The 53,549-nt window shown below is 41.6% G+C and overlaps 9 protein-coding genes across 15 annotated transcripts in view; 4 read left to right on the forward strand and 5 right to left on the reverse strand.

Annotated features, from left to right (window-relative positions):
* ascc1 (activating signal cointegrator 1 complex subunit 1) overlaps window positions 1–155 on the reverse strand; it is a 12,604-nt gene extending 12,449 nt beyond the window's left edge. For all 3 annotated transcript variants that reach the window (XM_079182040.1, XM_079182041.1, XM_079182042.1), the window contains exon 1: window positions 1–155. This exon is cut by the window's left edge and continues 88 nt beyond it. In XM_079182040.1, the coding sequence (XP_079038166.1) occupies window positions 1–27 (27 nt within the window). In that variant the 5' untranslated portion in view covers window positions 28–155.
* A 57-nt stretch (window positions 156–212) lies between these two features.
* Window positions 213–2,881, forward strand: anapc16 (anaphase promoting complex subunit 16). Its single transcript, XM_079182049.1, has 4 exons — window positions 213–354; window positions 670–815; window positions 2,052–2,126; window positions 2,223–2,881. Exons 2-4 carry the CDS (start codon window positions 674–676, stop codon window positions 2,330–2,332), a joined length of 327 nt encoding a protein of 108 aa, XP_079038175.1. The 5' UTR covers window positions 213–354; window positions 670–673; the 3' UTR covers window positions 2,333–2,881.
* Window positions 2,882–4,345: 1,464 nt separating this feature from the next.
* ddit4 (DNA-damage-inducible transcript 4) lies at window positions 4,346–6,163 on the forward strand. The gene is made up of 3 exons (XM_079182046.1): window positions 4,346–4,478; window positions 4,735–4,961; window positions 5,065–6,163. The coding sequence occupies exons 2-3, from the start codon at window positions 4,784–4,786 to the stop codon at window positions 5,553–5,555; spliced, it is 669 nt and encodes a 222-aa protein (XP_079038172.1). The 5' UTR covers window positions 4,346–4,478; window positions 4,735–4,783; the 3' UTR covers window positions 5,556–6,163.
* Window positions 6,164–7,795: 1,632 nt separating this feature from the next.
* Window positions 7,796–10,798, reverse strand: dnajb12b (DnaJ heat shock protein family (Hsp40) member B12b; the record flags this gene model as incomplete). Its single annotated transcript, XM_079182039.1, has 8 exons — window positions 10,618–10,798; window positions 9,827–10,004; window positions 9,570–9,715; window positions 9,257–9,430; window positions 9,074–9,144; window positions 8,750–8,859; window positions 8,072–8,244; window positions 7,796–7,917 (listed from the first exon to the last, which is right to left on the reverse strand). Exons 1-8 carry the CDS (start codon window positions 10,748–10,750, stop codon window positions 7,796–7,798), a joined length of 1,107 nt encoding a protein of 368 aa, XP_079038165.1. The 5' UTR covers window positions 10,751–10,798.
* Window positions 10,799–12,600: 1,802 nt separating this feature from the next.
* scd (stearoyl-CoA desaturase (delta-9-desaturase)) lies at window positions 12,601–18,076 on the forward strand. The gene is made up of 6 exons (XM_079182043.1): window positions 12,601–12,711; window positions 12,956–13,212; window positions 14,235–14,365; window positions 14,469–14,674; window positions 15,076–15,308; window positions 15,955–18,076. Exons 2-6 carry the CDS (start codon window positions 12,981–12,983, stop codon window positions 16,152–16,154), a joined length of 1,002 nt encoding a protein of 333 aa, XP_079038169.1. The 5' UTR covers window positions 12,601–12,711; window positions 12,956–12,980; the 3' UTR covers window positions 16,155–18,076.
* A 2,809-nt stretch (window positions 18,077–20,885) lies between these two features.
* sec31b (SEC31 homolog B, COPII coat complex component) lies at window positions 20,886–32,342 on the reverse strand. 4 transcript variants are annotated; one of them, XM_079182303.1, is made up of 26 exons: window positions 32,234–32,342; window positions 31,482–31,728; window positions 30,979–31,174; window positions 30,768–30,863; window positions 30,087–30,227; window positions 29,689–29,831; window positions 29,500–29,599; window positions 29,229–29,390; window positions 28,677–28,829; window positions 28,362–28,592; window positions 28,199–28,273; window positions 27,992–28,084; window positions 27,763–27,880; window positions 27,469–27,647; window positions 27,255–27,381; window positions 26,926–27,071; window positions 26,623–26,796; window positions 26,370–26,537; window positions 26,088–26,244; window positions 25,171–25,581; window positions 25,033–25,071; window positions 24,090–24,148; window positions 23,231–23,356; window positions 23,013–23,132; window positions 22,827–22,898; window positions 20,886–22,199 (listed from the first exon to the last, which is right to left on the reverse strand). In XM_079182303.1, exons 2-26 carry the CDS (start codon window positions 31,682–31,684, stop codon window positions 22,020–22,022), a joined length of 3,669 nt encoding a protein of 1,222 aa, XP_079038429.1. In that variant the 5' UTR covers window positions 31,685–31,728; window positions 32,234–32,342; the 3' UTR covers window positions 20,886–22,019. The 4 variants fall into 4 exon arrangements, with proteins under 4 accessions (XP_079038429.1, XP_079038427.1, XP_079038428.1 ...); XM_079182301.1 differs by having other exon boundaries at window positions 26,088–26,274; XM_079182302.1 differs by lacking the exon at window positions 32,234–32,342 and adding an exon at window positions 31,986–32,103 and having other exon boundaries at window positions 26,088–26,274.
* Window positions 32,343–32,577: 235 nt separating this feature from the next.
* On the reverse strand, window positions 32,578–35,324 carry ndufb8 (NADH:ubiquinone oxidoreductase subunit B8). Its single transcript, XM_079183026.1, has 5 exons — window positions 35,199–35,324; window positions 34,857–34,983; window positions 34,581–34,680; window positions 33,712–33,867; window positions 32,578–32,739 (listed from the first exon to the last, which is right to left on the reverse strand). The coding sequence occupies exons 1-5, from the start codon at window positions 35,287–35,289 to the stop codon at window positions 32,647–32,649; spliced, it is 567 nt and encodes a 188-aa protein (XP_079039152.1). The 5' UTR covers window positions 35,290–35,324; the 3' UTR covers window positions 32,578–32,646.
* A 387-nt stretch (window positions 35,325–35,711) lies between these two features.
* gpx9 (glutathione peroxidase 9) lies at window positions 35,712–37,436 on the reverse strand (the record flags this gene model as incomplete). Its single annotated transcript, XM_079183135.1, has 5 exons — window positions 35,712–35,769; window positions 35,866–35,996; window positions 36,087–36,217; window positions 37,094–37,187; window positions 37,305–37,436. 5 exons carry the CDS (start codon window positions 37,434–37,436, stop codon window positions 35,712–35,714), a joined length of 546 nt encoding a protein of 181 aa, XP_079039261.1.
* Window positions 37,437–39,357: 1,921 nt separating this feature from the next.
* On the forward strand, window positions 39,358–41,490 carry fbxl15 (F-box and leucine-rich repeat protein 15). 2 transcript variants are annotated; one of them, XM_079182840.1, is made up of 5 exons: window positions 39,358–39,493; window positions 39,805–39,964; window positions 40,058–40,560; window positions 40,684–40,903; window positions 41,022–41,490. In XM_079182840.1, the coding sequence occupies exons 1-4, from the start codon at window positions 39,468–39,470 to the stop codon at window positions 40,871–40,873; spliced, it is 879 nt and encodes a 292-aa protein (XP_079038966.1). In that variant the 5' UTR covers window positions 39,358–39,467; the 3' UTR covers window positions 40,874–40,903; window positions 41,022–41,490. The 2 variants fall into 2 exon arrangements, with proteins under 2 accessions (XP_079038966.1, XP_079038965.1); XM_079182839.1 differs by having other exon boundaries at window positions 39,392–39,493; window positions 39,802–39,964.
* The last annotated feature ends 12,059 nt before the right edge of the window (window positions 41,491–53,549 follow it).

Below are 53,549 nucleotides of genomic sequence, written 5' to 3' on the forward strand. Positions count from 1 at the left end.
GATAAGAGCTGGACGTAAAACGTCCATAATGTCAACTAGTTAACGTGAGCTACTCTAACCCAACAACACAAATATATCTCTGAACTATTACACGGAAAATGAATTAGCGTATGTAGTATTTCAAACACTTAATTTGCCAGCAAGTTGACGTTTCGGTTTCCCTGCTTTACGACAGCCGGGGTCCTGTGTTTAATGATGCCGTCGCTTCAAACGTAAAACGCTCTCTTTTGTCGTAAACTAGTGGCAAGACAAAATAAACAACATAAACCAACTGCACGGACTTAAAGTCGTTATAGATTTACTTCAACATCGACAGGAACTTAATATATATATATATATATTGTTTTGAAAAAGGTAAGTTATTGCCATATTTAGTCTAGTAACATTAATGGTGAATGGCCGTTGCTTACATCGGCGCTAGCAGGGTAGTTAGCTTTCTTGCTAGCCACTTAGCATTGTTGTCGCAGTTAATAACTTCATATCGGATTGTAACGTTACAATAAAAGCAAGGAAAGCAAACCTACTAACTTCAGCTTAAGTATTGTGTGGCTATAGTGAGAACATAGACTGTGAAAACTGCAACGCTAGCCTTCCATGCTTATGTCTAACAGGTTATAAGCGGTGGTAATAACAGCACAACATGTTTTCTTTTGTTGTGTGTTTATAAAGTTCAATGGCAGCCTCTTCTTCGTCCTCCTCTGCCGGGGGTGTGAGTGGCAGCTCGGTGACAGGCTCTGGATTCAGTGCTTCAGAGCTCATCCCTCCAAGAAAAGTCCTGTACACATATCCTAAAGGTGCAGGTGAAATGATGGAAGGTGAGATAAAACACAGCCAAAGGCATCTTGTGTTTCAGCTGTCTCTCTCCTCCCAACAAGGGAAGATGTTATGGGAATCCTATCGTGAGACAACACACTGTGGGTTCATTCTGTTACAGGTCATTTACATCGAGAAGGCACTGGGTCAAATAGTCTCAGGCAGTTTGTACTTTGTACTTCATGAGATTTGAGTCGTGTGCATTGAAATTTACATTAAGGTCTCAGGGCCAAGCATCTGTTTTCTGAATGAAACATACAAACCAAACTGACAAGTGTTGCTACCGTTTTGTGGACATTTTCAGAAAGTCTCATATATAAACGATGAGTGACACCAACCTGAGTCTATAATAAAGTCTACTTTCTCTTCACTGAGTTACAAGGTAGAACTCCAAAACAAGCATCGTCAACATGTGACTGAATTGAGCTTTGGCTAATCTCTGGTATCATGCATATCTCTGCTTTACCAGAAGCCACATAAAAATGTGTGTATTGGAGTAAAAGGTTATCTGGCTCTGGCTCAAAATACACCAATTAATGTGGTTAGTTTGGCTTTTGTATAAAAGTGTTCAAGGCAAACTAGAATTACTGCCTCACCAGCCAGGGAAGTTGCAGTGAAAATTGTTGTTATTAGCATGAATTCTTGAGTTATGGCCAGAAAAGTGTTTTTGGAGGACCCAGTGACCCTAAACCATTGACATTTGACCACCAAATTCTTAGGGCTGGACCCGAATATTCGACTATTCGTATTTTCGTTTGTTGCTTAGGTATTTGGTTTTCAATTTTGGGATTTGATTAATTTGTATGATTTGTACCCTGTGCTATATAGGCTTACAACTATATACAGGTAGGCTGGAAGGTTACTTTTCAGTGTCAATTTTGATCATTAAACATAGATTGGAGATGGAGCAGCTTCATGAAACTTCGCTAACATAGAGCCAGAGAGAGCATTTCTTTCGCTTAACCTGTTCGCTGATGCACGGAGAAGGTTAGGGCGTCTATATTGGGGGAAAAACTGTTACATTTTGATGTTGCTCGTTCGCATGCCGTCCAGTTAGGAAGAGGTGCAACACGGTGATGAATAGGACTGCTGTAATGCCAACGGTCTTAAGCTCTTCCTCTTTATTTATTCAACTTCTCTTTCCGGATTCAGAAACACTAGTGAGGTAGTATCTTTGTGAACACCAAGGCTATAATAATATCTTCACCAGTATTTAACTTGTGTGTCTTTCTTTTTAGATGGCTCTGACAGATTTTTATGCGAGTCCGTATTCAGCTACCAAGTTGCCTCCACACTTAAACAGGTCAAACACGGTAAGTCATTAACTATTTATGCAAAGACGTGCTGGTTTTGGTTGATCCATGTACAACCTGGTTCCCTCATAAAGTCAGTGTCATGTGTTCTTCCAGATCAACAAGTGTCTCGAATGGAGAAGCTGGCGAGCTTGGTGGAGGAGCTGGAAGCAGATGAGTGGCGGTATAAACCTATTGAACAGCTGTTGGGATTCACGCCGTCTTAAATAGAAACACCCAGATGCCTTTTGGTTACGAAATCGGCCAAATTAAAGGAGATGGTTTATTTCCGTTCATAAATTATATTCCTTTTTTTTAATGGTTTCATTATATATCATGAGCGTAAAATATATCTGGAGATACTGAATGTGAGATGTATTATTTAATCACTTTGACTTTTGTGTGAGTTTTCTTTCTTTTTTTTACATAAACTGTTACTTTGCATACTATAATAAAACCACTGTCAACACAAATCCCCCTTGTTATGTGCTAATGACTAAGCTATTTCAAATGTAATAGATTTTTCAACGGGTTGAGGCTACTGAAGGTGTTTTGCCAGTCCAATCTGCCCTTAGCCTCAGAGATTAGAGACATAATATCTTTAGTGGTGTGTCCTGAAGTGAGGCATATTGTCTTCACATGGCTGCACCATAGATCGTAAAGCCTGAAACCTGCTCAGTCTCCTCATCGCTGCTCCGACAGCAAAACAAAAAGAGCTTGTAAATAAAGTCATACTTGGACATTTCCCTGCTGTTTGTCTGTTAGTGACCCACTTCCCTTGAGTTTGTTTCTAACATGTTGACGTGCTCCTAAATATTTGTGCTGTTTGTTTAATGTTCAAAATGTACACTCTGTTATACTCAAGTGAGCTAAAGTCTTGACTCTCGCCGACGTGGTCGTTTCTGTGTTCCCTCTCTGCTGTGTTGACAGCGAGGAAAGGCGCTGCTCTCGGTGAATGGATGTTTTCAAACAAATGACGGGGTGGGAACGGACAGAATGTACTGTTCTGGGTGTGAGCGTCTGGGCATAACAAGACACGCCTCCAGCCGCAGATAAGATTTCCTTTTATAAGAGTTCAGAAGTTCATTTTTTTTTCCGTCACACTCTAATGCACTTTACAACTTGTTTGCTCATAGTTGTCCAAAGTTTTCTGGCTTTCCATGAATTGCTGAAGCCTTTAACTTAAGTCCACATTTGTTGTATGTATAAAAGGAACAAACCCCCCCCCCCCCCCCAAATAAAAAAACATATGACGATGACTCCTAATTCACTGCATCCCCCTCAGAACATATTGTACCGACACGTGTTTATGTCTTTCAGTTCCTCTAAGACTTGAAGTACAGTCTGTCCCACTCACGTGTATTAACACAGCATTTATCTGGCAGCTTTCCAATTTTTTTTCTTCAGTCAAACATTGAGTATATCATGTACAGCGACGGCCCCTTTGTGGTAAGAAACAAAGCAGCCGTTTCTGCTTTGCGCTGTAGCCTTTCTTGCAGTTTGCTTGGGTTTCCATCTGGTAAAGTACACCGTGTAACTCCCACCAACAAAGGAACTCGTCATTTTTCCCCATGCAGTGCTTTTTGTGCCTGAAAGCACGTTGATGGCACCAGAGCATACTTTGTGACAGTAATGCTGTACTGTGTAAAGCTATCCTGGTGCATTTCCATTGTTTGGCCTGTTTTCAGTGGTGTTCTATTTGAGTGCAAATGCAGGAAGATGCACATCTTTGAATAGAAAACAATTATCAGCATATTATCGTGTTCCCAGTGTTGCATTATGCTGCCGGTTGTGTGTTGTTTTCACCTCTGTGTGGCAGATGAAAAATCATGATGTAATGCTTGAGCAAAACAGGTGACGTAATGTGCACTGCAACACTCAACCTGCTGAGCTTTTCCTGCATGGACTCTATTCAATGCTTTTTAATACAGTGGATGCACATACAGCAAAGTCATTTATTTTCTGCTTATTAAAGATATCAAACAAAGAAATTCTATAGGATGCCTGCAAGCCCAGGCAAGTCTTTGTATATTTCAACAACACCGGGGTCTGCTATTCATCACCACAGCCCCCCCACCCCCTCTCCTCCTCCTCCTGTTTGTCTTCTCTGCTGGCATGTTACCAGGCAAGATACAGCTCCCGATGCCGTGCCTCTCTTTATGATTGGCTGGCTGGGGTGCGGGTGGGCGTGGCCTACCAGCCCATATATAAACATTGTTGCAGGACAAACCGCAGAGTTTGGCAGCTGCTGTGTAGATGAGGCTGCGTAGAGGAAAGAGGTTACCAGATGGTTGTTTTTGCAGACAATAAACCTTCAAATAACTATATTCTACATCGACATCGGACCTGATCAGCACCGTTGTCATATACACTGTAAGTACTATGTCACAAATTGTTTATTTTGCAGTTATTTTGCAGTTATTTTTGCAGTTTTAACAGCTCTAAGCTGCCGTCAAACAAAGATCTTCATCCTGTAAATTTGTACTGTTCATATACTCTGTAACAAAGAATACTTAAAATGCATCTTACTTATGTTTAAGTAATACTAAATTATGTTTAACTTGTAACTACTGCCCTTTATCTCGAGTTTTGAGTGTTTATTTTTTTGTTTTTGTCTCCTCATAAACAGTGAACAACAGGATCAGCTGATACTGTTTAATACTGCAAAGAGGACAACCATGCCCGCTCTCTCTGCACCCACTGATATCGGCAGCAGCTCACCCTCTTCTCCAGTGGACAGGAGGCTGTCCTGGGGTAAACTGGTTCAAAGGATGGCTGATTTCAGCACATCTGTCAACAGCAGCAGTATTGACTCCGGGTCCAACAATGGCAGCAGGAGTGATCTCTCCGACTCAGGTAAAGACCAACGCAAATGTTTCTAACACTTAATTCTGAGTGACTTAGCATTTTCCTCTTCTTCATGGCTCCAATGCTAACCCCTATTGTGTCTTGACAACAGGGTCAGATGTCTCCAGTGACCTGTCTCACTGCAATGAAGACCTGTTTAATGGCCCAATGGAGGAGACCATCCTGAAAGAAGTAGTGGACCTTATTGCAGGAAGCCTGAGAGACTCCAAAGACTCCTTACGATGTACCAAGCTGCTCATCCCCGACAAACTTCTGGAGCACATCGGACAGGAGCTCCTTCACCTGGCAGCTAGTGAGCCCTGCGGCTTGAGGGGGGCTCTCGTTGACCTGTGCGTGGAGCAAGGGGCCGTCTGCGAGAGCATGGCACAGCTGTCCGTGGACCCCTACCTTGCCCCCACCTTTCAGCTGACTCTGGTGTTGCGGCTAGATTCCAGTGGACTCTGGCCCAAGATCCAAGGACTTTTTAGCACAAAGTCTCCTTCCACTCCAGTAGTGAGAGAAGCGATTAAACTTAGCACTGGTTTCCGAGTGATTAAGAAGAAACTGTATTGTTCCGAGGAACTGCTCATTGAGGAATGTTGAGAAATGTATGGGACTGTCGATGTTTTACTGTCTGTTAAGCTCACAGAAAGGGCCTTATTACTATAACTCCATGTGTATGATGCCTTCTGAAGTGAAAGGAGGGACTTTGTCATTATGTAGCCTTTTGTTCCCCACTGTATGGGAGTTTATGGTACCTGGAGCAGGTGTCACGTTTCAAATCACAATGTGTAACCATCATGGTATAAGTGGTAAATAGGCATTTTGCAAGTATCAAAGCGCGTACCTCAGTTTCTATTGAAACGCACAAAGGCAGCTAAGCTATATGATTATAGTCACTGAAGACCATTGTGTTTTGTTTTTTTTTCTTTTTTATACATGCCAATTAATTGTAATGTACGCCAAGTGATGATATTGTACACCAGGCAAGTTGTTAGGGACCCTATTGACCGCTTGGATTAAAGCGCAAAGGCTCACCAGTGCTTACATTATGCAGTTTATGTGCAAGCTACGGCTAAGATTTCCAATGTAAGTTGATCTTGTATCTGTGTAGACCTTTCCTGCTTTAAACTTTATTTATTTGACATTCAAATACTCATAACATTGCACTGTTTTTGTACTTCCATGACTGCAAATAAATTATTATTTTTTAACAATTCTCTCATCTGTGGTCTTATTTCTTGAAACTTGTGTCAGATTAAGATCATCCATTTGTAGTTTTATATCCAGATTCTGTATGAGGAAAAATATGATTTTTGCTAAATGTAGAGCTACATATATAAAGCTGTATGCGTACCCTTTGACAAATGGCCAGAATACTAATATACCTATAGATAGATGGATCAGCTGACGTATGAGCCAGGCATACTCTGGCACATTATGCGCAACAATTACAAAGTTGCAAAACTGAAGAAAGTTAAAACACTGGCAAGTTAAAATTAGAAAGCGGAGGTGCAACTTCGGCCAACAACAGCGGAGTACATTTGCGGTGAGAGAATGTGACACAGTTCCTAGCGGACGCATGCTGCTGCACGTCCTCCAAAATGAACGTGCACAAAGTCATGTTTCCGTGTTCCCAGCCTCAGCCAGCTGACCGACAGACTTAACGTGCGGCATGTGCTGACTGAGCATTTGTCTCCACGTTCTGTGCTCGTCCTGCTCTGAGCAATGAGTCACGTCCGACACGTTTTAAGCATCCATATTTATTTTCATCTGGGAGTAAAAACATGGTGGAAAAAGGTGAGCAGGAACTGTTTCGATAATCATTTTCCAAATAAATAATACAGAACATAAACAGCACACTATAAAACATAGGTGTGAACAAAATTGCTTTTTCCAACAGATGATGTTCATCAGAGACATTGCGTTCAAAAACTAGAACCTGTTAAAGTCCCACTTTGTGGGTAGGCACATCTCTCAAACGTCTTGGCTTTTATTGTGAAGCGTATTATTCTATCCTGAACACAATTAAAAGAGGCAAAGTGTAAAGGGACATTTCATAATTGTTATTTCACTCACACACACATAGAAGACAAATCTCAGGTGTTCAATGTCTGACAAACCCTAGACATGAGTGTATGTTCATCAGAGGTTTCACATTATTCCTGCATAGTTTCAGAATGTGCATTTGAAGTCAAATCAGCAAACCCTCCTCCTCTTCCAACTCCTCTCCCTCGCTGATTTGACTGTGTAAAAGGAAAGAGGAAGCGCTCAGTGTGGTATCTTATAAACTGCTACATAAATAACATCTGTACGACTATATCTAACCTCACTATTGTCCTGTTCCAGAATGCATTCTCGCAAAAAAAACATAAAGTGACCATCACGGCTCCCATTCAAAACTTGGGCTTGGAGTTTTTCCAAACCCCTATCTTGTCAAGAGGACAAGCTATTTTAAGTGTTTTATCCCCTATTTCAAAACATTATGATAACATTATAATTTAAATTTTTACATACTAGAATTCCACAGAAATGGCTTCAACCAGTCTGTGTGGTCAATTTGATGCATTCAGTGCTGGTTTGTTTGTGTTGCTTGTTGAGTCATCTTCAGTCTCCAGATTGTTAAAGCATCTATTTACAGCCAATAATCTTTTACAGCCAATAATCTTTTACAGATAATATTTGTGTGTGTTGACTCTGGACACCTGGAGAAAAGAAGGAAAAAGTCATGAAAACATTTTCACTTAGTGAAATGAAAAAAAAAAGAAAACGTGCAGCTATTGATAATCAAATATGTTCAGAAATAAGAAGCATGTAGAGAACTTGCTTTTATGAAAGCAGCATCAACCATGTAATGACGCTGTGATCTCGGACAGCTTGGCGCAGCTCGGTGTGCGAGCCCTCTGTGCTCTTTGGTACAGATCATTGTCTCCAAAATAGCGGGCTCTGTAAAGCATGCCCTCCTCTGCAGGAAATAGAAACAATTAATGAGAGTTATATGAGGGGAAATAAAAATCAGACAATGTCTTTCATTATTTTCCCAGAACTGGCAGAAACAACAATTAATATTCATGGTTGGATAAATAAATAAGCCCAATTTGTGTTATTGGCAAACATACTCTGTTGCTTCTCCTTCCAGCAATTGTTGCGAAGGTTGGAAACAAAATCCTCCTCCACCGTCCGCTCCAAGTTCCTCAAGTTCAATCCAGTGAACTCTCTGGAGAACTGCTCCCCCACATAATATGGCACCTTCAGGTTCTCAGTCAGCCTCTTCTGTGTGTAACCTGCTGACCTGCGTGACGATAGGACAAAGTGTGGGAGAGAGAGATCCAATGACTAATGACAGATCTGGTACCGTCTGTCTCTGTTTACATGACTCATGGCTGATAACGGCTCTGAAACACAAAGGCAAGCAGAATGGAGGGAGGCCAGACAACTGGAGCCAGCAATCCTTGCAAACAGTGAAGAGCTCTGTGATTATTTGGAATTAATTGAGGCGGGCATCAAGATGTTCTTTTCTAAATCAAACAAGAAAGTCATGACAATGGATCTGTCATAGGAAGCGATGTAACTGAAAGTACTATGAAAGTAAATCTACTTTTGGTTAAGCTATAAATCAGTGACATTCACGCTCTTACAAATAGCAAAAAAATACAACAATCATATTATATATATATATATATAAATACACTTGGTAATCTTTTGTCTTAGTCGATTGGAATTTTGTAGAGCAACAGTTAGTGTTGTTATTTAACATCCTTCTTGGGCAGGTGTTCAGAACACGGGATCACACTCACGGCCTGAAGCTGAGGCTGTACGGGGGGCTGTTGACCATGATCTGACTGAGGGCCGACACAATAACGAGGATGATGATGGGCATGACCTGCACGAAGAGAGCAAAGCCTCCCTGCAAAGAAAACGGGTCAGTGTCAAAACCCCACAGCTGAATCAATCACTTTGTTTTTAAAAAGAATCTCTGAAAGACACTTGAATATTACTGAATTTCACCTCAAAGGTAAAATGACAAATAACTCAACATCGCCCCCTGCTGTTTAAGAAGAACGTTACATTATTTGCACATCTTCAGTTTGCAGGAGCTCTAATAACAACATCAAACTCACATCGCGCTGTCGCTCTCTTCCATCTCGCCTTTGGTAACGCATCCGCCCATTAGTGTACACATTAGCATTACCTAGATCAATGTAGCACATGTAGCACTTAATAGACAGATCACAACGAGTATGACAATGAAAAACACTGTGCCTCACAAGCTTGGCATGAAAACACAAAGCAGCGGCACTTACTTGATGGGTAACCTCCTCCAAAGAACATGTTAAAGAGGTCTTCAGGTGAAATATCTGGCTCAAAGTTTCCGTTGTCTGGGCTGTGGCTTGAGGGATGCCTCTTCTCATCGCCATATTGATCATACTGTTGTCTTTTGTTGGCATTACTCAGAAGAGAATACGCATTCCCGATAGCTGTTGGAAGCGAAACATTTAAATTAATCAATTAAAATGATGTCAAATGATGTTTTTATCATCATTAATAAGGGCTATAAGCCTCTATTCAGGCTTTCTGCACTAACGTCAGTGATGAATGAAAGTTCATGCGGGTCACCTTTAAACGCCTCTGTAGCACCAGGAGCGTGATTCTTGTCTGGATGGAACTTCAAAGCAAGTTTTCTATATGATCTTTTGAGTTCATCCTCAGAGGCGTCTGCCTGGACCCCGAGGATTTCATAGAAGTCTTTACATTGTTTTATCCTGTGTAGAGAACACGGGGTTCTCAGTGTCGGCTGTCGTATCAAGGCTAACAATATGTCAACCATGCCTTCAGTAAAACCCACAGAGTCTTTACATGATCGCCAGCCTTACCTCCTCACAGCGTCTAGCTGGTCTGCCGTGTAGGATTTCGAGGTGTCTGAAGACTTTTCTTCAGGTCTGGTATCCTCGCTGTTGCTCTGCCGCTGTCGAGGCCCTGAGGCCCCACTGAAGTCCGAGTGGCCGCCTTGTCGAGGTGTAAATCCATTCTTTGCTATTAGCGCCAGTAGTACTAGAAGAGATGCAATATCAGTGTTGTAAACATAAAAAGATATTCAGACATGCAATCAGGACCCCCTTGTAAAATGAATTCAAAATCTCAATGGGATTACCCTGGATAAATAAAGCTTAAATAAATTAAATGTATTTTTATTTTGCTATGTATTGTAAATGTGTATTATTGGTCCTCTTGGTCCAGAGATGGGAGGGTTGGTTAAAGATATATTATTATTGTAAATTCAATGACACATACACTGGTTCCCTGGGCTCCAGGGGTCTTTGTGCTCCTCTGCCACTCTTGCCCTGTAGTCAACAGACTTTCTAGGCTCAGCCATCTAATGGAAAAGCAACTGACAGCACATCGTGGGCAGCGTTTCACCCGTAGAACATCTGTTTCATGTTGAGCAGGTGCACAGAATAATGCATGCACAATAGCTACAGCAGGATGCTGATTTGTCATGAAATTACAACATTATGGCAGCTAGCTCGTTAGCTCGCAAAAGGCCCCGGCTACAATGCGCTGCAGAGCTCATCTGGGATGCAGGTGATGCTGCAGGTGATGATGCTGCAGACCTCCCCGGCTGAAGCGCCCCCTTTCCTACAGGCTCGGCCATCTTAACACTCACCCTTCGCTTTCTCTGTCGGGAAGAGCCTCTGCGCCTTCTCCAGGAACCTCTGCGCCTTCTCCGGCTGGTCGTTGGTCAACGCCGCAGTTGCAATGTCGACGCAGCGCTCTGCTTCGTCCCTGTTTACCTCCATTGCAGCGGGCTGAGCGAACTGGACCAGATGTAAATACGGGCGCCTGCTGATGACGTCACTCAGCAGCTGCAAATAGAACGCCAGTCAGTTTTTGTCTTTTTTTTCTGTTACTTTTTGCTGAAAGCTGACGTTCAAATACGTTACGTCTGCACCACTGATGTATAAAGAGAGGTTTGCACGATATGAGAGAGTCGACTCCCTGTCTCTTTACCCCACTAGATGGAGACACAACGTCTGTCTTTAACTGTGAAAACTTGTGTAAGTGTGTCAACCCTTTTTTGAATTAGGATCCTATAAAACATTTGTAACTATCTCCTCAGTTCATAATGGAGTGAAATGGATCTCAACATAGTCACAAATGTGCATTACGTGATCTACAAATGAGAAATAAGATTTTAAAATGTTGACAACGATTAGTGCGTATTCCCAAATGCGCAAGTTCCAACAAATACCAAGCTGTTTTAACCATGATTTAAACACACGTACAACAGTAAATGCACATATCACAACCTCAATGAATATTAATAGTTACGTACACTTTTTGTACTTAGGTCTGTCCTGTGTATACAAATGTCTGCACATAATATTATTTATTTACAGATTATTAAATGTGTGCGCATGGATATGGATCGCCTGATACGCAGTTTTACAAGATCAGGTTACATTTTCGCATGGAGACCAGAGTCATACGGTGGAGACTATTTTCACGGTCTGCAGCTCCACACATATCCACAAATGCATGCTGCGTTTAGGTGCTAGTGGAAAATGTAGCCACCTCTGCGATTTGTGAAAACTTGAGTAATTTCAAAGTGAGAATGACGTTTTTCTAAAGTGATGTCTGAAGATCAAAACCCTGTCGTTACTTGTCATATGTGAGAGATACGTAGGTTGAACTGTAAATGAATGTAATATAACCTCATATATGGATTTTTAACTGATAAAAATGCTACAAAAGTACATGTTATCAGTAAACTTCGTATGTTCAGTGAACACGTGGACACGGGCAACAGGGCATACACTGTATATGATGAGATCATAGTGTTGAGCGATGCAATCTAAACTGGTTGCAATGAACAGTGGTGACAGTTGTCCCCGTGTTTCCAGTGTAACAATATGTGAAACCATTGATTAACAATTATGCTATTAAATTATTATTTTTGTTATTGTATAATTACTGTATCATCATCATTACTTAATCACTTTTACTAATCTTTATTTTTAGCAATTCCTCAATGTATTATATGCCTCTTATTCTGATTGCTGGTATTAGTACGATATTGATGAGGTGCATGAAAAGTAACGTAATAGTATTTGCAGTAGTGTTAGGAGTATTGATTGAAAGCGTGATTGCTAAAACAGGGGAATAAATACGTTTATGTTCATATTTTGGATATATATTTATATTGTACATAGTGGTTAAATGTTTATACTTACATCTGTTCTACTTTTCTGTTGTCCTTGTTTTATTTATTTTTTTTCTTCTTGTTCATTTGTAAACTTGTGTATGTACGTATGAGAGCAAAGTGAAAATCCGGAGTCAAATTCCTTGTATGCGTACGCATACATGGCCGATAAAGCTGATCTTGATAAATGAAATCAAATGAAATCATATAGTATTACATTATATAATGTAATGCATATTTATGACCATTTAGATATCAATCTCACTCTATATGTCTAGAGTCTAGACAGTTGGGGCGGCTCACCAGAGAAGGTAAATGTACATCTGGCAGAAGACTGAATAAAAGGTGAACAGCAGATAACCAGGCAGCCAATCAGAGTCCGAGGTTGAGGCGGCATCTCTGCGCTGATTGGTCAATCGCATCTCGCACTGCTTCAACTGATGCGTTTGCTGCGGAGCCAGCGATCCCTCTCTCTTTCACCGGTTACAGTTGTTTTCACACCTATTCCTCCCCGTTCAACAGCCGGAATCTCTTCCCTACTCGTCTGCTTTCTCTTCGGTGAGTTTTTTTTTAATCTTCCGTCGAGTTACTCTACAGGTGTAATGTGAGCGTTACACAACGCAGCAAATGTCGAAGCGGTGGTAACATTGTGTCAGCGAGAAGTCAGCATCATCGATATATTACATCCTCTTCCTCTGCAGCGTAGCGGGCTTTATTCTGCTTTTATCACTGAAACACGGATATCACCGATTTATCTTGTTGTTGTTCTTATTTTTATGTGTATATTTTATTTACCGCCCAGAGCATCAAGCAAAACCGCAGCCACGATGACGGAGACGGAGGCGTTGGCGATGAAGCAGCGCAAGTCGAGCAACGGAAATGTTCTTCCAGAAGCCACCAGGGAAGACGTGTTTGATCACTCATACAAAGAAAAAGACGGGCCCAAACCTCCCTCAAGGATCGTGTGGATAAACGTCGTTTTGATGACCCTGTTGCATATAGGTGCCGCTTACGGCGTGTCCATCATCCCTTCAGCATCCCCTTTGACCTTACTTTGGTGTAAGTAAAATCCTACCTGTTACAGTATTTTTTTTTGCAAAGAGGTGGGTGTTTATTTGGGCCGGAATACAGTATTTTATAACGAAATTACAGCTGTTATGTCACCGCTGTTGCAAGCCGAAAGGTGGCTGCGCGGATGTTGTGCATGCTCCTCCCAGTATTCTGCATGTAGTGGGATTATAGATCAGGCCATCTATCACCCGAGATTTCATGTCACAGCAAGTATTTTAAAACTGCGAACTCCACAGTGAGCGCTTCTCATAAAATGAACGTGTCCTTACTTAACAACAGAGACCAACTATCACGTTTGTTATTTTATTAAGTAACAGTGTAGGACAAAGAGTGATTACACAAGCTGCATTCTGCTTAATTACTTACAAAAAATGTTCTTAGAATATTCATTTTAATGTGTATTTTCTATGAATGTTAAAACCACATGAGCTGCCCTTATGAATAGATTTCCAGTCATGTGCATGCAAGCATCAAGCTGTTTTGTCCATTCAGTCAGCATCCGATGTGACGTAATTACATTACCAAGTGACTGTCACGGTTTCATGTAACTTGCCATGTTTATTTAAAGTCTCGTGAGATAAGTAGGCTAGTACAAACCACTTCAGTCAGAGGCATATTTGAATGATCTTCAGCTATACAAGCTATAGTGGGATTCATTTGATTGTATTGGGGAGATCATCTTGGAGCAAATTCCCAAATATGTTGCCTTTTGATACAAAGGAAAGGCCTTGTAAGCTAAAATGAGGTGAAAAATTGCAATAGTACTTTAATAATTTCAGCGTTTTGAATGACTATGTTACTGTTTAGTGGGTCGATCTCCTCTTTAGTTACACATATATACTAATGTAACACGGATGACTCATTCGCAAAATATCACTTGTTGCAGGATAATTCGCAGACCTAACACTGACAGTACAAGTGTACAGAATACACGTGATGCTTAGATATTGCAAATGTGCAGTGTTTTAATTGCTAGCAGTCCTAATGAGTTTCTGTCTTTCTCCCCACAGCCTTTTTTTGTTTTATCATAAGTGCTTTAGGAGTTACTGCCGGAGCTCATCGCCTGTGGAGCCACAGGTCCTACAAGGCCACATTACCTCTAAAGATCTTTCTCGGTTTAGCCAACTCCATGTCATTTCAGGTACGCGCACTTACCCCTGTAATAATAGCAGTTTTCATTACCGTGTAACGACCACGTTGCGTCTGCAGTGTATGTAATCTCTGTCTCATACCTGAACCCACAGAATGATATCTTTGAGTGGGCTCGAGACCACAGGGTTCACCACAAATATTCGGAGACAGATGCTGACCCGCACAACGCCGTCCGGGGCTTCTTCTTCGCTCACATTGGCTGGCTGATGCTGCGCAAACACCCCGACGTCATTGAGAAGGGAAAAAAGCTGGAACTCACTGACCTGAAGTCTGACAAAGTTGTGATGTTTCAAAGGAAGTAAGTGGCTTCAGTCAATGATTGATTTTAGACTTTGGTTGTACTTTCCTCCTGTGGGAGGCAGCGTGGATAGTAAACAATCATAAGTGTCTTTCGTTATTTTAGTCTCTGGTATGTCAAATACAAATATAGAGCAAAGAAAGGCCAATTTAACGTGTTAACCCACCGCTGCTGCAGAGTTGTGTCTGTGGTCCTTCTGGTTTAACAAGGTGACAATTACTAACATGTCTGTCGTGCATGTCGAGATTCGTTCACAAGGTCGACTTTAATGAAAACTGTCATGTTGAAGAAAGAGATCGCGCGGAAAAACTAAATCCAACGTCTGACATTTGTGTGTTTATGCCGTACTGAGTAAACAGCTCCATTCTTTCTGCTCTCCACCCACTCTGTCTCTTCGACAGGTATTACAAGCCGTCTGTGCTGCTCATGTGCTTCTTCGTCCCCATGTCCGTGCCGTGGTACTTTTGGGGGGAGTCTCTGTGGGTGGCGTACTTCGTCCCAGCTCTGTTGAGGTACACCTTGGTGCTGAACGCCACCTGGCTGGTCAACAGCGCGGCTCACATGTGGGGGAACAGGCCCTATGACAAGGGCATCAACCCCAGGGAGAACGCGTTTGTCACATTCAGCGCTATAGGTATGAAACGCAAATACATCATTAAAACAGGAATTGTTAGACTCAGGAAAGTGTCACCTCCAGAAAAATACCATTCAATTGTGAGTTATGCGTTGCACCAGTAAACCGGTGTGCAATGTCACAAAACAAATGGGCCGACTCATTTAAAGGCTGATTTAAACATTTGTATTTATTCTGAAGATCAAAGTTATTCCCACTGGACCCACCCAGGAGAATGCTAGTGCCTTGAACAACCAATAGGAGTCACTGGTGCGGAAAGAATGGATATTTTAAAAGACATGGATGTTCTAAGATGGCACCCACTTCTTGAAAGTTGTTCACCAAAAATATAATCAAAACACAAACAAAAATGGTATGCTTCAGTGGCTTTAGGCTAAGCCGACTGACTCCTTACTGCCGTGAAAATAATGTACTAATATGACTTTTTATTCCGAAATTGACCCAGGGGCTCATCTTAATTCTAAAAGCTGTCAGAGCTGCCATGGAGCCAACGGTGAACAAATATAATCTAATTTAGGGAAGACAAAAAAGCGATCTCAGACAGAAGGGTGTACCTAACGTACTCTGCTAATGTTAGCTGCACAGGTTTTTAATGTCGAAATGTTTCGATGATTTGCTCACCGCTGTTTTCCTTGTAAACTTACAGGTGAGGGATTTCACAACTACCACCACACGTTCCCCTTTGACTATGCAACAAGTGAGTTCGGCTGCAAGTTGAACCTTACCACTTGTTTCATCGACGCCATGTGCTTCTTGGGCCTGGCCACGGACCCCAAGAGAGTGTCCCACGAGCTGGTCACGGCCCGATTACAGCGCACCGGAGACGGAAGCCACCGGAGTGGCTAAGATCGACGACTTGTGGTCAGCTTCGAGGGAAAAAAACGTACCGACAAGAAGAAGCTTCACAGTCCTTTGACAGCTGTACATTTCTCATCCACTGAGGATAAAGGTCATCTTCATGAGGGCCTTGACAACATTTTGTAGCTGTAACTAAATAACAAACACATTTTGCGAAGCTCTTTGCCTTGGTTTCCGTTCAGACAGACCATGGTCTCGCAAAGATGCTTTAGATCGGAAGTAGAAACATTTTAAACGTCAACTTCATTCTCTGCTGTTTTTTGCCACTTTGGTGTGCATCCTTCGTGCAGGGTCAGTCATGTAGCCGATCATTTTATGTAAGTATTACTTAATTATTCATCAAAATAGATAAGAAGTGGTGCTCTGAAAAACATGCAGTAACAGTGTTTCATCTGATAAGATATGCTACTTATAGGAGACTGTTGTCGTTGCTTGTTTACAGCTAGTTTGTTACCGTTCTCATACGCGGATAATTCACTTTTTTGAGCGCTTTTAAGATCTCGGAGAGAGTTTGAATGATGTTTTGCTCAAAAAAAGTTGTTTGGCTTGAATGAAATATGGCACGTGATGGAAGAGTGAGGGAACGTGTTGCAGTATGTATCCAAATATGTAGAAAAAACAAACACATTCTGTATTTAGTCTGTGTAGTAAATGGATTGAGTATTCCCCAGATTATAACTGCCCTTCAATTTTAACAGTAAGATACATTTGAATTTAGAACCATGCCATGTTTAATCAACTTCTTTGTGTTTTTAATGAATATATATATCATCGTGCCAAGAGCGTGCCAATTGTCAGTATATTTACAAGCATCCTATTGGTCCACGAGAGCACACTTAAGTCGATATTGCTTCTTCAGCCGGCATCATTGTGGATGTGTTTTTTTAACATTGTGGCATCTGTGGCTTTGCGTCCTCTTTAATCCAACGCGTCCCTCTTTTGTCCAGAAACATCTGCAGCAGAGATCTCATTGGTCGACGTAGCAGCCAGTCATGTGACAGTTCTGGTGTTACAAAACAACATGCCACCCATGCATGATGATATACTGTAGTAGGTGTTTGTGGTGAGGTGTTTTATCGGTGACTCTTAACGGCAGAGCCGTGTCTATTTTTGTAACGTACTGTGGAGCCGCATCGCTTTTGGATTATCAGAACTGTTGCCGTGGTGATTTCTGAGACGGGGTCGGGTTTCCCTTTGATGTCCTACAAAGCTGATTGTCATTGCAAAATTTTAGGTGCATCAATGTTAATGCTCATCTTCAATTCTGGTGTGCGGAATGCTTATATTATCTTATTTATGTATTTATTTAGTTTTTTCCCCCTTATTGACTTAAAAGAAAGATTGCTCTAATCGCAACCAGTTTTTTGCACTCCAACATTTGGCAGTAAAATAAATCAAAATTTGAGCTCCTGTTTATTTTATGAGAGTCAGGATACAACCTAATGCCTTACGACTTGCATCCATTCCTGATCTTCTTCGCGCCAAATCTGACCACGGTCCATGTTTACAGGCTGAAGCACCAGACGGAACATCGTTTTTATATTCTGAAAAACACAATTTAATTTAGGCAAATTGACAACATCGATCGGCAAAAATAAAGTGCTTTAAATTAAAATAGAGGATAGAAGTATATATTCCAAGAATACAAATGAAAAAAAACGCCCGCTGCAAAATGTTCAATCAACAGATTTAACCTGCACAAAAATATGGGCCCTGATGTGCCGACTAGTTCCAACCCACCGGGATGTGAGAGCATCATCAGAGCACTTCACAAGCCATGCAAAGAACTCCTGCTGCCCAGAACCAACATTGTCCTAATCACAGGATCAAAAGGTTGTCATGTCTGAATGATAATGTCAAATCTCAACTGTACTCTATTCTGAAATAAAAATTCACAATATTTTCAATACACACAATTAACAGTTGTTGCTCCTCTTTGTTTCTGTCTGTATTCATTGTGTCTCTGATATAAATCCGCACTGCAAGAGAAGCTTTGGTTTACACACACACAGACACATAGATTATTCCTGTAAAGCTCCTCTTAAATGTGCTTTTTAAATTCAGATTCTGGTACATGTGGACCCTTAGTGCTTAGCTTGGCTCCGTCAGAAGAGACACAGATGATACAGCTGCTCCTGCTGCAGGCCCAGTACAGTCCAACAACAGCAAACCACCTGCAGGAAGCATTTAATCCTTATTCTGTGAAGAAGAAAATGCTGACAGGGCTGGATCCAGGCGTCATCATTACACAGTGTTGAGGAAGAAGCCTGCTTTTCTGTTGGTGTTGCAGGATATCTTCAGTTGTGGAAGTACTCCTAGGAAAGTACTTGTTACGTGGGCAGAATGGCTGCTGTTAATGTCATATATCTATATATTAAAGGGTTATTATTATTGATCCATCAATGTTTGGGGTAACCGTAGTATTTTCACATTGTGGTACTGCCAAATGTATTCAACCAAATAGATTGAATACGTCACCCGACGCTGTTTTTTGTGTGTGAAGACGGCAATCTGCAGTTTCCTGGTAACAAACCAACTGGGACTTATCGGAGGATTTTCTGTTTCCTGGATAGTTTTCTGTCTTCTGTGGTGAAGAATTCAACACTTCCAGTTTGCCGCTGATATACGTGTGCAAGTCAAATATACCCCCAAACTATTTAATACTGCCATTCTTGACTCTTGCCTGCAGACTGATAAAGTGCTCAAATATGTTCAACTGTTCACACAGAGCAGAGAGGAATGTAGGACCACTGTGCTGCCCAGATACATTACATCATCGTTTTTCAGGTCAACGAGTTTGGTTTGTGGATGTCATGTCATACGTGTTGAGCAAAGTTCCTCAATGCTGTAACAATACGTCGACTCCTCAGTTAGTTCATCGTTTTAGTCATTTATAAAGCAAAAAAAAAAGTAAAAGCCTGATACCATCTCAAAAGTGAGAACTTCCTCTTGTGGAATTATAACTTGAATATCTTGTTTTGCAGTGTTACAGTCTGGGAATGTTCTTTTTATAGACTAAACAGATAATCCATTCATTTTAACATCTTAATCAATTGTTAGTTGCAGCCTTCACTTCTAGTGGTGGAAGGAATACTTAGATCCTTTCCATTAGTAAAAGTAACAATACCACAAACTGCTCAGTTTATGTGGAAATACTCAAACTTTTTTACTTAAGTAAAAGTAGAATTTGAAAATATACGTTGTACTTTAATACAATTATTGGATTATACTTATTGATGCAACTGTGTAGGCATCACCTTAATATTACTAAAGGTGGAGCTAATGCTAGCTACTATTTAATCTATAATAATACCTCAGAATGTACTTGTTGGTTATATTTTGTATTAATAATGTGACTTTGCAAAGCAACTGCAGTTGTCAGATACATTTTCCACTTAGCATGCAGAAGTAGAAGTATAAAGCAGCATGAAATGGAAGTACTTCACTGTACTTTGGCAGCACTATGAAGTACTGTTTTAGTAGGCCATGTCAAAGATACACTCGCCACATTGCAGAATTATTAAAACGCCTGAGGCTACAGTGTCCCAGAGAGGCGGAGTAACATCCTGACTCATGACTCTACCGTGGTGTGATGTGTGGTGAGGTAACATTATGTTAGCATCACCCCAGAAGGAGATCACGGGAGGTTACTGCAGTTCAAACTACCCCCAAAAATACACATTCGCTCTGCCCGGCTCACAGCGTCTGACTCCAACCGGCCAATCAGCAGCGAGTTCTTGACTTATGATCCTCCTGCGCCAATGGAGGAAGTGCGCGTGAACAATTACGCGACGAGTCCAAGTGCATTTTACATTTGAAGTAAAGCTAGACATGTTTGAATGAGAAATCTGGGGACCTGGTTACAAATAAAATAGATATTTTATTTGAGCTTCCGGTCTAAACAGACCCTCATCAGAGCAGTCTGCATTACTAATGCAGCGCAGGCAGGTGAAAAGTCTCATGTCAGTCATTGAATGCAACACACCTGTGCACATCCTGGTGGTAAGAAGCTCCACCTCCTGAGGAACTGCCGCCCTCTTTAGTGCTGAATGGAGTACTGTGAGGCATGCAAATGGTAAAAACAGAAAGAGGCGAAACACTGAATATAGAAACATATACACAACCAGGAAGCACCCTGTATGAGTCATTTCATCATCTGGTAAATGGGGCTTTTAGAGGAGTCAGGCTTGAGTCACAGATTACAAGATATATATAGCAAAACACAAACATCTCAAAACAAAAGTAGAACAGAGGGCTTTCAAAATATAGACCCCAAATTCTGATTTAGAAATGAAGAAAAACAACATATTAGACTACAGCACGACACTCAAAAAAGAAAATACTCATTAAGGATACACGCTGTAACAAAAAGGGCTTTACTAATGAATCATGTATTAATGCACTATAGAGTAATAAACCTTCATTAGTACAAGGATTAAGTTACCAAATAGTTTTCTTTGTGATGACAGTGTCATGCTCTACTCACTTTCTACTGAGTCACCAATTTTGCATTTAATATTAACAAAGGGATCACAGGTTGCTCACTTTCTAATAAAGCAACAGGACACTTTTTAACCCCCAAAGATGTTATTAATGACTAATAACCTTTCTTAACCATTAATAAAGCCACTAGTTTCCCTTTCTGAAGAGTGCCTTATTATTAGGTACATGTATGAATTACTATGTCTGAAGAAATTGCTCAAGCGTCAACATTTTTGAATTTAAGTTTTATTTGAAAAAAGATACCGACATGAGTGAAGTAAGCAACGCGGATTGTATAAATATCTGTGCAACCGAAACGGGCACACGGAGGCACTTTACTGCCTTCTGTGGCCATGATACACCAAACCACCCAGCTTTATGTCCAGCTGCAAACCTCAGAATATCACATGTTCTCATTCGTCGATTCATTTGTGTTGGTATCATCGTATGATCTAATCTAAAACAAAAACTTCAGAGTTACAAAAGGATAAGACATAGGTGGAAAGATGAGTAAGAACATTTCTAACAGGAGGCGGGTGTCAATTCATTCGCAGTTCAACATAAATTAATGAAATTTTTTTTTTTGCTCATGAGCCGCCATGTGAAATCAGCAGGGAAAACATGCACACTGAAGAAAGTCTGACTTTCACACAACGTATCAGGAAAATAGCAGTGCTAAGAAATCAAAAAATCAAGCAACTTGACAATCAGTGTAATGGCCTCCGTCTGCAGCGCTTTGGCCCAAAGGACCCTCGAGGCGAAATCAACCAGACACAATCTGTTACAGCAGGTGGGGAGAACAATCAGTATTCATGTGAGTGTTTCCTCCATGCTTGTTGTGATCGATACACAGTATCGGTGTGTTTTCTCCCTTACAGAAACTACACCGACAGGACAGATAGTAAGATCAACCCAATTTCAATTTGCACCTTTTTCACCCCTTCTGTGGACGTGTAGGAGCTGCTATCCCCGGATGTTCTGTTTTAGAGCACTACATGTATTCAGTCGAAACTTAAATCAAGGAAAAATATGCACCAGTGTGATGTGGACTGTGAAAATGCAACTACGAACACCGCCTTGATTCAAACTTTGTATATTACACCAAACCGTTGAATTTACAGAATCACAACTTTCAGAATACATTCATTTTATCGTAAAATCACCACAGCAACCATCGACAAACTCTCTACAAAAATCCACCTCACTGCCCAAACCAGCCACCAGGAAGGAATATGGAGTGATGAAGACCACTATCTGCAATATCACCAGTAATTATTCTCATTATCATCAGGTCAAAAAGAAATAAATACATACATATATAACAATATGATAACACTGAAGTCTGGTTGGTGGTACCCCCCCCTCCAGGGGTTAGACGCCCAGCTTGTTGGCGATGGTCATGACCACTTTGAGGATGGGCATGAAGGCGGAGATCTCGCTGAAGTTGCTGCTGGTGACCACCTGGGTGTGGACCTCCAGACCCCGCTGGTAGTTCTGGCTCGCCACACAGCGGCTGATCTCGTGGAGCCCGTTCAGAATGTTGTGAGAGAGCTGAGACATCGGCAGGGGGAAACATTATCTCATGTTACTATGTGGCACATGTTACAGTTACATGTTACATGTTACAGACGAAGACATCTTCACACTGCATGTTTTGTCTCACCAACAGTCCAAAACTTAAGTATTTACTTAATATCAAAACTGGTTTTGTGTTAGCACTTCTATTCTATGCTAGCTCCTGAAGGCATGTTGAATGTGTACATAGTCATTTGTTATTGTAATAATTGAAGCTGTAAATACAGACCCACCCGTCTTTACAGGAACTATGTTGTTCCTTAATTCTATTGTTTTTGTCTCGACCGCCGGGAGAAGTGGTTGTTCACTTTCACACTCTGATCTGTTAGCTTCTAAATTTATCTTTTTTTTGCTGCTGAACGCATTCAGTAGACCTTTTTGTCTTCTTCTCTCTGAAATGGCTCTTTTTGTTTGCCCAATAATTGGATGATATTTGTTCAGGGAGGGCAGTTAGTGACCATGGAAGCTCTGACAGCAAGGGGCGGGGCATAGCGAGTTCTTTGGTCTGGGTGGTAAGAGGATGTTCACTCAACTTTTAACTATAGCTCATGGCTAAATTATTTTCCTTGATAATAACCTTGTGTACATGTGATCATTTCTTACCGACTGCTCTCTCAGCTTGTCGTACAGGTATCCCAAACGTTTGGCGGCATCATCAAGTTTCCGTTTTGTTTGCTGAAAAAGGGGGAAATATTTGAAGACATTTTATATCCAATAAAACTCAAACTTTCCCCTCGAATTAATGCAAGATTTTCAATGTAGCCGCACACACTCAGCAGTGAGACTTACTGGGTCTCCCGCTGCGAGCTGGCAGCGCTGCACCAGGCTGTCAAAGGTGGATTTGAGGACCATGTGTTCAGCTGGGATTTCTTTCTGCTCCACCCTCTCTGCCGGCAGCTGCTGGAGAAGCTGAGGGAAAAAAAAACAAGGACACAAATAATAAAAAGGTGTTGACAGTGTTTTGCAGAGTGAGCGATCAGATAACAGCCCCGTGGTCACACACCAACCTGCACGCTGGGCTCCTGGGGGGCTCCGGGGGGGACTTGAGCGCGGTCGTGGGGCTGAGGAGCCTCCACAGGGAATCCCATCACAGGGGCAGTGATGGGGGCTGGTGGAGTGTAGTTATCAGGGAGCTGTAAGATACATCCAGTCAGGGACAAGAAAATCATTTATTTATGTTTTTTCTTTGGCTACTTCGAGGAGGAACTCCACAACAAGCTGACTGATGTTTGTTAGACTGTGTGTGTGTCTGGTTTCTGAACAGGTAGCAGGTTTATCACAGCTTGATTGCCTCTGCTGCTGGAAGCCAGGTTAATGGGAGCGCAATCCCATTTCTCTGAGTGTTTGTCACTTTTCACGACCCCTTTCAAATTACATCTAGTCATTAAATTCATTGCTATTAATCAAATATTCATCAGTGCAGCTTAACGAATGCACTTTACATTATTGAATTGATTGAGCTGTTGTTGAGTTGAATTATTTAACTTTGCCCAGAACTACTACACAGCAGTGAACTACACCAGGCCTCGTAGATCAGTGATTCTCAAGCAGTACTTGTACCCCAAAGAGGATTCTGCTGTCAACAAAGAGCGGGAAGATTTGACATAGAAAGCTAAAAGTAAAAGATAAATGGTTGAAACATGAAAGAGACCTAAGAGTCTAAGCATTTCTAAAAAATAATATTCAATACGGATTTACTAAAAGTTTGATTTGATCTGTGCCTACAGCATTGGTTGTAGACTGGAATACTAAATGAAGGAAACACATTTTAAAGTGTATTCTAATGAAGTATATTAAAAAAAGAATACACAGACTGGATAAAATGGACCTAAAAGACTATATTGATGGTGATAAATACACAAATACCTTCTTCTTTCTGGGTCCACCTCGTACTGCTGGTGGGTCATTCCAGCCTTCATGGGGTCCTGAATCAGAAGAATTTGAAGAGTGATGGGAGGCATTTATTTTCTGCTCAGACTCCAGCAGTCAAAAACTGTCAGCACAAGACAATCTCTTAGTCGACATGGCAAAAAACATGTCAATAAGCCAAAGACTCTAGCAGCTTATGCAGAAACCAAACAGCAAAAATGGGCAAAATGCTCAGGCAGCATCCTAATGATCACTCAACAGTAACAATACCCCGATGCTGAATAATAACAAGCATCTCATGAATATCTCTTGGAGCTCAAACATGTATGTATCAATTGAAGATGTAAAAGATGTCTCCGCTAGACCGTTCATACGCTAACTGCTCGACACCTGAGCTTTTTAAAAAACAGAATTCGACAAACTCTCCGTTAAACAAACAAGGTAATAAACAAAATGATTCATAACCGGCCAAAGAATCGTCGCACATCCTCACAAGATCAGACTTCTTCTTTTGACCTCGAGCCCTTTTATAGACTGATTGAATACTTTCCCTTTCGTTGAAGGAACTGATTATCAGGTTATGGTCACAGTACTTGAACAGATTAGGTTTTCCATACGTTTTGTAATATGCATTAGTGTACTATGTTGACCTGCTTCTCATAACCTGAAAAAAGGAAAAAGAAGGCCTACAGTGTTTTGATTTGAGACTGGAAGATGTGGTTTTGTTTCCTGTGTTTTAAGCTGACATTTCCCTCAAGCATACAGCTGCAAAAGCAAACACCAGAAAACAATACACTGAGTGACCAGAACAATAAAACTGTATAATGCCGTGCAATCTAATAGAAAAGTGTGTTTTTGTTTCGTACAGGTTTTTCCTCTGGTCACTCAAAGTGTATATTCGGATGCACTCTTATTCTATATCCAACCCTAACATTGTCACCTTCATAGTCACACTGGGAATTCAGCCAGGGAAAGAATCCTGCAAGTCAAATGAGGTGGACAGCTGAACATGATTCAATAACAATGAGCGACAGAGTCCTGCTAACATCTGTCACAAGTCTAGCAACATGAGATCTACCTGTAGGAGGAGGAGCAACAGCCGGGGCCGAGAAGGGCTTCACAGCAGGAGCTCCGGGGCCTCCCTGTGGGTACCCTGATCCTCCCTGTGGGTACCCAGATCCGTAGGGACCAGACGCCATGAGGGGCGCAGGCCCCTGGTTGTGGAGGGCCCCGGGGTACATGGGAACCGGGGCTCCGGGTTGGGAGCAGGGTGGCATGGGGCCCGTGGGTGAAGAGGTAGGCGGCATGAAGCTTGTCGGTGGCACCCCGGGGCTGGGCATGGTGAACATGCCTCCAGGGGTCGATGACGGAGGTGGGAGTCGAGGTCCTGATAAGTTAGGAGCTGGCATGGAGGGACCTGGAGGAGGGAAGCCTGAGGGTCGCCCGACGGCCATAGGCTGAGGCTGGAATGGCTGACGAGGAAGGAAACCTGGGGAAGGACAAGTGCCATTAAGTCTAACTATAAAGAAAGGAAGCGAGTCTGTCTGTCTGTCCTTCACATATCTCCAGAACCGCTCATACGATCTACCTCACACTTAACGGGTGTATTGCTGAGGACCCATGGGAGTGCTTTTGTCGAATTCAGTGCAATTTAGACACGTTCAATAATACACTTTGAATAAACAAGCGCTGTGCAAGCAGCGGGGGCGGAGCTTCAGGGCTACCCAGATTTAGTCCAGCGTGCTGTCCGCAGCGGGCCGACCGCGGAACTGGAAGCAGAATCGAACCAGTGTGTATTTCCTTTAGACTTCAAACACTGATAACGTTACCACCAGCAAAATACCTCTGCTTATTAATACCCAAGTTAAAGTCCCGCCTTCCTATTTTCACTTCAGATGAAAGAGAGGCCTTATCAGCACAATCTACCTAAGTTTGTTCAGGGTTTTCTAAAAACAATCGGCCTGAAATACCTGAAAGTAAAATACAACATCAAACCTGGAGCCGAAGCAGGATGTTGAGGGTAGGGAGGCCTCAAGGCAGGGCGGGTCCCACTGGGCGGCAGTACATGAGAAAAAGGCGGCAGACCGGGCCCGGTGTTGCTTGGAGCTTGTGGGGTGAAAAACGACGGCATAGGAGGCTGCTGTTGGGCGGCCTGGGAAGGAGCAGAGGGCTGGTAGTGACTCTGAAGTGGGGGGTGAAATAACACTATGATTTAAAGAAAAGTTCAAACTCGCAAAATATATGATTTAATGCTTTTGATTGCTCATAAACTTATACCAGATTTTGTGCTTTTGGTGCAGGAGTGTGAGCAGCAGGAGTGTGAGCAGCAGGAGTGGGCTTGGCTGTGGACACATTGACTCTGTTGAGGGAGTTTGGCCTGTGCTGTCCGACGGCAGCCTCTTCCTGAGCGTGGAACAGCCTGTCTTTCAGCATTGTGATCCCAGCCTGGGAAGACAAAATTGTGTCAAAAAACACAATGGTATTCACCCGTTTTGGGGAATAGAAATGCGTTCGCTGCTGTGCCTCTCACTTGGCCTGAGTTCTCAGGCAGGTAGGTCATGGCAATGGCCAGACTGCCCTCTGCAGCCAGGATGCCAGCGTAGCAGGTTAGCTTCTCGGCCAGGATGGGGCTCTGGATGTCAACCTCGCTGTTGCGGAGGCGTTCGATTGACTTACGCAGCATCATTACTTTTTCAACCAGGTCCTGAAAAACACACAGAGACACTAAGAAGGTCACTGCGAGTGCTACATCCTACGCATTTTCAGTGCTTGGCGCAACAGTGCAGTTAAAAACAGTATTTCGTTTCTGCAAAGCGGAGACAAAAGATTGTACCTCTAGACCAAGAGGGGAGGAGCAGTCTTTATGCAAGGCCCAGCACTCCACTAGCTTCTCAATGTTCCCAGAGCAGATGTAGCACAGACAGGCCTGCAGGCAGCGCTTCTCCGTCCTCTCGTGCTCCAACCGACCTCCCAGGGTATCTACCGAGAAGAATTGCAGATTTAAACGATGTTAGAGAGAGAGGGGAGGCTGACATTAGAGCAGGGAGGCCGAGTACAAAGGGAGATGTTATTCAAAGAGTAAAGCAAGTATTCACAGTTTTGCCTGGAAGCGAGGCAAGCCGCAGCATGACCGATGCGGGGCCACACTTGTGAGCAACTTACCGCACAGACGGGCAAAATCTTCAGGGTGAGCGTAAGTCAGCAGAGCAGCGAGAGCCTCTTTCCAATTGTCTAACTCACAGCTTTGCACTATGTCTCTCCAGTTCTGGGTCACCACTGACGATATGAGCTGCAGTTGAGACAAGACACGTTAAGACGAAATGCTCTTCCTGGGATTGCACAAACTGAAACAGAATGAATCAAATAAGACTGATACCATTGAAATGCTGTTCTTTTGATTGCTTAGGTATTTTTGCTGAGTTTTCTTGAGCAGCTCCTCTCCTCCGCTGATGGACAAGAGGATGGCTTCGGCGTAGCGGCCGTCGTTGAGACACAAATCCACCGCGCCCTCAAAGTTACCGACCAGCAGCGCCTGGCTTATCAAACCGTCGGTGTCTTCAAAAGAACGACAAGGTCAGTCACCATCAACACCGAATGCACTTACATTTCCAACCAAATGACTAAATATTCTAAATGAATCATTCATTTTGTGTGCAGAAGAGGGATTTACCACATGATACAGGGATCTGGAAATTGGAGTTTTCCTTTGGAGTCTGACTAAAGACGTCTGCCGGTGAAACAGAGCCAGAAGTTCTGGCATCACCTCTAGCAGTAGCCACATCAGACCTCTGGAAATACAACAAAGGACATTTTACAGTAAACAAGGGCTGCACACTTGGTATGCAAATAATTTAAAAAAATGTTTTGAATATAAACATCTTGTGTGCAGACTTGCCGACCTCGGTGGAGAGCCGCTGCATCTTTTCTGCCAGATCTTTGGCATCCACTCCGTGCCCATTGTGCTGAAAACTCTTCCCCAGGCATTTCGAAATCTAAATAAACATTATATTTTTCTTTACAGCTAACAGGATATGAGTGAGGGTAACATGCTTGTATATGACAGATATCAGCTAATGGCTACATTTAGAAATCAGATGGCAGAATACCTTTTTCTCCAGGTCATCTTTGCTAAAACCCAAAAGTCGGAGGAATTTCACGCGGGCTTCATCCTCAAAGTTCACCTGTAAACAGAGAAAGTGAATTTATAAAGAAAAATAAAAATGACACGACACTGACTGTCTCAATGTCAAAGAGGACGTGAGGACCCACCAGAAGGAACTTCCATATGTCCTGCTCAGCGTCTGACTTGGCGCTCTGGATCTTGGCCTGGCAGTAGTTGTTGAAGGAGCCCGACTGCAGCGCTGCCTGCAGCTCCCTGGAGCGCTGGAGGAACTCCGTCTCTGTGGTAACTTGGCTCATAAACACTTGTCTCGGGACGGGCTGGGGGCTCTGCACCGGAGGCAGCTTGGGATTCTCAAAGGTTATCAGCTTTCCACCGAACTGGGGGGAAAAAACACCCACCAGATCAGTCATGAACACCTTTTCCATCAACATGCTTATAACACATTGTAATGTTGCACTTACAGCAAAGGAAGCGCCCACAGGCCTGCGCACCCACTTAGGTGGCTTCTTCAGAGGGGAAACTATGGTTTCCTGCACTGCAGGCTGAGGAACTTGCAGGGGGGGGAGGACCTGCCCCGTACCAAAGGGGTCCATTGAGTCAAATGAAGAGGATATCTGTTCAATAAAATGTTTGAAGTTAAAAACAAGCACAATTCTTTGGGGTAGAGCTGAAACAATACGTCGATTGAGAGAAAACTCATCAGCAACTATTTTGAGAATTGATTAATCAAAATGTTCACATTTCACTGGTTTTAGCTTCTTAAATGTAAACATCTGCTGGTTTTCTTAGTCTTCAATGATTGCAAACTGACAGTCTTTGGGTTATACAAAAAGATACACCTAATATTTTTTAGACCAAACGATTAATCAATATAACTATCTTTCAGATTTAATGTTATACTGGTGTTCATTAGTCGATGTCAATCCCTTCACACCTGCGCCATCTGGTGGACAAACAAGGCAGCGCAGCACATAGCTTCTGGGATTAAATACATTAAGAACAGCTTATACTACCTTATCAGATGTGCTTTGCTGCTGAGTCTTCATGCTTCCTCCCATGACAGAGTAGACGGTGATTCTGCCGTCGAATGAGGCGGCTGAAAGGAGGGCTGGATTCCTGGGGCACCACTGGACATCAAAACACCACTGGTTTGTTGTTGGAAGCTCATAGATGACCTAAAATTAATCAAATTACACGTAAGAACCCACATCACCGTCACTAAGTCCCAATAATGAGGCAAGGTTATTCAGGCCTAACAGAGAAGCAGCGGTTGGTGTTATATACCTCTCCGGTGTTTGGATTCCAGCAGAGGATCCTGTTGTCTTTAGCACTACTCAGTAGGAGCTCGGAGTCCGCCTGGCTCCAGGATATGGACAGAATCCCCCTGTAAGGAAACACCAACAGACAGTAAATACAGTATATTCTGCAATATGACAAAAAACCTGAAATGAGCACAAACTGTTCATGCCTCACCTTGTGTGGTTCTCAAAGACTTTAAGGGGTGAAGTGGCAAAACGGAGGTCCCACATCTGGATGACTGGCATTCGGTCATCTTCAGAGGCCAAAACCAGCTGAGTGGCCACATCAGGGTGCCAGAGCATTCCTGAACAGTGCATCTGAAACAGATGAGATTTAGGATGATAGGAGACTCTCTACAAGATGCAAAATAATCATTTTAATTTTTATCTAACCGGAAACGGCTGGGAAGCTTAAAAATACTCGCAAAATAAATGCTGCAGACAAAGCGTGAGAATAACTGCTTTACAAATGTAGCAGAAGAGCGTTAATGATTGATTCATGAAAGATAAACGTACAGTTTTTTGGCAGAAGATAAGTTAGAACTTCGCGTAATTTCTATTAAAGCCACAAACCCTGTTGCTGTGGTCACTGATCTTGATGATGGGCTCGTTCTTCCTCAGATCCCACACGACGGCTTTCCCACTGGGGTTGGCAGAGGCCAGGATGTGCTGAACCTGCCTGTTCCAGGACACAACACTGATGTCTTCAGCAGGCTGAAAGGAGAGACAAAGGCTGTTACTGTCAAAACAAACCCGACTGAGTCCGAGACAAAGAGATATTCAAATGATATAACAACAATGCTGATAGTGATGTAGGATCAAGATATTTAGCTAAGTCAATTGTTTATATGAAATTGATGAATGGATTGCTGGGAATATGTTCATTTTATAAAGAAAATGTCCATGTGACACTGCTTCATTAACCTCATTGTCTAAGGGAAGACATACAACACAACACATGAAATGGAAATCATAAATAAAACGTTCTTGTGGCTTTTAGCATTAACTCACATACATGACACTACAAAAGGTAAAGAAACAAAAAGAAAGCTGCCAGTTGTGGTTTATATTTTGTGCACTGACTCACAACAGACATGTGTGAACTTCAACAAACTCATGACATCTCAATCACACACACACACACACACACACACACACACACACACACACACACACACACACACACACACACACACACACACACACACACACACACACACACACACACACACACACACACACACACACACACACCTGCGTCTTTGCTCCTGGTGTCATTGGACTGTTGAAGTTGTTCAGATCCCAGATATATATCTCTGAATCATTTGCTCCTGAAGCGAGGAGATTACTCTGGGAGAGGAAAAATTGAGAACGATTAATAATGTGTATAGCAGCACCAGGAAAGTGAAGTCTTCCGTATAAACTGTCTCTAAGGACACAAAAGGTTTCGCTTGAAGACATTTACCTGAAAAGGGTTGAAATCGAGTGCTCGGATGGGTCCTGTGTGTTTGTCAGACTGTCCCACTACTGCCTCTGCACCGCCGCTCATTATGACCTCTGGGTTGTATACAGTTAACGTGCCATTTTCACTGCCACCGACCAGTCTCCCTCCAGTACCATCTGCTCCCATTCCAAAATTCACCCATACGATACTGTGCAACCTTTGGAATAGGAAAGGTAAAGTGAGTTATTTGTTACAAACGGCAAACTCAAAGCCAAAACTGAAGTGCACTTGGTGTTCAGGTGAGCAGTCCTCTGTATACTTCTTCAAAAGATATGTTTAACTGTCAAACACTTTGTCTTTGGAGCCAAAATAGCCCATAATGTATTTTAAAAAAAGAGAGAGGGAAAGAATATAACATGGATTTATTTCAAATCTGGCCCAAATTGTAGCCACATCCCTTCTCCACAGTAGGCTGATATGGACAGAGGTAGCATCTTGTATCTTATTTGTGTATCATAATGTACCTGTTTGAGGTGGGTAATGACCCTTTGAGCTGCATGTCCAGAGATGGATCTGCGAAATCCACCTCAAATATCTCCAGGGCAGCTGTGGTGTTGAAAGAGGCATCGAGCTGCTGTGCTGACGTTCCTAAGGCCAGATGGATGGGGTGGTGTTCGGCTGGACTCCACGCTTGGTGGGCAGTCCTCTGGATCTCCTTCAGCCTCATATTCCTAAACGAGTTTCAAGTCCCGACCAGACTAACGGACTCCACTACGTCAAAGATAATACACGTATTTGATTGACAATAGGTGTGGATTAACAATACACTGTTACATACTACCTTCTAACTTAGCTCCAACAAGCTGCCACCCTGACAGCATGTCTCCGACTATTCCCTGAAACTAACCTGATGTGTATCAGCTAGTTAGCTAATGTTAGCATGTCGCAATTGTGGCTGTAAACAAGTCTCGTACACTTTTACTATAGCTGATAACACTGAACACAGATTATCTGATGGCCGCCATTACCTAACAATCACTGCAGTAGTTTAAATGAATCCGATAGTTTCTTATTCATGCCACTACATAAGAAATCATATGAGCTAAAAGGTTAACGTCTGTTCCAGTGCATAACCGGAACCGATGCTGCTTCTAGCTAGCAATCAATGTTACAGCCACCACCCTTGCCTCCATATCTCAACAGAAACGCTGTGTATCAGACACGTTTAAGCCCAGCAAAAAAAATATATACATATATGGCTTTGATAGTAACTCACATCAACTGTCTTTGTCACAGCCTGACTGTTCGCATCCACTACAAACTGGAGAGCTAGCTACTTCTCAGCAAAAGCTAGCAGCTTAGCCGCAGGCGGATTTCTCTCAAAGTACTTTGCCGTGTTGTCACTGAGCTACGGTAGCCGACAGGGACATTTCTCATTTGGTGGTCGTGGCCTAAGGTAACCCCGACGTCACCGTTGACCCAACAAAAAAATAGTTTTGTAAATTGTATGTAGCGTGCTTTATAACGACGGATCAAAGAGTTGTGAACATGTTAAGCTGTTAACTATTTGACAGGTTGACAGTCTTTTTAAACACAAAACAACAGCAACACATTGAGGAATGTAACTTAATACAAGTCTTTATTTTTGACAGAAATATATATACACAAGTAAGAGTCAGATTGTAGTCATTAGATTTTATAATTTTTGACTTCCTCTGGTTGTTTTTCCGGATCTCCTCCTTTCTCCAAGTACAGGTTGTTATAGGGATACTGTTTCTCTGCCTGGAAGAGAGACAAATGCTTTTATTGAAAACATGCATGTTATTAAATAAAGAGAACACGATCAAAAATCATCTCATCCACAGATGAAAATAAATGGCATTAAAATACTTAAAAAGTGCTTACACTTAAATAACAGTCTTGCTTCCATTGATTAAAAGTATTCACAAGCTAAATGGGATAATTGCAAAACTGATGATGGAGGCGGCCATGAATGAGTAAATAGAGCAAACAGGGTCCTTCAGTTCAATTCATATAAACAGGTCAGCGTTACTAGTTGGAAATAATTACACTGTACAATAAGGCTAATTGGTTCTCATGGATTTGATGATTGTAAAGCTGAGTGACACTTTATAGCAACTTTTAGTGTAATAAACACTATCTGTGCAATCTAAAACCTTTACTACCACACTATTTAGTAACGCCAGAAAAATATTTAGTACGTCCAATGCAGTATGACAAAAATACCAGGATGTCCTACTGTATTCTGTGACTTTTTGCAGTATGCAAGCCAGTGTGCTTTTCTGTTTATTCTGACCTACAATCCTCCGAGCAGTGGATATACGAGCAAGAGCGTCAAAGATCAAGGTGCAAAGTACACACAATAAGTGTGTACCAATTAAATGCATAAAGCATGCAACAGTTCATACTTTGTAAGGGCAGCGGCAGTGTGTACAAAAAGTAGAAAGAAAAAGTATGCGATCTGCAATGCAAGGTTCATTACTATTGGTGGACAACTTGTTAATTTGCGGTCTTCTTAAAGTTGTCCTAGATGTTTATTTTAAAGTAAGTTAATTTATCCCAACATCAAGGACGATTAGGTAATATAAAGATGTGAAAAATAAATAATTCATTACACAAGAGGGGTGAGATAAAGTCAAGTCAAACTATTGATTAATAGATCAGGTGATTTCACATCCCATTAAAATAGAATGTAGCAGAAATAAATAAAGCCAAGCATTGGTCTGTACTTACAACAGGTTGATAAGATGGTAATTTCTGCCCAACGTAGAACATAAACAGCATGAACCCGATGAAACCAAACAGTTGTTTGCACATCGTGGACCAATCCACAGGACTGGGAGATGTATCCACACGGTTCCGGATGAACATGTCAAAATTCCACTGCATCTAAAGACGGAGAACAATCACTGATTAATAGGGATTCGTATTCTGTAATGTATATACTGTAATAACTATTCATGTTGTCATCTAAGTGAACTTATGAGTGTACAGAGGCACCGAGTGGAGTCGGTACAATCAAGCTGATTTGAATACTGTCTAAATATCCAAAAACAATTGTGTCTACAGACAACAATGATATAGTGTGCGCTTAAGAAATACGTTTTTTATGTTGTTATCTATACAATTGTCACAATCTTAAGCTACACTGGTGTATCCGCACATTCTAGACAAAATTATAAATGCACAATCTTTAGAAATGATACAATATTATGTATGTGCGATGTTGCTTTAGTGCAGTAGCAATACAATATAAATACACATAACGTTAAACATTACTGATAGGGATATTGTGGGACATTGTTACGTATGGCTGTCACTTAGAAATTGCAATTGTATTTGTTACAAGATCCTGGAATGCTCATTCATGGGTCACAAGTATGGTGTTAGTTTTGATAAGCGAAACATACAAGAATGAGCAACAATAACATGATTTCATGTAGAAAAGCATGTTTTAAATTTGGTGGAACCAGCCCATGTAATGCAATTTCTTATTACTTATAGCCCGATATGTATACCAATGCTGATATATCTGTGATAAACTCAATATATATGGGTTGCACAAGTGAACCTGATATCACAGCAAGTCATTATTATCTTACCGGCTCTCCCCAGTTCCTCCTCAAGTCAGGGTGGTCCCACTGGTACCAGGGGTCTCTCTCATGCTGAGACTTTTCTGGTAACTTTGGATAATCACCAAATCTGCAAAAACACAACGGTGGCAGTTAGTTAAACAGGACATGTACTGACTTTATTACCCGGTGATTCACGCAGTGGTGATGTATCAGGCAAGCATAACAATACATGAGCTGAACATTACTTTTCATAACAGCAGAGAGACCAGAGGACGGGGTTTTTATTTTCAAAATAAAGCTCACCCCTCGCCGTTGTCGGGATATGGCTCATAGTCCTCAACCCTCATGTTGTACTTCTTTGCAGCAGCAGCTTTCTCCTCGGGGGTCGTCGGGTATGGACCAGGTAGACCACCCTTTGACACACCGGAGGCTGAAACACAAACGATTGCACGATTGTTATTCTTTCCGCCATCTCCCCGTGGATGTGTAAAGAGCTTCACACTCGTTCAAAATAGCCGTTGTGATATAGCTAGCAGAAGCTAACGTTAGCATGTCAAGGTTACGCTCATTCGAGGCTTTAAACGTTAAACTCTGACATGTATCTAAAGAGAAATGTAACAGAACGAAAGCTATAACAGCACTGACCTGCTCTACATCCCGACAAAAGGGCTGAAATGCCAGGACCTCTTCCTTTAGAGAGAGCCTGGGCCCACCGTCGGAAACCAACTCCAGCCATGTTTACTGGCTGCTGCTGTCCGACAGACTAGGAAGTACGCATGCGCAAGATTGGAAGTAAGGGTCTGCGTAAGGACCAATTCATACTAAACATAAATTAACAAATGTAACTGCTGCGTGAGCCATTCAACCTATTAACAAAAGCAATAATGGGAGTGACAACAAAAGCAACTAGTAGAACATGTCTTTTACAGTGTTTTTATTCATTTATATTTATGTTTGAGTAGCAGACACCATCATATTAGAGAAAAATGTGACAGTGACATGCAAACTCCTCCAGTAGCTGAAGGGAACTCATCCTCGGAGTGAATGCACTGAAGCCCCGAGGCCGGTTCCTCTTCCCATCAGATCCAGCTCAGGTGCACGAGTGCATTTACTGGGGGATCGTCATTCTGCCACCGTTGACAAATTGGAGAAAATCCGTCAGAGAAGATCTGCTATGTCCTTCTCCACATTCTCAATGGGGCAATGAAGTTCATACCTGCAGTAAAGGGAAAACATTAGAGCCACTATTATGTATGACCTAATGAAGGGCTGATTTGGTTTCTAACTTGCGGTCTATAATGTACAACTTCACCTTTTGAAGGGCATGCCATCTGCCGTAATTAAGAACTTCTCAAAATTCCACCGAATGTCATTGACTGTGACTGGAGACCAGTAGAATTTCTTCGTATCTCCAATAACAGGATTCACAAATGGCAACAATTCCTGTGACAGTACAAATATACTCTATAACTAAAACAAATCATTAACACATTGTATACATTCATGTACTGTGTAAAAAAACAACAACACTACCTTTAGATAGGTGAAAAGAGGCTCTTCATTCAATCCATTCACCTCAACCTTCCCAAAGACAGGAAACTTTGGCACAAACCCGCCACCAGGTCTCACATACTTAAGAACGTTGAGGGTTTCATGATTCCCCTCTGAAAAGATATAAGTACAATATTTCATTACTACTGAGTTTTCAACTTATGCTTCAGGAAAACGTTGCTTCAAGTCAAATGTTTACCACATAGCATGCATATGTACATCAGACAAACCAATTATGTATAGAGGTCAGTAATGGAAAAAGTATTCAGATCCTTTAATCAAGTACAACTACCGATACATTAATGTAAAAATCCTCCACTACAAGCATTCAAAACCCTTCTTCAAATAAGTATCAGCAGCAAAATGTACCCAAAGCACCAAAAGTAATAATCATTCTGCAGAACACCACATTCCTCTGTGACTGATTTTTATACGGAGCATTTGCAGGTCTAGGTGGAGCTAGTTTTGACTTTATATACAGTTGGGTAGTTTAGTTCAGTGGTTCTTAGGTGTCGGGCCCCGCCAAAGTTTCACATAATAAATCTGAGGGGTCATAAGTTGATAAATGGGGTAAAAGGAAATCACTCTTTGACACCTAAAATGTGACAATGGGCCCCAACCAGATATTGCTTTTTTTTTTTGTAAGGGGTCACAAGCTAAACGGTTTTTAAATCATCATAGTTATTTTTAACAATGTATTGGATTGTATAAGATTGTCATATGGTATTTAATTTACAACCTAGTAAAACATAGCTGGCAATTAAATGTAGTGGAGTAAAATGTACATTTCTCTCTCTAAAATAAAGCAGAATAGAAGTATAAAATAGCACAAATTATAAATCCCTTAACATGCACGTACCTCAAAATTCTTCTTAAGTACAGTACTTCAGTAAATCTACGCAGTTACTTATAGAGTACAGTATTCTTCTCGCATGCCAGGTAAATACTATGTAATCTCTGTCACATTTCAAAAGCATCAGTGTACCCACCAGGTGACTGGAGACCGAATTGGTTGCTGGGGAATGCTAGAACAGTGAAGTTGAGGTCGCCAAACATTTCCATCAGTGCATTCAGTCGATGGTACTGAGGGAACAGGACACAGAATCAGATGGCTTTAATAAAAAAATGACAGCACAGGAGATGTGTTATGAGATAATGTGATCTGGCTGCAATCAATCAGTGCTCTTTGTAGAATATTACCTCCTCTATTGTTGACCCTCAGAAGGTGGCAACGTTGATGATGAGAAGCACTTTACCCCTGTAGTTACTGAGCGGAACCGGCTGTCCATCCAGGGTCTCGACAGAGAAATCATAGATTGATTTATACGCCATGCCTGTACTTTAGCTTGTATATGGGATTGTAGTCAGTCAAGAGTGAGTATTCACTCGGCTATCCTGTTGGCTCATCTCATTCACTGAAATATAACTCATGGGTCAGCAGTTGTTCAGCATGACTGACTTCATTGTTCTCCTGGGCAGAGGTGAGCTGGCAGGATGGTCATTTGTTCAGCACACGTGTTCCAGGAAAATAGGCTGCTAATGTGGTGACAGTTAATTGGCTTTTGGAAATTAAAGATTCAAAATAAACATATATGGGTCACGCTCATTTTGGTTGCATCCTTCCCTCTTTAGAACTCACACATTCAGAAAGAAGTTTAACATTCGGAATAGCATTCAAGAATGTATATTTTGTTCTGAAGTCTGAAATCACAGTCTAAATTTCACCCGATCATCTCTCATTCCCCTCACCTGGTCCTCCGCGCCCATCTCACCTGCAGATTTATTATCTTTGATTTAGTTTTTTTTATACTTTTTGGATTACATAGTATTTTTAAAAGTTGACTTTTATGAATGATTTTATTAGATCATTTGATAAAACCATACAGGGTAAAAAACATACAAATACAATACAAAAGGCTAAAAGTTTCAGTGCTGGTGAAACCAAATGTCGGCCAGAAGTCTACAGAAATCTCCTGTACCACTTCACCTTTTTCTTTTCAGTGAACTTGGTGCCCAGGAGTTAGAGAGCAAGTGAGCTGTTTGGAGGGCCTCCTTGCTCTCTGACTTCTGCTCTGTTTCTTTCAGCATCTGCTTGAGCTCCTCCACGGCCTAAAGCAGGGATGACTTTTCATTCTGCCACTCTCAAAAACCCTCGAAATGCTGCTCGGTCTTCGCCATTGCGGCCGCGAAGTTCGTCCTCTTTCTGCTGGTTGAGCCGAGCCACATAGTAGGTTCTGGTCAACCCCAGCAGGGAGGCTTTCTTCTCCTCCCACTGGTCATGTTCAGTCTTTAGCTGCTGTTGCTGGGTCTCCATCAGAGCAGTCTGGAGCTTTTGACTCTCCATCTTCTGCTGTTCAAGTTCATCAGCACAGGAGGCTCTGGTCTCCTTCAGCAGGGAGGCGTTCTCCAGCTCCCATTGGAGACGTCCAGTCTTTAGCTGCTGGGTATGTTTTATTTATACGTTTTTAATTAGAGTTATGAATACCACAATGTAGAAATACATACACTACTGCATAGACTTTGTATGTAATCTACTCACGCTGCGTTTGGTGTGAACATGGCATTAGGGTTACGGTGTTAAAGAGTGTTAAAAACTAACTTTAGCCTGTTTTATTTGGGGTTTTGAACATGTTTTATGAATCTCTGAAATGACAGTGAAAGGGGTGCCAGTCGGTTGGTTCAGAGTAAAACCTCATGAAAACCTTTTTCATGATCGCTACAAACAGGTTTTCTCACTTACTCTTCTAGAACAAATGACAATAACCCTGTGATATCCTGTGTTATTTTATCATCGTAAAGCAAATATGTAAATTGCTTTAGCATGATCATGACGTAAACCCCGGAAAAACAACTGCTGCGTTCATGTTACTCGTAAACGCGTAAGTCCACGATCCTATGAGACATAAACACCACTTCTCTGACATTAAAGAAGCATAGTTTTGATCGTAAATGACAGCAAATGTACTGCCTAAAAGGGTGGTGGTAGGTTAGTTGTTGATTTATGGTAAAAAAGTCCAGAGGCGCATCATTGTGTAATTGTATGGTTTACAAATAGATTCAATTTGCATATTAGCATACAAGGTAGCAATAAGAGTATATATGTGGGGCTTCATCACTTTCACCATGAATTTGTGGCTTTTGTCTTCCCTTAATGCCAAATTTGGCAGAATTGATTTCATTTTTCAACAGTTTTAATGTGCCATTCCATCTTGATTAAAAGTGTTCTGATAGTCCTTGAACGCAGCATTGGGTTCGGGTTACACCTTAAACGCTTGAAAGATGCTAAAGAAAAATACGTTATTTTGGCACCTATGTGAAGAGCAACGCGTCCTTAAAAACTCCGTATAACAAAGTTGAGTCAGAATGGACGAAGAGGACAAGATGCGAACGTAAGTGCCTTTGAAAACGGGAGTTTTGTGTTGTAAAAGCAGCTGGATTGGTGGCCCCGGCAGGCTAGCTTCTCAGCTAACAGCGGTAGCAACAACAACCAAGTCACTGTGGGATGTAGCTGGTTGTCGTTACTGTTACACCTCGTCAATCATGGCCGTTAACTTGAATTATATATCACCGTGACAGGGCTGTTACTGTCTTTATACTTGCTTCCTCAGACGTATCTTAACATATAGTGTGTCTGATTGTTTTGAGCTTTGAATGCAGTGTCAAAGTTCAGCAGTAAAACAAGGTTGCATGTCTTCAGCAGATGCCATCTTTTGGACTTGCCCTGGGAGGATGTCCTTGTTCCACATATTTTATGCCATTTGCCACTGCAACACCTCGTCAGCCTGCAGAGGGTGAGCAAGCAGTTCCACAGCCTCATCCAGGTGTATCTAGCCAACTGCAGGACTTTTGACCTGTCCTCGGTAAGTCCTCACACGTGAGAGTTTGAACAGCCTGTACATGTTGAGATGTTTGGCGATGGAAGTCTGCTATCTGCTCTGTTGTGATATTTGCAGATCGGACCATCCATTTCAAAGGAGGCGTTTTGCTCCATGTTGAAGGACAACAAAGTTCTCCACAGCCTGTCTCTCCAGAGCTGTTCAGACTGGGTGACGGACAAGGAGCTGCTGCCAGTTATCGGCCAGAACCAGCACCTGCAGAGAGTGGACATGAGCGGGTGTGTTTGGCTCACCCGCCACTCCCTGGTGGCGGTGTCCTTGAGCTGCATGCACCTCCAGCGCCTCGGCCTGGCGCACTGCGAGTGGGTGGACAGCCTGTCCCTGCGCAGCCTGGCGGACCACTGCGGGGGGCTGCAGTCGATAGACCTCACCGCCTGCCGCCAGCTAAAGGACGACGCCATCTGCTACCTGGCCAAGAAGTGTTTGAAGTTGAGGTCTCTATCTTTGGCAGTCAACGCCAACGTCACTGACGAGTCGGTGGAGGAGGTGTCCAAGAACTGCAGGGGCCTGGAGCAGCTGGACCTGACAGGTTGCCTGCGGGTCAGGAACCAGTCCATCAGGTATGTCGTATCTTATTTTCGAGTGTAATCCAGCTAAGTTTGTGCCGCCCCTGCCCGCACTTTTACATGCACCATCTCACTTGTGCACCCGTCCATAAGATCCTCTGCATGCTGTGCTCACAGGACTCTTGCAGAGTACTGCCCGAAGCTGCAGTCCCTGAAGGTGAATCACTGCCACAATGTGACAGAGTCGAGCCTGGATCCTCTACGCAAGCGCAATGTAGTGATAGATGTTGAGCCGCCTTTACAGAGGGCTCTGGTGCTTCTTCAGGACGTGCTGGGTTTTGCTCCCTTTATCAATCTCCAGATATAGCCAAAAGGCATCAAAGTCAAGTGCACACAGGTAGGCAACAAGAGCGGTATATATATGAGCTTCTGACGCGTTTGTATCCAAAACCCAAATGAATTAAGTCTATTTGCAGCAAATAAAGGTGGTGACATTTACTTTCCTTTTGTTACAGATGTCCTCATCAAAGCAGTCACTCTCAGCGACATCACATGTGCATGTGAGTGGCTCTAAGAAACGTCGAGACAGTCCAAGAAGATCAGGATGTTTTGCACGCGAGTTTAAAAATAATGTGGGCAAAAAAATAAACCTCACCGGAATGTGATCAAAGATGAAAATAACGTTTACGTCTGAAAACGACTGAAGAAAGCCATGTACATTTAAGAATTGCTGCCCCGTGTCTAAAAGATGTCACTGCACTATTAGTTAATCATTCAGTGTTGTAATAATGTGGCTTCATAGAAAAGCAGTTGTAACTAAAGTAGAGTGTGTTGTTTTGTTGTTTTTTAAAAGAAAGTACACACTTTGTGTACGTTTTTAAGAAACATCTATCTTATGTTTCATTTCGAAACATTACAATATAATGTTTGAGTTTAATTAAACATTTCCGTTTGCATGTATGTGCCAGTTTAAATGATAAATGTACCCAAATCATGCAAAAACATGTTGTCACTTTCGGTTTTTATGTGTCCAGGGTTTCATTATCTTCACTACTGATGTTCTGATGCCGCTACAATACAATGAAGGAGAATGTGGTGCTGACCGTTGGTCTTCCAGAAACAAAGCCCTGGCTCCTCACAATAGTCCATCGTCCTCACGGTCTACACTTTCTAACTGCTTTCAAATAAAAACTTTCACATCAAAACTATCTGCATGGCTAGCAGCCACCCGAGATTAGTGGGAACATTTTTAGACATTTTCTTGTGAAGCTACCTTTTAATTTATATTGTTAAGTAATACAGTATATGAATTATAAACACAAGACATCTTAATAGCAAAATACCATCAGAAATGATTGTTGTCACTTTTCCACTTTATAAATCTGATGTAACATTAGGATGAGCAATCACACTTCTTCTCTCCTAATGCCGATTCCAATACTTTACTTAAGTAACATTAGGCCAGAGATTTCTGTAGTGCAAAACCCCCATTACTGCATTATGCCACTAATAGCTAAAAAACATTTAATTTTATAATGACATTCATTTTGTCCAAACAAGTGTTGAATATGGAGCTTGAAGACAGAAAAAACCCTCTTTACGTACATGTTACATGGTTTTAGGCAAATAAAAATAGTGACCCGGGCCTCCTTTTTATTTCAGCTTCTTAGTCAATGAAAATGAGAAGAATGTGTATGTGTAACCTGGCGTGAATAACAGGATCTATTTCATTCCTACACATCCCTTGATTATCAAGCATAAGAGGCTCCGGTCAAAGCATTACAGCGGTGGCGTTAAAGACGGGCTTCACCTCTTCACAGATGTTTTATGACTCAAAGTGACACAAGGTGGCAGCAGTGAGTCAGGATATGCGTCTGTTGTAATTCTGCTGTTGGAGAGGCTGCATGACGTCCAAACTACAGTCCACTCAGGAACAGAGACAGTCTACAATGGGAAATATGTCAGACCACAGTGTCAGGTGTATATTTTTCTCTAATCTAACATGTTGGACAGATTGTGAAAATACACAGCTTTATGATGTTTTTAACACTTGATGCAGTGAATGCACAATACGCGTTAATGCTTCCCCTTGTTTAATACGTGTTAAAAAGTCCCTCTTACAGTTTCCTCTGGTGGTCCGATTGGCAGACTATATTGCAACTTGCCTCTGTGACAACACAACAGGTCTATTTTCCACTTGATGGCACGGTTTACCCCATCTGCTGCGTGTCTGTCCACAAAGCTGAATGTGCACCAACAGAGAGTTGCGTTTGGAGGGCTTCAGGGATCGAGCAGCATCCTTCTGTTAGCTGTGCTGATCGTCATATTGTACCGCTGGGCCTCCGAGGAGACATCATGGTCTCATTAGTTATAAGGTAAAATCTGGAAATGTTCCATTTGTAAAGCAACTCACGCTGCATATCATGCAATAAAACACCCATATTTACAGAAATTTAGCACATTTTAAGCAAGAATAACAAGAGTGAAGAGTGGTTAGCATGAGGGGGAATTAAAATGTACTGTAAGACACTCACTGAAACAGAAAGCTAACTTCTCTTATCTGTATAATAGTTAGTATAAATAACATCGTCAGTGTTCAGTGGCCCTTCCTTGCTGCTCAGCAGTCAGCGGGTTAAAAACGTTTCAGACTACATTCATCATGTATAGGACCTCAATTAGCATTGATCTGCAGAGGGGGGAAAGAAACATAGCTGCGTTATTATATACCATGGAGCAATTTCTGTTCCAGTGATTGAGTGTATGGGGGGATTTCTCAAACATAACCGGCCTAACATATTTTGTCTTCCTGTCAATAATCTGGCACTTGTCTAAACTATTGATCAATAGCAACTGATCATTTTATACCACGGCACAACAATGAAGTAGGCCCATTTTATTCAGTTTGCAGTTTTAGCCCCCGGCTGCCGGGTAATATACTGTACTTATTAAAAGTACGAATAAATCTAAGTTTAATCTCTGGCTGCTTTTAAAGTCCTCTCTGACAGAGTAACTTACTGATGCTGTTCAGAGGCTCGTGAGGTTCATTCATGTGTGTTGTGGCGGCTGGTTCACAGAACAAGAGCTTTGTAGTCTTGACATATAGAAAATGCACAGGTGTAACTTTTAACATTAACTGTTCGATGCAAGTGGGGCTGATTGGAAGTTGTTGAGGTGGGGGAAAGGGGCTGGATCTTATGTTTTATGTCATAAAAAGCCCGGCCCTCCCAAGCATGATTAACATTTTATATGGACCCTGTTATGCTTTGTTTTGGCAAACAAAACTGTAAATAACTCCAGCCGTTTCCTGTTTTGATTATGCTAGCTGCTAAAGGTTATACCAGCTTTGTGCCTGCTAGATGGACTTGAGACAAATATATGTTTTGGCCTTTTTTAATTAATAGTAACATAAAATTATGGCAACACAGTGTTCATAAAAGCGTAAGGCTTTTACTTTTAAACAGAAGTTGACCTTATATCCACAGGTCAACTGCCATTTGTCTTCTGTCACAAAGCATCAGAGTCAAACAAGAGACTTGAATGCTACTTCAGGCAACCTGTAAATAAGACCAGATTTAATGAAAACCAACAGAAATAAATATACCTGGGGGCAATTTTCATGTAACATTAACCAACTGTATATTAACTGGCTTTTTTTTGCTATTCATATGAATGCAAAAATATTCTTTTTGTAAACTACAGATTCCGCTCCAAAAAATAATCAGACATTGGTTTAAGCCATGTAATTAAATGATGTTCATATAAGGTGGAGAGAGAATTACTGTAGCTGTTCAGATGGGCCCAAAACTGTGTCAGAGATTTTGTTAATTTTCATATTTTTAATTAACAGACTTTTCCTCCCGTCTTCCATCAGTGAATGAGTCTCTCTTTCGTTTATTTGATGTAGTTTATCTCCTCCAACCATTCATATACAACCTTATTGGATCCCGCGACTTAGGGATCCATCCTTTAGCCACCAGAGAAGCATAACTAATGACAACATTAAAGTGGCTGTGTGAGCGTGGCCATCAACATTTTGATCAACCAAGCAAGAAATAATGTTGAATTTTAACATCGGCATGAATAAACATGTGTGTTAACAATCTGGTGAACTAAACTGGTCGGGTCTCAATATATAGGTGGATTTTTCTAGGTGTTGATGAACAAATGACCTCTTCAGGGTTCATATATGTGTCATGGATGTGATGCTTTAATGAAAAAAAAAAAGATTCAGGCCAAGTGCAGTTGTTTCTTGTGAGTGGAATGAATGACGATGCCACACAAGACGTTTTCAGGGTGCCGTCTAATTGAAGCGACGTTTGAAGCTTTCCTAGGACTCATAACTGTCAGATTTGTCTAATTACTGTCTAATTGCTGCGCTCCTAACCCCAGACTGGACAGGAAACACACATTCAGCCAGTTGCTCACATAGTTTATGAATGAATAGAGCATCTTGGCATCATGTGACTCACAACTATTCATTGCTTGGGTGAAGAATGCGTTGGCCTAGTTCTTGTTTGGGAGTTTTACTTTGGAGGGTCATTTTGTAAGTTTGATAAAGACAATTTACAAAAAATATAAGTATGACATTATTAACTAAAATACTTTTTGTGGCAGTATTGTTGGGTAGCAATCTCAGAGCTGAAACAATTAGTTGACCAATTGACATTTGGTCAACAGAACATTAAATAATACAATCATTGTTCAATTAATTTGCCGTGCAAAAATGTTCAGCCTCTCAAATGTAAGGATTTGCGGCTTTTCTTTGTTTCAAGTCATTTTTAATTGAATATATTTTGGTTTTGGACTTTTAATTGAACAAAACTATTTGAAAATGTCACTTTGAGCACTGGGAACTTGTGATAGGACATTTTAAACATATTTATCAGAAATAGCAGATAATGAGAATAATCATCAGTTGAAGCCCCGATGGTGTTGCAAATATGAGCGTGAAAGTGACACTTGAGTGATTCTCTTTAGCAGTTTGCTGTTGTAAAATTACAGTTTAAACTGTAAAATACACGGTTAGACATTTAGTTGGATTTTTATAACGAATGAATTACAATAATGTTGCCAGTGCGTTCATTGCAATCGTCCTCTTAAAGTAGCTTTGCTGTAACGTGAGTTAAGACACCCTTACTGTCTCAGAATCTTGCTGTAGAAGTTCAATGTTGAATCGTGATTTTACAGTAAACCACCTATCAGGCACAAATTTAAACTCAAATGAACTGTGTAATTGTCTGCATTGATTTTTACAATAACATTTTAAGTACAATATTCCATTGAGAAATATCACAGTTAAAGCCTGTGAAGGGATAATGGTGTAATCTATTTTGAATTATTATAGTTCTTGTGAAATGCAGTAAATAATTACAAAGCAGTTGCTGATCAGTTAATGATTCACTTCATTGTCCCACTTCATTTTCAAGTCATGGTTCTTCTGTTGCTCTTTTGAAAAGCATTGCTCCACGTTCTCAGCGTTTATTGCTGCTATTGAAGAGGTGACCTTCCTCCTGCCAGGCAACCCGCTCTGACCTCAAACCTTCTGCCACCCAGGCTCGAGTCCCGACCAATTCTGAGAACCCAGAGGCCACATTTCTGTAGCTATACGCTCAATTTGCCTGCAATATAAACAGACTAATCTACCTAAAGGAGAGTATGTATACAATAAGCATGACGAGGATTCGTCCTGGCAGGAGCATTTTGCCCTCTGACTAATCTGGGCTGCTACATTGTAAGTAACTGTGTTGAACTTGTGTCCTCCAGCCAGCAGAGATCAGAGTTCAACGTTCTGCCGTAATCACAGATCACATCTTGTTACGCGTGGTGGACACTGAAAGATGCTGGAGCCTATCTCATCATTTACTTTGCATGGAGACTAAGATCTGACAAAGGAGGACAACTCTAAATCACTGCACAGTGGTTAGAGGCTTGCATTGTGCTCCTCACTGTAATTTAAACTGTAGACCATCGACGTCTGGGGATGGGGATATCTGTAGAATGTAGTGAATATGATCATTTGTGGTGGGATATAGTCTCCATGTTTGAAGGCATAATTAGATTATTGTCAGCTGAACTATTAAGAAAATCTAAACCTCTGAAGTATTTGACAATAGTTGCCTCCTTTGTCTCATTTCTTCTGTGCTGCTTCACTGTCTAGAAGCTCTTAGTATTATTTGACAAATGGGGAACAAATAGCAAAATATGTGTTTAGTACATGTCTCGGCACGTAGATTAATGACATTAACGAAGTTTCCATTAGCACAGCGATCGAGGGAGACAGAGGCATCCATGCGTAAATCCACATGACTGAATCACTGATAAGAGAAAATGAAATACATCTCTATGGGCCAAGAGGGGCCAGGAAAACGCCACTCCAAATTAGCCCGCGGCCCAATTTGTTGTTACTTCATTAACGGACCAGCATCTGTAGAGCAGGAGAGGGAAGTTGTGACCCATCTTTTTCTTAAAAAAAAAAAAAAAAAAAATCCTCTTCTGCCTTCACGGGGCCTCTGAGAAAAAGAGGACCCCTGTGCAGAAAGGCAGCTGGGGGAGAGGATCAGCATGGCACAAAGGGACAGGCGCTCCACCAGGCATGCATTGTGCACAAGAAGGGTTTCATCTGGTTGTGAATCCCCACCATAAAAACGTATGTATGTGTGTGTGTGTGTGTGTGTATGTATGTAAGTGATTTATTTTAAGAACAAATCATTGATAATTTCTCAAAAATATTTAAATGTATAAAGAGCATGTATGTACATATTATGTGTGAAACAAATTCAGAATGTCCTTAACAACACCCTGTGAAGCCCATAAGAAAATATATGCCAAAAATACTGATATATGAAGCAAAAATAAATGAAAAGCTAAAACTTTGGAATTGGATGAATGCCGTAAAGCTGCAGCACATCAGGCCTGAAGTGGATCAGTGGAGTTTCAGGTGTAGCTGAGGGGCCTTTTCTGCTCTTATCTGCTGATGGAACTGGCTGTCTAGGATGGCTAGTTTCTTATCTTCCACGGCCCACTAATATCCACAGGGGACCAACACCGTTTGGCACCCTGAAATCCTTTTTCCTACACCGGATGGGAAATCAGCCTGGGTGGATCAGAGGGGGCTTGAGACATGGATGCCATATGGCCTCTTTCTTATTCTCTGTGGAGTTCGTGCCTTTGAGATGCCCGGCATCTGAACGTACACAAGAGATCTTGACAATATGTGCTTTGACAAAAGGCATTTTGGCAGTTTATGTTGTTATTTGTGGTTACTGGCACATCTCAAGATTCTTTTTTCAGCACCCAAGAGGTGATTGTACTTGTAGACCCAAATGCAGAACAACTGGGCTTATTAAGATTAAAATGGAATAGTATTCTCAGTGTATGTTCAGTGATTCTTCTAACTGATCTAAAGAACAAAGAAAGACATTTATAGTTAGACCTTACATACAAAAACACACAACCTGATGCAATAAATGATGACCACAGCTAAGCAAATATTAAGTCAGACAACCAACAATTGATTGAAACAATGACTAGAGTCATAAAATACTCTCCGAAGGGAATGAAAGAATGTAGTTTGAAAGTGATATAATCCACAGTTTGAATCCAGTCCCGCTGTGATTGTTATAGCACATGCATGTGTGATTTCCAAGTTAGGCAGCAATAAAAGTGAGTTACAGACAAACAACACGAGACAGAAGAGACAAAATATTCCACAAATCAGAGTTAGACAGAAATGTGATCATACAATCATGAATAAACGGAATTAGATCAACGTTTTTACCTTAAAAAAAATCATAGAAATAAATAGAAATATAATCAAAAACAATATATTTATCACACATCAACATTTTAAAACAACAGCAGCCACAAGCTTTGAATGTTGGTGGGAATTACATTAAATGTCTAAACAGATAAAGTAAGGTTACATCTCTCAGGGTTGATTGACAGGGTTAAAAAAAAAAGAAGAGGGTGCACTACTGAATCTGGCCAGCTGAGGACATGCTTTCCTCAGACTGGGGACATATAGCTTTATGAAGCCTCACCTACAAGCTGTAACCCAGCTATAGGATTAGACTCAACTTTATTGTCATTGCACATTGTAAGTACCAGTACAATGAAATATAGTTCAGCCATCTAACCACAGTAGCAAATGTGAATATGGAGAAAAACAAATGTACAGAATGAACAGTAAAGAGATGGGATGTTGCAAAATAAACAAATGTACGGTCTGAATGAAAGCAGCGATAATGTGTCAGTAATGTCACTATAATACGTGTGGACAGAAACCAATAAAAACTACAGTAGAATTAGGTAGTCGTGTTATAAACAGGTGTGTAATGTGTACAGCGTAAAAGAGGACTGCTGAAAAAGGTCAGCGTTAAGAGTTAGGTTGAGTTACAATCAGTTAAATATAGAATAAATAAGCACCTATTGTTAAATGTGAGTGATTTACTTGATAATCAGAGCACTTGCAACACATACATTGGGCTCTGCCGACTAATAGATGTTGCTTTTTGAGGTTTATTGTGAAATAATTGCAACCAGTCTCATCAGTGGGTGTAGTTGAGAGCTTTGGAAAGCTGACCCAACACTCTGAAATGACCAACTTTTCCCACACAGGTGTAATCCACACTGACCTGAACCCACCGCTGCACAATATGTTTATGACGCAGACTGAGGGACCTCCATCGAACTTTCTTTATGAACTAGATTGAGGACAATTTTCCTGCTGAAAGGTGGTCTACCTGGAAGGCCGGGGCTCCTTGCCAGCTGCATGTCATTTCTATCAAATGTGGCCGGGGTCTGTCAATTAAGAAAACACAGGGCAATCTGTGGCTGCTGAAAGAGATCCCCTTGGCCTGCTCCCAGGCTGAGAGACGGCCTTTTGTTCCCAGGCATGTCTCACATACTTTCAGAGCCCAGATAAGCTCAGGCTTCATGAAGCCCTGCTTTATATTTGCCCACTGTAATGTCTCTGTGGGGTCAGGGAATATGGGGAAGCACTGTCGGAGAGAAGGTAATATCCCCCCTCCCTCACACACATTATGGGGTCAGGAATAGAAGCCACAGGTTAGGTGGTCCTGAGGCCTGGCCAGGGGACTTTTTCGCTGAATGATCCCCTCCTCCCGCGTGCCCACCCTCGATCCTTTTCTACCTCTTTCATACCCGTAAACTGCAAAACAAGCAGGCAGCTTTAGCCGTTTCCTGAAATCGCATGAACGGGTACACTCTATTCCTGGATCTGCCGGTGTGAGGGGGATGGGAATTTGTTTTAGTACCAGCCGGACCACCCACAGACAAGTAAACAGGTACATCAAGGTGGGTTGAAATTTAAGTAGAGGGGCAAGGGGAGGTTTGAAGCTGGCAGGTAGGGGGATCAGAGGGGACTGGGACCTCTCCATGACTTGGCGTCATGGTTTATCAGAAAATATGTCTTGTAAGAGAACAAGGACTAAAAAGGCAAATACCAGGCATTCTTAGCTACTCTTACCGCTATCAGATGTATTTCTAACTTAGTGTGTAAAGTACGGGATGTGTAAGTATATTAGGTCCTTACATTTACATGATTATGTGCACCTGTTTCATACCTCTGGGATGTTTAAATGTATTTAATAAATCTTCTTATGACTTCTCAACAAGCTATCATGTGACGTAATGTCGTAAAATTACGTATTCGTTTTAGTTCTGAGAGAGTTGTTGAATCTAAGATGCAGGAGTTTAATGTCCAATGTCTAGGCGCGGATATATGTAGTACATTATCTTTTAGGGCAAAAGAGTACTCTTAATCTGGGACAGTTTTTTTGTGTGGTTTGGTCCAGGAAAATCTTGGTTGCAAGATTACTAAAGCCATAAGAAAGCAATGAAAATGTATTTTGAATCTATTTATTTTCTCGACTTTCTTTGAGTGAAATACTGATAATATATAATATATAGCAAATTAAATATGTTTTGCTTTTAGACAAATTTGGTCCCTTTGGTGATGGCTGTTTTTCCCAACTTTTTGAAAAAACATTTCATGGACTAAACAATCGATCAATGGATTGAGAAAATGATCGGCGGACGAATCGATTATGAAAAGACCCTGACTGGCCTACACAGACCCCTGACCTCAACTCCATACAGCACCTTTGGGATGAACTGGGATGCGACTGCGCGCCAAGCTTTATCGCCAACATCAGTTTCCTCAATAATGCTCTTGTGGCTGAATTTTCAAAATCTTGTGGAGAATCTTCCCAGAAGAATGGAGGCTGTTACAGCAGCATTTTAATGCGTGCAGTTTGGGGATTAGATCTTCAACAAAACAATAGCATATAAGTAATGTTGAGGCATCTATATATACTATTGGCCGGCTAGTGCATGCTAGATTTGTGCCTTTTTTATTATTGCAGATGACATTGAATGTTTGAATTTATTATTTTTGTCTTAAATGTCAGTGGCCTACGTAGTCCTTTCCAGCATTGTCAGCAAATTGCCCATGCAGGAGTGAGGTATTTAACGTCCAGTCTGGGTGTGGTTCCATTAGATAGCTTTAAGACCATGCTGAGTGCTCTTGAAAATTAGTTTTTTGGCAACTTCCTTGGATGCACAGTCTCCCAGCAAGCCACCAAGGCTTTGTCAAGACCGCGCTGGTTTAAGCTCGCAGCTTTTCAAGCCTCCCATTATGCCCGACTCAGTCGGGCAGAAAGCAAAAGAGCCTTTTCTGCAGTCATGTGGGCATACTGGCATTATACACAGTTCAGTATTAGATATTTGTGAGTCATATAAACAGAAGGGAGGGCACTGAGGCTTCTTGAAGAAAAAAAAACTTTATAATTGGGGAGTTATATAAGTGTCTAAATCCTCCTCAAGGGATTTAATTTTCCCCCCATTGTGTGTTTTGAAATGCAGGAAGACCTCACAGCAGAGGTGACAAATCCTCTGACACAGAAATCACCGTGGTTCAGTTTAACGGCTGTAAATGAAGTCTTTGAGTCGTCAGGTGGGGTGTAGTTAACTGCCTCCTACTGTGATTCTTTATTTAACATTTTGCAGTATTTACCTACAACCAGCCAATTACATATGCTGCCAGATTTTTTTTACAAAGTGTATGCCTATATAATGTGGATGTTTTAAAGCAGAAACTATTCCAATTTTTACCCAAAATGGAACAGAATTAAAAACTTACTGTAGAAACTGGAAAATTATTATATTTAAATACAATATGCTGGTTGTTTAGATCTTTGGCTGTTTACATGGATAATACAGCTTCAAACGTGTCTATCGCACTTCTTTTCCTGATATCGTCCCACTTTTCAAGTCTCCTTTTAGACATTCAGGTCTATTTAGCCTCATGCACCCTTGTGTAGATTTGTTATGGTTCTCTTCTTCCTTCTGTAGCCTCCCCCAATTATAAACTGTATAGATTTCCCCATGGTGAGTCCCTGTCCTCTCTTCACATCCAAAGTGTGTGCATGTGTGTGTATCTGTGAGCTGGTTGTGTGCGTGCGTGTGCATGCATGTGTGGCTCCCAGTTGGCCCAGATGCTGGGGTGTGTACAGTGTGTAAATCTGGGGCTAGTCGGGTCGCTCAGGCATGACCTGGACTATGTCGGGCCTTGTCTTCTGAGCGCCTCCAGCAGTGTTCCCCTCCTCAGCTCCGACCAGCCAGCCTCACAAACAAGGATTTAGGTCATCTTTACCCCCCTGCATAAACCAAGGCTGGGAGTCACTGCCTCTGATGATCTGTGAATGTGGAGTTTAAGATGTTTACCAGTTTTATTTCTATACCACAGCCTGTACACATACTGATTACATTTGTTAGTATCATGTGAGTAAGTAAGACTCTGTACTCAGCAATTTGGTTCTTCTAGGCTTGTGAAATGTTTGCTGGAGCAGGCTGGCCCATACTTTTTGACCGAAGCAGGATTTCATTCATGCACAATAACAACAAAAAACAATCATGACACTAACTAGTTTTCTTGTAACCCTCCCACAATTAAAAGAATGTGGTAAAGCGGGATTATCTTATTCCTCTATAAACAACATTGTTTACAAAGAGAACAATAATCACATAACTAAATCTACACACTGCAAATACTCCAATTACACCAGACAAAAATAGAAAGGTGCACTCAGAGTGCAGATCTCCCCAACGTGTGCCTGTAACGACCACTATTGTGTGATTAAATTAATACAAACCACAATTGGCTAACTCCCCGTAGACTCCGATGGGCTAAGTTATTGCAAAACACATTTCATTCAAACTAAAAATACAAGCGGTTAAATATGCGGGCAATCAGCTCAGAATCGTGTAAGATATTTTATACAATCTTGCAGAAAACAAAATTAAACTCACAAAGCTATGTGTGGCGGCGAAGTACTCCGCAATGTCAAAACAGCAATTTCCAAAACACTAAAAGTTAACTATTTTCCCCTTTGTGGCTCTGGACACAGTAGCGGATGGATGTCGGTGATGCACTCAGCTGTGTTATCATTAGCAGCTCCTACCGGCCGGTGGCTAAAAGTTAAAAGTAATGAGTAGTGAGTCAGGAGTCAACAGGCAGTCAAGGGCAGTGTAAAACAGGTAATAAAAGGTGTTTTGAGAAGGTGTCAGTCACCATGAGAGGTTCTTGTGCATGCAGCAATAACCGGCCAACCGAAATATTAATCAGTTTTCTTGGGCAGAATGCGAGATTAGCTGTGGACAGACACTCACTAGTGGTCGCACGCACACACATGACCAATTGCGTGATCTTCCCGGTGGACATAATAAACAGAGAAAACCACAGATTTCTAATTTTCTATTAACAAATGAAATGTCTATTTTTTTGTTTATGATACGCAAAACCTGCAGAGCCTAACCTGAACCATAAGCAATATACCCTTGACCTTAACCATAGGTACCATGCGCAGAAATGATAGAAAGCGAGAAACTAAAACCATTGTCACTGAACACATTCCAGGGCTTTGCAGAATCATTAAGTATGAACGTTCTTGTGAAGCGAAAGAGCTGATTGGACATATCTTTCTCTTTAATGAGCAGCTGACATTACTTCTTATTGGTCCTTA

The sequence above is a fragment of the Pholis gunnellus genome, assembly GCF_910591455.1.
Source record: "Pholis gunnellus genome assembly, chromosome: 21".
Lineage (NCBI taxonomy): Eukaryota > Metazoa > Chordata > Actinopteri > Perciformes > Pholidae > Pholis > Pholis gunnellus.

What these genes read in the sequence shown, in the direction of transcription:
- anapc16 (XM_079182049.1), top strand. Translation starts at nt 674, where the DNA reads ATGGCAGCCTCTTCTTCGTCCTCCTCTGCCGGGGGTGTGAGTGGCAGC. An exon ending in TGCAGGTGAAATGATGGAAG is followed by an intron (nt 816 to 2,051) that starts GTGAGATAAAAC and finishes CTTTCTTTTTAG; the next exon opens with ATGGCTCTGACAGATTTTTA. An exon ending in ACTTAAACAGGTCAAACACG is followed by an intron (nt 2,127 to 2,222) that starts GTAAGTCATTAA and finishes GTGTTCTTCCAG; the next exon opens with ATCAACAAGTGTCTCGAATG.
- ddit4 (XM_079182046.1), top strand. Translation starts at nt 4,784, where the DNA reads ATGCCCGCTCTCTCTGCACCCACTGATATCGGCAGCAGCTCACCCTCT. An exon ending in GAGTGATCTCTCCGACTCAG is followed by an intron (nt 4,962 to 5,064) that starts GTAAAGACCAAC and finishes TCTTGACAACAG; the next exon opens with GGTCAGATGTCTCCAGTGAC.
- scd (XM_079182043.1), top strand. Translation starts at nt 12,981, where the DNA reads ATGACGGAGACGGAGGCGTTGGCGATGAAGCAGCGCAAGTCGAGCAAC. An exon ending in CCAACTCCATGTCATTTCAG is followed by an intron (nt 14,366 to 14,468) that starts GTACGCGCACTT and finishes CTGAACCCACAG; the next exon opens with AATGATATCTTTGAGTGGGC. An exon ending in TGTCACATTCAGCGCTATAG is followed by an intron (nt 15,309 to 15,954) that starts GTATGAAACGCA and finishes GTAAACTTACAG; the next exon opens with GTGAGGGATTTCACAACTAC.
- sec31b (XM_079182301.1), bottom strand. Translation starts at nt 31,684, where the DNA reads ATGAGGCTGAAGGAGATCCAGAGGACTGCCCACCAAGCGTGGAGTCCA. An exon ending in AGATTTTGCCCGTCTGTGCG is followed by an intron (nt 27,072 to 27,254) that starts GTAAGTTGCTCA and finishes TCTTCTCGGTAG; the next exon opens with ATACCCTGGGAGGTCGGTTG. An exon ending in ACATCCTGCTTCGGCTCCAG is followed by an intron (nt 25,582 to 26,087) that starts GTTTGATGTTGT and finishes GTCCTTCCCCAG; the next exon opens with GTTTCCTTCCTCGTCAGCCA.
- ndufb8 (XM_079183026.1), bottom strand. Translation starts at nt 35,289, where the DNA reads ATGGCTGGAGTTGGTTTCCGACGGTGGGCCCAGGCTCTCTCTAAAGGA. An exon ending in TTTGTCGGGATGTAGAGCAG is followed by an intron (nt 34,984 to 35,198) that starts GTCAGTGCTGTT and finishes TTTGTGTTTCAG; the next exon opens with CCTCCGGTGTGTCAAAGGGT. An exon ending in TACCATCTTATCAACCTGTT is followed by an intron (nt 32,740 to 33,711) that starts GTAAGTACAGAC and finishes TCTCTCTTCCAG; the next exon opens with GCAGAGAAACAGTATCCCTA.
- fbxl15 (XM_079182839.1), top strand. Translation starts at nt 39,468, where the DNA reads ATGGACGAAGAGGACAAGATGCGAAC. An exon ending in GGACTTTTGACCTGTCCTCG is followed by an intron (nt 39,965 to 40,057) that starts GTAAGTCCTCAC and finishes TGATATTTGCAG; the next exon opens with ATCGGACCATCCATTTCAAA. An exon ending in GTCAGGAACCAGTCCATCAG is followed by an intron (nt 40,561 to 40,683) that starts GTATGTCGTATC and finishes CTGTGCTCACAG; the next exon opens with GACTCTTGCAGAGTACTGCC.